General features: G+C 35.2%; 2 pseudogenes; one reads left to right on the plus strand and one right to left on the minus strand.

Annotated features, from left to right (window-relative positions):
• The first annotated feature begins 39,489 nt into the window (after positions 1 to 39,489).
• Positions 39,490 to 40,284, plus strand: LOC123324067 (annotated as a pseudogene).
• Positions 40,285 to 41,020: 736 nt separating this feature from the next.
• Positions 41,021 to 44,392, minus strand: LOC110588406 (annotated as a pseudogene).
• Positions 44,393 to 68,968: the final 24,576 nt, after the last annotated feature.

The following is a 68,968-nucleotide window of genomic DNA, read 5'->3' on the forward strand; positions in this document are numbered from 1 at the left end:
TGATACTGAATCCTCAGATGTATTTGAAAATGAACAAATATAATTCTGGTTGTCACAATTATGAATGTATGTGTGGCAGGAGGGGTGAATATGCCTTGGCCTTCATTGAGCCTGTACTAAGTATACTCAGTAGCATGCAATGTACAGCAGAGATTTACACAAATGAACTATCCTGTCAATGGGACAATAACACCCATATTGCAGAGTTGAGCTCAACAAAATTCAATATCAACCAATATCATCTTGTGTTCATATATTTACTCACAAATCTTTTACCTTATTTTATATTCCAAGCATTTAATTACCCACTGAGGATAACAGAAGGAAAAAAAAATTCCCTTTTCTGAAGAGACTAAACATTTGTTAGAGTGAATGGAAAATGAAACAAATTAGTTTATAATTTTTTTCCTTTTGATAAGAATGATTGAGGTGCAATTTTCTTCTCTTTAAAATTTTGCAGTCTGGGACGCTTGGGTGGCTCAGTCATTAAGCGTCTGCCTTCAGCTCAGATCACGATCCCAGGGTCCTGGGATCGAGCCCCGCATTGGGCTCCCTGCTCAGCGGGAAGCCTGCTTCTCCCTCTCCCACTCCCCCTGCTTGTGTTCCTGCTCTCGCTGTCTCTCTCTCTTTCTGTCAAATAAATAAATAAAATCTTTAAAAAAATAAATAAAAATAAAAATAAATAAAATTTTGCAGTCTTTTTGGTATGTGTATCAATGTATGTTAAGGTAATTAGTTATACCCAAAAAGATTATATATACGTATCCTTTTTATTGCTTTATCCACCAATCCTAAATTCTGGACTCTCATCTAACAAAATAGCACACTTTTTTCCCTCCCACTCTGTTCAAAGAGATAAGTTTAGAGTACTTTCATTCTGTTAGTTTACCACCCAAAGAAGATGGATTTTCTTTCCAGGTTGAGATATTAGGAGCACACCAAACAGTTTTTCGGGTGATAGACCATAGTGGTCTAAAAACAAAACAACATCAAAGTGATTGTTTTTTCTTAGAGACAAATACCACATCCTACAGGAATATAAAATAGTATATACACACAATAAATACCTTTTTTAACAACTCATTTGTGCCACACAGAATTCTTAAGATGGCACCTAGAGTCGTGTCCCTGGTATTCACGTCCTATATAATTCTCTTTCCTTGAGTGTTGATGGAATTGTATGGAATTTCATTTCTGTGATAGTTTAGGTTATATGGAAAAAAATGAAGGGATTTTGCAAATATGATTAAGGCCACTAATCAATAATTTTAAACTAATGAAAAGGGATATAGCTGGGGTAGACCCCACATCAGATATGTACCTTATTTTTAATATTATTTTAATATTTTTAATAATTCAAGATCACTTAACATGAGATCTACCTACTTAACAAAATTTTAAGTGTACAATACATTTTTTTTGACTTTAGGTACAATGTTGTACAGGAGATCTGTAAAGCTTATTCACCTTGCTTAATTCAAATCAAGACAGACTCTTTTACTTATTTTTATAGTTCATCAAGTGCTTAAAAAGGGAAAGAATGATGTCAAAAAAAAGAGGGAAAGGATATTCCAGGTAGCTAGAAAAGGATGTGCAAAGACATGAGAACCTGAGAAATTAGATCATGTTTATTACATTTGGGAAAGTGTATTAATGGGTACAACTATAGCATATAGAATGATGTGGTGGAAAATAAAGTTGGAAAATATTAAAGGAAATCTTTGTGATATTCTCAGACAAGTCCATAATAAAAGAAATTGGACAATAAATAGAATGTGATATTATTTTGCTTATAGACAGATTGTTATATAATTAATTATAATATTGATTTAAAATCTTGATTATAATCAATTATTTCCATATAAGGTAATTGCTTTATCTGTGTTTGTTTTGGCATTTACTTTAAAAAGCCAAAGAGTCTGGAGAAATCAAGTCATTGGGCAGAATTTCTAGCAAGAATTAGCTAATCTCCATTCTCTCTCCATTGTTCCATGTAGAAAGCATTAAAGTATTCATGACCCCCACCAGTTATGGAACATATATGTTCGAAACTTTTCCTTATTGTGCTCCTTTTTAACATTCTTTTTAGAATTTGTAAAAGTTCTGTACCAGTGGTCCTAAGACTCTCAGAAGCTTAGAGTTTTGACAGAAATGCTCTACACTGATACAATTAGTTGGATAAAATGTATTAGCACAACATTAAATACTTAAATTTAATACTTACAGTTGTGAATAAGTTGATAAATATGGACCTAACTGTGACAAAGACTTTGACAAAATAGAGAAACAGGACAAACAAAATAAAAATAAAATGCATAGTATGTACTTAGTATATTTTATTGATCTCTCCATAGCATTCTATATTTTAAAGTTCATTTAATTCATTTATGTCTTTTTCATACATTGTTTCAATAAATCAAATATTTTATACTTCTTTTATCAGTCACTGTTCTGGCTACTGCAGATGCAGAAATAAGAAAGACACAATACCTACCTACCTGAGTCCTCAATTGCAGTTGAAAAGATATTTTTATAAAAATTACACTTTATAAAATGTCTCACAACCCTGAGATCATGACCTGAGCCGAAATCAAGAGTCAGCCACCCAACCGAGTGACCCAGGGCCCCTGTGTGAGTTCAATATTTATTAAAAATCTACAGCTTTAGTAAATTATAGGTTGTTGTAGAAGGTAAAGAATCAACAAGCTAATTATTATCTTAGCACGGTCAGAGTTTTGGTTAAATAGACTACCTAAGTTTTATATACAAATATGGTCTGCATAATTTAAATATGAAAAATTTGAAAAAGTTCAATGAAAAGAAACAACAATAAAGAAAGATTGAAATTATAAATAATGTCTGTCCTAGAAAGGTTTATACTTCACAGTAGAATTATTTTCTTCAATAGTTCAGGAACTAGGGGTTTGTACCTAATGACACTGAGAATTTTAATGCCAGGGAAGCTGATTTGATGTACTATTTGTTTTGTTTTTTTCAGTTGTAGCTGTAATAATAATTATTTACTTATACTTAGCTCTCCTGAGGTTTAAAAGCAGTCTCAGGGCTGGAACTTATGAAAGGTGTGCTCCAATTCCTAAATTCTCAGTAGTCCCTCATGGCTTCTTTCTTTGTGGTAGAGCATGATCTCCATCCCATCATTGATTGTATTCTGCATATGATGGCAACTTGGAGAGAATGTAACTTTCTAGAAACACTGCACACACTGTTTAAAAACCATAAACCAAAATGGGGCGCTTGGGCAGCTCAGTCAGTTAAGCATCTGCCTTCAGCTCAGGTCATGATCCTGAGGTCCTGGACTCAAGCCCCATGTCGTTGGGATCCCTGCTCAACAGGAAGTCTGCTCTGTCCTCTTCCTCTGCCCCTCTCCCCTGCTCAGGCTCTCCCTCTCAAATAAATAAATAAATAATCTTTAAAACACAAACAAACCATAAACCAATATTTATAAGGTATTCATTTATGCCAGCCTCAGGAAATCACCTTAAAATTGCAAAATGTCTTTTGGATAAATATTCTCACATGTCTATGTTCAAGATTGCTATTTTGCTGTGCAGTTGTTTGGAAATATGAAACCAGCATCATTAGTCAGTACCTTGTCCTCACCTGATGACAAGGACACATGTTGTGTAGGAAATGTTTCATTACATATAAAATCTGCTAGTTGTTTGCTGTATGAATAGAAGTGGTCTTATTTTATGCCATAGCTCCACTAGGCTTTTTATTTTTAAATATTCTACCCAAAGAATAACCTCAAAGGATGTTTACGTTAAAACTTCCTCCTGACAACTTACTAAGTAATCTAGTAAGAGCTTTTGCAGTTTATCACTTCTATTTCAATGCGGAAGCCAAATATCATTGTTATAGAATGTATCTGTTAAAAATGCACATAAGCACCCCCCCCAAACACACACACAACATATTTAAATATTAGTTCTACATCTCATTGTAGACTTAATACATATACAGGTATTTCCATGTAAAAAGAATTTGCTATACACAGAAAATAACAAGTACATATAATGCTACCACTCCAAAATAACCATAGTTAATAATTTGGTCTGTAACTCTGCCTGTTATGTAGGCATAGTGATATATATATATATAATATATATATTAGTATATATATATTAGTATATATAATATATATTAGTATTATATATATATTATATATATATTAGTATTATGCTTTAGATAATCAAATTATATTGCACAGACATTGATGACATTGTATATTCTTGGAGAGAATACATTTTATGGAATATAGTATATTTATCAAGCAAGCTGGCTATCTACACCTACATATCTACCTATGTAAATATTTAACTATTTATGTTTTATTCAATTGCTACTTTTCAGACACCGAGATTTTTTCTAAACTGTAAGTACCATAAATGTTCTTGCTCTATTTCTTGCTTAATGTTAAGTATGCAGATTCTTAAGTTTACTTCTTTGAAATATGGCTATCAACATTTATACACTAAAAAAGATGATTTGCTAATTATATTTTCTGCAACTCAGTTCTGTCATTTGTAAAACATGGAAAATTATACAGTTTGTGTGCTGTTCAAATAAGAATACATAGGATGATATTATCACAGTGTGTGGCACATAGTAAATGCTCAATAAAAGTTATTTTATAGTTGATAGTTTTATTGTCAACATATATTTTTATTCCCATCTGTTATTACATCCAAATAATAAATTCTTAGATCTGATATTACTAGGACCAAAGGCAGAACAGTTTTAGAGCTATTCTATATGTTGCTAAATGGACATCCTGTAGTAATTTGTGATTTTTATTTTCTAAGTGCATTGTACTTTTTTACAAGCCAGTCTTTATTGTAACTTTTTGCAAGTAAATTTTTTTTCTTTTCTCTTTAAATTATTTTGTCTAGAATGTTCCTTTGACAAGAGGCATGGAGAGAAGTTAGAAAGCAGAAGCTATGAGACAAAAGAGTGGCGCCTGGGTGGCTCAGTCAGTTAAGCGACTGGCTCTTTGTTCCCACTCAGGTCATGATCTCGGGGTTGTGGGGTCGAGCCCTTCAATGGGTTCTGCGCTCTGCTTGGAGTCTGATTGAAGATTTTCTACCTCTGCCCCTCCCTCCGCTCTCTCCCTCTCTCCTCAAATAAATAAATCTTTTTTAAAAAAAGAGAGAGGTGATATATTAGAGAGAAGGCATTTAAAAAAAAAAAAAAAAAAAAGGTTAGTTCCCGTGATAGAAACTCAGACTAACAGCATCAGTGTAATGGTGGAGGACTGAGGTAGCAGAGCTGGGGGTCGGCTGCTTGGCAGGGCTGCAAGGAGAGGTGAGGCCAGAGATGCACAAAATTCTGAAACATGCTGTATCCTCTGTGAGCCCTGGTTCTTTGGTAGCTCAGACCATTTTCTGTCATCCTTACTTTCACTGAAAATAAACTCCTATTATCTAAGGTAATCCGATTGTGTTTCTGTTTCCTGATACTTGAAAGAAACCTAACTCAGCCAGAGTGCATAAAAGCAGCAGCAGGTTATTAGCCAGGCTGATGAGAAACAAACCCGAGCAGCCTTTTGTCAATACTACAAAGTATGGATCACACCCTGCAGGTTTGGGAAGGCATCGTACTACTTTAAGCACAAGACTGATGTGGCAAGATGGGTGGCTTTTTCTATTTTGTTTTGTTTTGTTTTGTTTTATAGATAGGTATACAGGCAATGAAAGACAGAAATATAGAGGGGGCGATAAAATTGAAGTCAGAAAGAAAGAAATCAGCAAGAGAATCTATCAGAGAGAGATTTAAGATAGGGAATGATCCAAAATTTGAGATTGATTAACATAAAAATGAATCCTCAGCTTTCGGGCCTGCAGGGTCATACAATAAACTCTGACTGGAATTGGAAGAGGAGGAAGGGTGGACTCAGGGTTGGAGATAAGTGATGATGAAAGAAGGGAAGGTTCAGCTTTGGCATGCTGAGTTTGAGGTACCTCGACATATGCGTGTTAACGTCTTCTAGGGGGTTGGATATTTGGAGCATAGCAGAAAAGTTCCCAGAGTTATTGTTTGTGTCTTTAAACATGCATACAAATTGTGACCTTTTTCACTGAGAAGCTACAGTATTTTTAGCAGCAACATAGACCACAGACTATATCCAAGCCTTTTGAACATGCTCACAAGATGAAATATATCACCAGGATACCTTCCGGGAAAGGAAAAACTACACAACATCGCTTAAAAGAGAACAACAAAGCACAATCTAAAATGGATATTGTCAAAAATGTACTTTTCTGAATCTTAGAAAAAATAACAAAATGGCTTTTTGCAAATGTTAAATACTCATTTTATGTAAATAACTTTTAGTTGCTGAGTAAAAAAATAATTCTGCTCAGACAGGAAAACAGACTATGTTTTTTACATATCTGCGGTTTGTATTTACAATCAATAGTGTCTGTCACTAACTGGGTCACTTTTTAAAAATCGTTGGTTTTAATCGGGTACGTTTTCTCTTAAAAACAAAAATAGTTAGTTTCTACGTAAGAAAAGTCAGGTATCTAAAGGGTTGTAAAATTTTATAATCTTTGGGGCACCTGGGTGCCTCAGTCGATTAAGCGGCTGCCTTCGGCTCAGGTCATGATCCCAGGGTTCTGGGATCGAGTCCGGCATGGGGCTCCCTGCTCCATGGGGAGCCTGCTTCTCCCTCTACCTCTGCTTGTGCTCTCTTGCTCATGCTCTCTCTCTCAAATAAATAAATAAAATCTAAAAAAAAAAATCAAATTGTATAATCTTCATAAATTCATAGAGTATAGTTATAAAAGTAATTTATTTCCAAAGGTAGTTATTTTTATGTATTTCTTTCTTTGTACCTTTGGTTTCATAGAAATGAAATGCTTATAAAATGGCATCATAAAACATTCCATCATAAAACATAGTGTTCATTCTAATAAACATTTTGTATAAATTTAGACCCTATACCAAGATATTATTGCCAATTAAGTAAACTGCATGATACCAAGGCAAAATGACAAATGGTATAGAAAATACTAGAAAGATAACCAAGGGACTTCAAAAGAGTAAGCACATTTTTTTAAGAGTCCAAGAAAGCACTTAAGCACCAAGATTGAACCAAGTTAACACAAATCATCTTTTTAAATAGAATTAGTTGTAGAACGTAGTAATTTTAGCCAAAATGTTGCTGAAACAACACATCTGAAGAGCTTAAAACCATCTTTTATATACATTGAAACAAATCAAGTGATTAATGACTAAGTTTGGCTGAAATTGACAGAGATTAAATTTAGTTGAATGCATATTTACTTTGGCTTTACTTGAAAATCATTTTATTTAAATAACAAATGCCCGGTCTTGGTCATCAGAAAAGTCCATCTTCTATCTTAATTAAATCCAACAAAAATAAAACAGGAACAAGAATATAATAAGAGCCATTTTGCACAATATTCAATTTAATATTAAAATATTGTTGTTTCAAATAAATTGCACTAAGCCTCGCATTCCTGGAAAGAACTGATTTTCTTTTGTGATGGGAAAAATGCTGATAGAGGGAACGCTGTGGAAAGACATCATTTACAGAGAATAATAATTTTAGGAAAATATATAAGCCTTCACTGCAGTGATTTTCTAGTATCCATGATTATGTGACAAAGAACTCTTTATCTTTTGTGTGCCGCCAAATTATGAAAAACAAAGACTTATCACTACCCTAAACACATTTTCAGAACAAGGAAGAGAAACAAAGCAATATCAAATGAATAAAACAAGAACAAATTCATGAGAATTCAAATAAAAGTAGTTAAATGAAGGTTAAACCAGAGAGGAAACCACTGTAGACATTTCCACCAAGATCAGGAACAAGGCAAGGATGCCCACTACTATTATTCAATATTGTTATTATTATTATTAAACATTTTACTCTCAGTATTAACAAATAGACATGTATAAAGGCAGAGTTAGCATACTTACATATATTTCCTAGTTTTGTCAACTGAGATGGCCTATAAGCAATCACACTTCAGTAGCAAAGAGCACATGTAACACATAGATCTTGGTTTTTAAATATAGTTCTCTAATAAAAAGAACCAGGATTCTTTGAAGAGGGCTGAGGCAGGGAAAACGCAAGATGACCATGAAATTTGTACCACACAGAAAATGCCCAATTCATTATGCACATGATCCAGAAGCCAACTTGAAGATGTTCCCAATGGCCAATTCTGGGATGCATTGCACACACACAAAAATAAATAATAACAAAAATTTATTATAATTCCTACAATAAAATATATATCCATGGGGTCATGTTGAAATAAATAATAAATAAATCAAATTAATTAATTAAATAAATAAATGGAAAGGAGCAGCTCTCTTTTATTATAGAATCCCAATTAATAAGTGTAGAGGAAAGAGAGTAATATAAAATCTCCATTAAGCAAATACCACCATGATCATTGTTGCAGGCAAGATGGATGTTAAAATTTGTTGGGGAAGTGGCACCTGGGTGGCTTAGTTAAGTGACAGACGCTTGATCTCAGATCAGTCTGGATCTCAGGGTCGTGAGTTCAAGCCCAGCATGGAGCCCACTTAAAAAAAAAAAAAATTAGTTGGTGAAAATTTGAGGGAAAATAGTATTTACCTGGTTTGAAGTATTTTGCCCCAAGACATGCATTAACTACAAAGGAAAATATAGAATTGAACAGCAGAGAAAACCAACAGATATCAATCTTAATCAAATGATGGAGATTAATATATAGCATCATCTTGAAACCCTCAATACAATGTACTGAGAAGGGTACAAGATCATTTTTATGGTATTCTTGACAAAAATGTGTAATCTCACAACAAAGAGAAGACATGGGGCAAACCTAAATTGAAAGCATTCTGCAAAATAACTTATCAGTACTCTCTAAAACTGTCAATGTTATAAGAAACAAAAAGGAAAAGTTGAGGAATTCTCACAGATCAGAGGAGACTAAGGAAATAACAAGAAAATGCGACATAGGATCTTAGATAGAATTCTGGAATAGACAAAGGACAATGGTGAAAATACTAGTGAATTTTTAATATAAGATCTGTGATTTAGTTAATAGTGTTTTACTATTATTGATATTTACTTAAGTAATATTAATATTTATTACTATCAATTCCCTGGTCTTCGTAATTGTACTATGGTTATATGACATTTTTCACATTAGGGGAAGCTGAGTGAGGGGTAAACAGGAACTCTCAATGTTATTTTTGTATTTTTCTCTAAGTGTAAACTTAGTTCAAAACATAATGTTAAAAACAGAACAAAAAAATTAGCTGCTTATTGAATGCTTGATCTTCATATTTTCATGAGCACATTGCACATATCAACTTCATTGTAGGTGCCAAATAAATACATATCTTTTTTTTTTATTTCTTTAATTTTATTATGTTAGTCACCATACAATGCATCATTAGTTTTTGATGTGGTGATCCATGATCCATTGTTTTCATGTAACACCCAGTGCTCCATGCAGTACCTGCCCTCCTTAATACCCATCAGCGGGCTAACCAATCCCCCCTCCCCCCTCCCTTCTAAAACCCTTTTTGTTTCTCAGAGTCCATAGTCTCTCATGGTTCATCTCTCCCTCCGATTTCCACCCCCTTCATTTTTCCTTTCCTTGTCCTAATGTCCTCCATGCTATTCCTTATGTTCCACAAATAAGTGAAACCATATGATAATTGACTTCCTCTGCTTGTATTTCACTTAACATAATCTCCTCCAGTCCCATCCATGTTGATGTAAAAGTGGGTATTCATCCTTTCTGATGGCTAAGTAATATTCCATTGTATATATGGACCACATCTTCTGTATCCATTCATCTGTTGAAGGGTATCTCAGCTCTTTCCACAGTTTGGCTATTGCGGACTTTGCTGCTATGAACATTGGGGAGCATATGGCCCTTGTTTTCACTACATCTGTGTCTTTGGGGTAAATACCCAGGAGTGCAATTGATGGGTCATAGGGTGGCTCTATTTTTAATTTTTTGAGGAACCACCACACTGTTTTCCAAAGTGGCTGTACCAACTTGCGTTCCCACCAACGGTGTAAGAGGGTTCCTCTTTCTCCACAACCTCTCCAACATTTGTTGTTCCTTTCCCTGTCCATTTTTGCCATTCTAACTGGTGTAAGGTGGTATCTCAATGTGGTTTTGATTTGAATTTCCCTGATGGCTAATGATGATGAACATTTTTTCATGTGTCTGTTAGCCATTTGTATGTCTTCTTCAGAGAAGTGTTTTTCCATGTCTTCTGCCCATTTTTTGACTTGATTATTTGTTTTTTGGGTGTTGAGTTTGAGATCTATAAAGATCTTGGATACCAGCCCTTTATCTGTAGTGTCATTTGCAAATATCTTCTCCTATTCTGTGGGTTGCCTCTTTGTTTTGTTGACTGTTTCCTTTGCTGTGCAGAAGCTTTTTATCTTGATGAAGTCCCAAAAGTTCATTTTTGCTTTTGTTTCACTAGCTTTTGGAGATGTATTTTGAAAGAAGTTGCTGTGGCCGATGTCAAAGAGGTTACTGCCTATGTTCTCCTCTAGGATTTGGATAGATTCCTGTCTCACATTGAGGTCTGTCATCCATTTTGAGTTTATCTTTGTGTATGGTGTTAGAAAATGGTCAAGTTTCATTCTTCTGCATGTGGCTGTCCAATTTTCCCAGCACCACTTATTGAAGAGACTATCTTTTTTCCATTGTGTATTTTTTCCTGCTTTGTCGAAGATTATTTGACCATAGAGTTGAGGGTCCATATCTAGGTTCTCTATTCTGTTCCATTGGTCTATATGTCTGTTTTTGTGCCAGTATCATGCTGTCTTGGTGATCATAGCTTTGTAATATAGCTTGAAATCGGGCAACGAGATGCCCCCAGCTTTGTTTTTCTTTTTCAACATTTCCTTGGCTATTCGGGGTCTTTTCTGATTCCATACAAATTTTAGGATTGTTTGTTCCAGCACTTTGAAAAATGTCATTGGAATTTTGATCAGGATGGCATTGAAGGTATAGATTGTTCTGGGTAGCATAGACATTTTAACAATGTTTATTCTTCCGATCCATGAGCATGGAATATTTTTCCATCTTTTTGTGTCTTCTTCAATTTCTTTCATGAGTGTTCTGTAGTTCCTAGAGTATAGATCCTTTACCTCTTTGGTTAGGTTTATTCCGACGTATCTTATGGTTTTTGGTGCTATTATAAATGGAATCGTTTCTCTAATTTCTCTTTCTACAGTTGTGTTGTTAGTGTATAAGAAAGCATTGATTGTGTATTGATTTTGTATCCTGCCACATTACTGAATTGCTGGATGAGTTCTAGTAATTTTGGGGTGGAGTCTTTTGGGTTTTCCACATAAAGTATCATGTCGTCTCCGAAAAGAGAGAGTTTGACTTCTTCTTTGCCAATTTGAATACCTTTTATTTCTTTTTGTTGTCTGATTGCTGTTGCTAGGACTTCTAGTACTATGTTGAACAATAGTGGGGAGAGTGGGCATCCTTGACGTGTTCCTGATCTTAAGGGAAAGGCTCTCAGTTTTTCCCCATTGAGGATGATATTTGCTGTGGGTTTTTCATAGATGGATTTTATGAACTTGAGGAATGTTCCCTCTATCCCTATACTCTGAAGAGTTTAATCAGGAAAGGATGCTGTATTTTGTCAAATGCTTTTTCTGCATCAATTGAGAGGACCATATGATTCTTCTCTCTCCTCTTATTAATGTGTTTTATCACAATGATTGATATGCGAATGTTGAACCACCCTTGCATCCCGGGGATACATCCCACTTGGTTGTGGTGGATGATCCTTTTAATGTATTGTTGGATCCTATTAGTAGGATTTTTTTGAGGATTTTGGAATCCATATTCATCAGAGATATCAGTCTGAAATTCTCCTTTTTGATGGGGTCTTTGCCTGGTTTGGGGATTAAGGTAATGCTGGCCTCACAGAATGAGTTTTGAAATTTTCCTTCAGTTTCTATTTTTTGAAACAGCTTCAGGAGGATAGGTATTATTTCTTCTTTAAATGTTTGGTAGAATTCCCCAGGGAATCCATCAGGCCCTGGACTCTTGTTTTTTGGGAGGTTTTTGATCACTGCTTCAATCTCGTTACTGGTTATTGGCCTATTCAGGTTGTCAACTTCTTCCTGTTTCAGTCTTGGCAGCTTATAGGTTTCCAGGAAGGCCTCCATTTCATCCAGATTACTCAGTTTATTGGCACATAGTTGTTGATAATAATTTCTAATAATTGTTTCTATTTCCTTGGTGTTAGTCGTGATCTCTCTCTTTTCATTCATAATTTTATTAATTTGGGTCCTTTCTCTTTTCTTTTGGATAAATCTGGCCAGTGGTTTATCGATCTTATTAATTCTTTCAAAGAACCAACTTCTAGTTTCGTTGATCTGATCTACTGTGTTTCTGGTTTCTAATTCATTGATCTCTGCTCTAATCTTTATTTCTCTTCTAATGTGTGGCTTAGGTATCATTTGTTGCTTTTTCTCTAGTTCTTTAAGGTGTAGAATTAGTTGGTAAATTCGGGATTTTCTATTTTTTTGAGTGAGGCTTGGATGGCTGTGTATTTCCCCCTTAGGACAGCCTTTGCAGTATCCCGTAGGTTTTGGACCGGTGTGTTTTCATTCTCATTGGTTTCCATGAATTGTTTAAGTTCTTCTTTGATTTCCTGGTTGACCCAAACATTCTTGAGCAGAGTGGTCTTTAGCTTCCAAGTGTTTGAATTTCTGCCAAATTTTTTCTTGTGATTGAGTTCCAGTTTTAAGCATTGTTGTCTGAGAATATGCAGGGAATAATCTCAATCTTTTGGTATCAGTTGACACCTGATTTGTGACCCAGTATGTGGTTTATTCTGGAGAAAGTTCCATGTGCACTCAAGAAGAATGAGTATTCTGTCATTTTAGGGAGGAATGGTCTGTAAATATCCATGAGGTCCATCTGGTTCAGTGTATCATTCAAAGCTCTTGTTTCCTTGTTGATTTTCTGCTTAGATGATCTGTCCATTGCTGAGAGTGGAGTACTGAGGTCTCCTACAATTAATGTATTGATATCAATATGACTCTTTATTTTGGTTAACATTTGGCTTATGTAGATGGTTGCTTCCATGTTGGGGGCATAGATATTTACAATTGTTAGATCTTCTTGTTGAATAGACCCTTTAAGAATGATATAGTGTCCTTCTGTGTCTCTAACTACAGACTTTAGTTTAAAATCTAATTTGTCTGATATAAGAATTGCTACCCCAGCTTTCTTTTGAGGTCCACTGGCATGGAAGATGGATCTCCATCCCTTCACTTTCAGTCTGGATGTATCTTTAGGTTCAAAATGACTCTCTTGTAGGCAGCATATGGATGGGTCCTGTCTTTTTATCCAATCTGCAACCCTGTGCCATTTTATGGGAGCATTTAGGCCATTCATGTTGAGAGTGGTTATTGGAAGATATGCATTAATTGTCATCATGTTTCCTGTGAAGACATTGTTTTTATAGATTGTCCCTGTAAATTGCTGTTGTATATCACTCTTGGGGTCTTTCTCCTTTTATAGAACCTCCCTTAATATTTCTTGCAGGGCCAGCCTAATGGTCACATATTCTTTCAGTTTCTACTGGTCTTGGAAGCTCTGCATCTCTCCAGCCATTCTAAATGAGAGCCTTGCCAGATAAAGTATTCTTGGCTGCATATTATTCTCATTTAGTACCCTGAATATGTCTTGCCAGCCCTTTCTGGCTTGCCAGGTCTCTGTGGATAGGTCTGACATTATTCTGATGTTCCTCCCTCTGTACCTAAGGAATCTCTTCCCCCTAACTGCCCTTAAGATGGTTTCCTTGGTTCTAAGATTTGTAAGTTTTACTATTACATGCTGGGGTGTTGGCCTGTTTTCCTTGATCTTGGGAGGGGTCCTCTCTGCCTCTAGGACATGAATGTTTGTTTCATTTCCCAGATTGAGGAAGTTCTCAGCTATGATTTGCTCAAATATATCTTCTAGTCCTCTCTTTCTCTCCACCCCCTCAGGGATCCCAATAATTCTGACATTGGAATGCTTCATGGTGTCACTCATTTCTCTGATTCTATTTTCATGGATTCTGAGTTGTTTTTCCCTGGCCTCCTCTTTTCCCTTTTTATCTATTATTGTCTTCCAGGTCACTGATTCATTCTTCTGCCTCACTTACCCTAGCTGTTAGATTATCTGGATTAGACTGGATCTCATTGATAGCATTAAGTTCTGCCAATTCAGCTTTCATTTCTGCCCTTAGAGACTCTGTATTGCCATTAATTGATTTCTCCATTCTAGCTATTATCTTTACAATTGCTAGCCTGAATTCATTCTCCGACATCTTGGTTATATCTGAAACCATTTGTAAATCTGTGGCATAAGTCATAGTCTCTGAGTCTTTCCTATTTTAGGGGTTCCTCCTCCTAGTCATTCTGTTGATGGGTGTTTGAGGGAATGTATAGAGTCCAAATTATTGACCAGAACCAAAGCAAGATGCACTTGTTTTCTAGGAACCTTAGGGTTGCTGGCCTCTTGTTCTCCCAGCCTGTCTTCTGGGGGAGGGGCCTGCCGCACTGTTACTCAGGCAACCCTATTTGGGCAGAGTTGCCCTGCGCCCCTGTGGTGGGGGATGGGCTCAGTGGGAACCAGTTTTGGGGGCTTTTGTTCTCTGGCAGCTTTCCCTGATGGCTTTCCATGTCTCTTCCGAGGGTCAGAGCAGAAAAGACTATTTCCAACCCTCTGCCTCAGAGCAGAGAGTTTGCAGTCTGTTCTTCAGTGAGATCTCCAGGCCACACTGTCTCTGTTTCTGTCCTTGCTGCTATAAACTGCAGTGTCCTGGGTTATGCACCCCTCCACAGCACCCCCAGTCCTGCCTCCAGGTCGGGGCATGTCTCTGTCCTTTGTGCTTCTAAAGCCACCAGCCGCTCCCAGTTTGCCCACGGGATCCTGCCATTCCGGGTTTCCGTCCCGGGGGCTGCCCTAAAGTCCTTTCCCCGCTGCTACCGGTCTGCGAGTCTGTGCCCGTCCCCAGCACGCGAGGCTGCCACTCAACGGCGGTGTAGGATCCCCACAGCCAGGCACCCTCCCGCTGCCATTTATCCTCCCATATCTGCCCGCGGAATCACGGCTCCCCGCTTCCTACGTCAAAACCAACTGCCTGCGATATTCTGTTTGTAGAGATCCAGATCTTCTTACATCTCAGGTTGATTTCGTGGGTGTTCAGAGTGGTCTGGTAGATATCCAGCTCAACTCCGGGGACCAGTTGGAATAGGGTCCCCTACTCCTTTGCCATCTTTTCTCCCTCAAATAAATACATTTCTGAGTAAATCATTGCCTTATACATGAACTTTATCTTAATATTAAATATTTTATAAATATCATCATGTTAATTTTATTACAGACAGGGAAAATAATTTTGTTCCACTTCTTTATTTGCTCATTCCACACACCAATTGTTTTCCAGACATTCTAAGTGCTGGAGATACATTGTTGATCAAAAATAAGAAATAATTTTTTCATAGACTCTGCTTTTAGTAGAGAATGAAGACATTAATCAAGTTATCACATAACTTTATATCTACTATAAATGAAGGAAAAAAACCAATATTTTATAAAGGTATATATGAGGATTTGAAATTGTCAAATAATTTAGTGAAGTCTCACCTGAAGGAAGTACAACAATTACTAAAGATAATGTATTTTTTAAGTGTAAAATAAATAAATATATGATTTCTCTGGATGCAAAATTTAAAGAAATGTTCAATCACTTGTTTTATCAGGGATATCATCTATATCATGTACGTATTTTTCTGCTACTATAGACACTGATGAAATCCTTTTTGATTGGTCAAGAAATAAATGACAATGGAACTTTTTATCAGACTTCAAAACCAACTCCTGATTTAAAAATTCAAAATAGTACCCAAAAAATTAAGCACACTTTGTCTGCTAATAGCTTTCGTTTTGTCCAATTATTTTCCTGCATCTTTTTTTTTTTTCCTTAAAAAGTAAGGTGCATTAACTGATTTTTGAAGTTAAATCACCCATGCATTCCTGGAGTAAATCTCATTTGGTTGTCAGGTATTCTTTTTATATATCACTGTGATAGAGGTGCCAATAATTTTTTTTAGGATTTTGTATGCATTATTATAAAAGCAGTTTGTTCATAATTTATTATGTTATACTTTTCAGTTTGGGTAGCATTATTATACTGGACTCCTGAGAACAGACTTGGGAATTGTGTTCTCTGTTTTTATTCTTTGGAAGATTTTATTTAAGAATGGAGGCATCTCAGGACACCTGGGTGGCTCTCTCGCTTGGTTCAGCCTCTGCCTACGGCTCAGGTCATGAACTCTGGTCTTACGTTCAAGTCCAGGCCCCTGCTCAGGGAGTGGGGGTCTGCTTCTCCCTCTCCTCCCTCTACCCCTCCCCCCCACCCCCCACTCCCACCTTTGCTCATTCTGTCTTGCTCTGCTCTCTCTTTCTAAAATAAAAAAATAAAAAATCTTAAAAAAAAAAGAATGGAGGCATATCTTCCTTAAATAAGAAAATTCACTAATTGGCCTGGGATTTCTTTTTTGGGCAAGTTTCACTAATGTGTTCTTTTTTTTTTTTTTAATGATATAAAACTATTCAAATTTCCTATTTCTTTTTCTGTCAATCTTGTTAATTTACATTTTTGAGGAATTTGTCTATTTCATCCAAACTGTCATATTCACTGGCATAAAGTTATTCATAACATCTGCTACTGTTCCCTGATCTGGATTATCAGAAACCAAATTTGTCCTTTTATTATAGAATTAGAAAACTAAATTTTATGTATGAAACAGTATTTTCTAGACATTGCATAACAGGCGAAGCAGAGCTGTTGTTTCTGAGAGCAAAAATAAACCAGGAAAGCCCTCATGCATACCAGCTTACTATAAGAAGACAGGACACAGTAAAGGAGGGAAAAACCAAACAGAGCCTGATTATTGTGCTGATTTGAGAAGGAAGAGATTGGGGTTTGGGCAGATCAAAGTAGCTAGAATTTGCACGGAAGAGAACCAGAGAGGAGGTGGAGAATGCTCATGAGATCTCTTTGGCTGAGAGAGTCTTTGGCTGAGTCTCACTATGTGTTTGAATGAAAGGACATGACCTAAGCCCCAGAAAACGACTGCCAGTAAATGTAATAGCAATGTGTAATTATTGTATTTTACAAAATTATTGGCAATATATTGAAATAAAGCACAAAACATCAAAATGAAAAACTGGCCCTTTACAACAGATATTTCAAAAACTTATATTCTTTAAGGGTCTAGTACATGCCAGGCATTACGCATTTACTCCTCACATGACCCTGTTCAAATAGATGAGGGAGAAGTTGGTATTTAGAGAAGGGTATTTATTTGACTGAAGCATTTCTTTTGTTCTATCTCCATGGAATATGGAAAAGGGAGTAACTTAGACATTACATAGAATAACATTATTTATAAATGTCCAAATTAAAGCTGTACTATACAAATAAAATGTTGGTTAAAACCTGGAAAAAATGTCTTGGTCTAATATTTAAATTGAATTTCTCCAGCTTTCCTTGAATTAAATCATTTTTTCTATAATATATTCCTGATGATCCCAAACTTTCTTTGTTACTTGAAGGAAGTCTAGAAGAATATGCTCGCTGGGCAAATTCATAGTGGTGCTTGTTATTTTTTAAGGTGTTGGATCCACAGGCATAAACACTGACATCTGTCAACAATGACACAGCCCTAATCTTTGGAGCATAGCAATTACCCAATTCTTGAGTGATTTCCTCAGACTTTGCCAGAATATCTATTCCTTGAAAGAGGCAGAAGAAAATGTTTTCCCTGACTAATGTGTTCTTGTACAGTTTCAAATTGCATTTATTCTTCCAACCTAATACATCTCAGCATGACCCTATAGCAAACATGTGATTTAAAGAAAACAAGAGCAAACATAAATATCACTTCACTCAATACAAGCCACCATATAACTCCTGATAGTGTAGTACAGTGTTTTCACTTTATAGAATTATATGTGTACCACATCGGGGGAGATTTAGAAACAAAAAGTGTTAATACTTTAAATTTATTTTCATAATAGAGGCAAACTGTTTCCAAATGACTGTATAGGACTCACAATACACATTTTAACATATGGTAACATTTCTCAAAACCAAGTACAAAAGAATGTTTTTGACAAACCTTAATTGCCCAGGTAAAAAAATGTAATATGCAAGTGGGTTTGATATGTTCATTTTATATGCAGAGTCATTTCTGTAATGATAAGTAGTTATACTATATGCTTTCGGATTTTTCTTACTGAAATGATGACTTCTTTGAAGTTGCATAAGGTTGGGTGATTTGTTTTCAGAAATGTTTTCTGACAGGAGATAAAATATATTGTTCTTTGCAGTGTTTTTCATGCTGAAGTGCAATTTTTGTCCTGTTGCATTTATTTTTAGACAACTTGTGAAGCTTAACTATGATATTCCTTTAAAAATAGAATAGTTGCTGTGATAAAAATACAGATTTTTCTAAGCATGTTTATGCTTTTAATATCTAGTTAGGTAGTGTCAACCTGTTAGCAAAGTTAATGTCGTACATCTTCATCACTCCATAAAAGCAATTTTTTTCTCTTTTTACTTTATAGCTCTATTTGATAAGATATTTTAAAATGTGGTAAGAAAAATCTTATTTGTGGAATACTGACTTGGTATGTGATTATCCAAGTTTCTTTTGCCATTACTCATATGTTCATATACTTAGAAACAAATACACATGGAAGCACACAGATATAAATGAACGCCCTTCATCATGTATGTATTTATAGAGAAGGGCTATTCTTTTCAAAATTTGGATATTCATTAAATAATGTTTGTCTAATTTATATAAATAAAAATAAAGTCCTTTAGAAACCAAATATAATTGTATACTCAAAATCCCTTTTAATGATGCAAAACCTTATCAACTTAATTTGAGCACTTTGGTGAAATATGTAACTTTCTAGGACAATATTACCAAATTTGACCCAGTTGATGGTTCAAGTTCTGGTGGAAGAATGGCAGAATTTTGGTTTTCAAACTTTCCCCTTTTTCTATCAAATACCAGATAAACTAGCCAGGATAATAAAGTTAAAACAAATAAGCAAACTTGGATGACATCTTAAACAGAACGTTGTGACAGGAAATCCCCCCAGAAAACAGGTGTCAGGAGCGGCAAATCACCTAGAAGACAGCAAGAGCAGAGGGTTTTAAAATCAGTGGGGCAAGTATACTGATAAGGGAATGATGGGTCCTACAAGGCACAGAATTCAGAAATAGAAAACATTTACTCAGTAAATACTATAAAATATTATAATAAAGTATTAGAGTTCTACCCTAAAAATGATAAAGGGATCTGCAATCAAGCAGTAAAACTGGATAATGGACAAGTGAGAGCATTCCTTACAGGCTCGAAATTGAGAGTCAGTGCCAACAAATGCACCACCAAAGAATGAATTGCATGGGGAGTAACTAAGGACCTCAAAGAGATCAAGGTGTTCAGAGGTGGTATACGCTCTGGAAGATTTCAGAAATCTCCATCAAATTTCACAAATCACCTGGCAGATGAATGGAGACCGCTCAGGGAAAGAGAGGAGATAGCATGGAGAAAGAAGGATCAGATAGTTGAAAGGGATGGTTCCAGGGGAAGCAGATCTGAGAAAGTATCAGCAAAATACAGTTTTAAAGGTGAGAGCTTATCTTTCGGAGGTAAGTCCTCAGTCAACTTATGTTTTGGTTTCCCTAAGACCAAGATACCCTGTACATTTTGATGTGTAACAACCTGAAGACAAAGTCATCCTATGTGACTAAGTAAAACCCCTGAGATCTGCACCTGAACATTTGTAGATATCTCTGCTTGCCTGTATCTCTTTCTCCTGCCTTACTGTATCTTTACCTTTCTTAAAACTGTAAGATGGAATTCTCTATGGAGTCTTGTGAGTTCTCTCTTAGAGACTTCTGAGTCCTTTCAGTTATCTGACCATGTATTATTGCTACATAAACTTCCATGCAGAATATGATTGGGCAGATTGCTGGGACTTCACTGAGCTTACAGAGCAGGGTGTGCAAATTAGGTTGCATATGCTATTAATTGAGTTATGCTTGCTACTTTATTGCTTGCTAATCTACTGATGACTGCTGAATCTATGTCCAAAACACAAGTCATTCCCTTTTGAAAAGATAGTTTACCGAACACCTTCACTTGGATGTCCTATGTGAATCTCACGTTTAATATGTCTAAAACTCAGCTCCCAAAACTTCCTCTTGATTATATACTCCTGTAACTATCAGTTTCTGGAATGTTCCCTAAAAGAAATATCTAGAAGGGCCCAGCTATCGTCCATAATGACACCCAGAGACCCAACCACTTTTAATCCTCCATCCACTCTCCAGGTCTTGGTACGACCTCATTTTAGGTCCTCAGAGAAGAGCATGATTACTTTGTCTTTCTAGACTATTCAGCTGATTGCTTCCAAGCCAACCCAGGTCACAGCAGCAAAGGACATTTTTTGTATGGAGTTCTTTCCATACGACCCACAAACACTAGAGCAGTGATTACCATCCATTTCAGACAAAAGAGCATGATTACTTATACAGTGTTCACAACATAAAGTCCTTCCATGTCTCTGAGGGAATTCATCCTCTCTGATATACATCTCCTTAGATCAGATAAAGAAACAACCCTATTCTTTAGCATAGTACCTCTTCAAGTTGGAAAAATGTGGCTCTGGAGTCAAACAAATTTGGCTCCACTGCTTTATCTCATAAAATACCTCATAAAGTTAATGTGATGAATAAATGATTTTCTAACCATTTATTGATAAGCACAGAGAAATTTTGTAATAAATTATATATGAGCTTATTTTAATTATTACAAACAAAAGAATATTCACTCCTACTCCAATTAACTATGCAAAATTTTCTAAACTCTCTGAGTACCTAATGCTATACTCTATATGATCCTGCCTTCACATTCAAGTTAATTTCAATCCTCCTCAACTATCAGTGTATCGACCTCTTCCATATACCAAAAGTGCTTGTCAATATACTGCATTTTTGCATCATATAGTAAGTTAGCTTCCGAAACATATATATTTTACATATTCCTTGTTTAATTGTGAACTCTTCTAGACAGGGAACTGGCCTCTATTACTTTATTTTCATAGTATCTACTTAAAGGTTTAGAAACAACTGTTCAAAATGTTGGTTTTTTTAAATTATTGATCCAGTATTGGATAGTTAGCAAGATGAATTAGCCATTTTTGAGGTAGCATAAGAAAAAAAAAAAAAAACGCTAGTATAGGTAACCTTTCAAAAAGCAAGATTAAACATATGAGAATCCTAAGGCCAGTTACCAAGAAGTTACTGTATTTAAATTATTATTTTTATTTTTTAGCTTTCCATTTTGAAATAATTACAGAATAAAAATTCTCAAAACTCAGAAAAAGAGCTTGCTGTACACTTCACTCAGGTTCCTCCAATGTTAATATCTTATATGACCATAATGAAATTATCAAAATTAGGAAATTAACATTCATGCAATACTGTGAACTAATCTGCAGACTTTGTTGAACCCACCAATTTTTTCATTGATGCTCTTTTTCAGGTTAAGGATCTCACACTGCATTTAGTTTCATGTCTCCTTCCAATCAGGAAGATCATTCATGATCTTGACATGTTTGAATAGTACTGCCCACTTATTTTATAGATGTCCCTGAATTTGGGTTTGCTTGATGTGTTTTTATGAATCAACTTTGGATAAGGTACCACAGGTGTGACATTGTATCTTTCTCAGGGCACAGTATCAACCTGGGGATTATACTGATATTTCTTATCATCAGTGAGATTAACTTTGATCACTTAGTTAAGGTGGAATCTGGACAGGTTCCTCTAGATGACTTTTTTCTTTGTAATTAGTATTTTCTTGAAAGAGAGTTTGAGACTATATAATTAACCTATTTCTTATCATGCTTCATTCATTAATTTTAGCATCCTTTGATAATTCTTTGCCTTCTGCGAGTGGTGTTCACCAAATGTTGATTTTTTATTTCCATTGTTCCTTCTCCATTTATTAATTGGAATTCTACTGTAATAAGGAACTGTCCTTTCACCCTCATTTATTTATTTATTCAATTATTCTTCTATATATCTATGTAAACTCAAGGGTATTTTGCCCTAGGGTTATAATCCATTACCATTACCATTATTATTTCTCTCTGTCTTCCCTCCCCACCCCCCCCAGATTTGGTCATTGGGAGCATCTTCAATCTCTATCCTACATGGTTTTGACATGCCCCCACCATGTTTTGAGCATTATATTTATTACTAATAAGTTTGAATAATTGTATGTTTATTATTTGTAGTTTTATTTATTCTTTTATGAATTATGCACTCATATTATTAATAGTATCTGCCTTAAAAGAAAATTCCTGGAAGATTATGTGTTTTGGGGAGATGCATAGTTATTGGGCCATCTTGGATCTGTATTTCCAAAATTTCATGGATTCTACAATTTCAAATCATAACTTCTCTATTATTCTCTCTATATTCTTCTTCTTCTCTCTTCTTTCCTTTTCTGACCATTATCTTTATATACCTGGTGAATGAAAACAGGCAAATACACTGCATTTCTGTAATACCTGATTTGAAATTGAAAAAAATAGTGGTTCATTATACTGTATTTTAATTTGGCTCCATCATCCTTATATTCTAAACTAACACTGCTTCAGCAGTTTTTTTTTTTTTCTATTTCAGAAAATTTTCCTCTAAGGCATAATTATAATTATTTAAAAGATTTGTTATTCATGGTTATTAGATTTTTCTTTAGGGGACCAAGGTGATTCAAATTTTGTTTAGAAAAGACTTTTTATTCATAAAATGCTTATATAATAATCTTAATATGTTAAAGGGATTATACAATATAAAATAAGAATGGAGGGGTGCCTGGATGGCTCAGTGAGTTAAGCAGCTGACTTCAGCTCAGATCATGATATCACGGTCCTGGAATCGAGCCCCACATCAGCCTCCTGGCTCAGCAGACAGTCTGCTTGTCCTTCTCCCCTTCCCCCCACTCGTGCTCTCTCTTCCTCTCTCCCAAATAAATAAATAAAATCTTTAAAATAAGAATGGAGAAAACTACTATGAGCAAATATCTATGTAGCTTAATTTTTAGCCACCACTTAACCATTTTGAAAAAGGATACATATGCAAAACTAACCTAATAATGTAACATATTATATTATTTATCTTACTTTTCCCTTTTACCTCAAGATCTATTTGTAAAGCAATCTACTACCTAAAGTAGTATTTTTGTCATCTTTTCATATCCTTCCTTCAACAATATGGTGGAAAAATGGAATCAAATATCAATATCAGATGGCCATTAAAGGTTTCCTATTTTCTTTATGTAAGAATATTTTGATGCTGCATAATTTTTTCACATTTATAACTTAACATGGCCCTAGAAATAGTTTAAATTCAAATCTTAAAAAGTAATTAATTAAATTCAAATCTTAGGTACTGCAGACCTTGATTTATAATAAAAAATAAAATATTTCAAACACATAATGACAATTACAATGATAATATGTATAATCTACTAATTACAATGATAATACATATAATTTACTATGTTTTTTTTAAAGATTTTATTTTTTATTTATTTATTTGAGACAGAGAGAATGAGAGACAGAGAGCACGAGAGGGAGGAGGGTCAGAGGGAGAAGCAGACTCCTCGCTGAGCAGGGAGCCCGATGCGGGACTCGATCCCGGGACTCCAGGATCATGACCTGAGCCAAAGGCAGTCGCTCAACCAACTGAGCCACCCAGGCGCCCTAATTTACTATGTTTTTATGTAATAAAATGTAATGTAAATAAAATATGTAAATAAAAAATGTAATAGCAGATATCAATTGAATATAGTAAATGACAATAAATGTAAGAGAAAAGAAGTTCCTAAACATTTCACATTCTGTGTCACCTTACTTCTCTCCATTATCACCCAGCAATTGGAAAAGACTTGTATTTAATGTGACTCTATTCCAGTTGTCATTTCCAAGTTCGCTTTCTTACAAGTGATACATTCTTTCTTTTTCTCATCATGATTTATCTACTTTCTCTCCATCATGTTCCCTATCAATTTTTCTCAGTTATCTTTATAATTCCCTAATATAACAATATATAAAAATATATAAAAAGATCCAATATCTATTTTAATTAATGAAAAATAACAACTTAAGAATCAGAATGACATTTACAGCACAGAGTTTATTTTAGAAATGTCTATATTTAATCTAAGTTCTTGTTTTATAGCAAAGGGATTGAGTTCATACCCTCTAAGTTAGTTCAGGCTATAAAAAACAAAACTCAAATTTAAACCTTCAACTTGAATGATATTTCCAGCACCTGCAGGCATTCTCCATCTTCTGTATATTAAGTTAATTTTTAAAAATATAACATAAAAGAAATTCAGAGTAAGACATGACTGTGGAGTAAAACTGGAAAATGAGAAGCCCTACCTAAAATCTGAAAGACCTATCTGAGGGGCTATAAAATTGAACTTGCTTTGTGACTAAAATTCAAAAACTATCAAAGACATGAAATAGTTTGATGAAACTAAAATAATATGCATAATAATTGTATATTCTGGACTTAAAATTATTGTCATTTTCCCACAGCTTTTAAATTTGTCATTCACCTTCAAGATATGAATCTCTGTTTAATAAAAGACAAATGAAGAAACATATATAAAAAATAAAGATAATTGTCATTAACAATAATAAGTACCTTAGCACATTTATTATAATATAGGTATGAGCATAGTCATTAAGTGTTCAGATTCTAGAGGGAGAGAGATGGATTCAAGCCTTTTCTACCATTTACTTAGCTGTGAGATACTGAACATGTTTTTAAATTTTCTGTGACCCTCTTTCCTCATCTACAAAATAGGATAACAAGAATAGCAAATTTATAGATTTGTTGAGAAGATAGAGAAAATCGTACATGTGTTGCTGTAACTATTTGCCATTATTATTATAATCAAACCTGTTAAAATACTGCTATTCATTTCCTAAGAGACCTCTGTCCCTTTAAAAATGAGTTAGGATAATACTTCTTCAACCTTTTCTTCAGCTCCAAAATAGATATGGATAGAATAATAATCATGAGTTTAAAAAAAAAAAAAAAGAATTTCAAACCAAGGTGAATGGACCAATGACACCCGAGTCACACACATTTCCTGGCACGGAAGCTTATTGTAAGCACTCGGATCTAATGTCCCACTGAGTACCAGACCCATGTTGGCACTTAATAAATGTTTGATTAAAGGGCCAGACTAGTTTGCATTTCAAAAATTTATTTCTAGAACTTTGTGTTCTTTCATTTCAACTGCAGGCACTTATTTCTACCCTCTGAGTACATATTAAGTTTCAAAAATACAAGAATTGGCAGTAGGTACTTCATGAATGGTATTATCAAAACTCTTTTAAGGAAATCCAGATACAAAGAACTGCAACACATGAAAAAGTCTTCAAGCCATATGGGTGAAATTATAGAGAACATTCACAACCAGTTTTTCCTGTGAAATGAAGATTTTAAAAGAAATAGAAATATACATTCACTAACCAGGTGAACATTTACAGTTTGTACTTATTGTTAAAGATTATATAAAAGATTTTATGCTATCATGGTCCTTTTCTACTCAAGCTGTTTATTTTTTAAAGGAAAATATACTTCTATAAGCTAAGTATCCAGTAAATCTTATACCTAAGGGAAATTCCACGACTGAAGAAAATAGCTGGACCAGGTTATGTCCAAATAATTTGTTTTTGGTTTACTTTTCTTGAAGACTTCAAAATGAGAGCCTTCTCCAATTTGTTCATTAAAGGAAATTAACTGTTTTTTTGCTGGTTACTTTGTATTAGGATATGGACCTACCCAGAGAAATAATAATTATTTAAGAAGCTGATTTTCCAAGGCTCTGAGATTTCCTGTATTTCCTGTAACTCAATGCTGAAATCCCTCCACAGCCTGGCTAACAGGCATTCTATTTCTTTTTGGATATTTTGAGCAATGAATAAACCACCACTGATTTCTAGTCAAAACTAAACTAGTTAAATGGAGGCCTTTTGAAGCATTTAAAAGAATCTGTTAAACTAAACTAAAAGCACTAGAAACCTGGTTTTATACAAGCTAGGCAATTTTTATTACTAGACCACTGTAATAATTAGAGGTAATGTATTTTTTTGCCATTTTATTTTCACAGACCAGAAGCCCAGCCAGATCCAGACTGAGAAACTTTAAAAAATTGAAAATGTGGCAATTATTTTTAATTGCCAGGTTCAGGGCAAAGCAATTTAAAATTACTAGAGCTTCCATTTTGTTTCCAGCACTTTAACTTGGAACTGTGTCAAATAATTCTCTACTATGGCAATCTAAATTACATTAAGCCAATTTACAAATGGAACATTTTAAGAATCATAGATGAGGAAAAGGCCATTAAAATAAATAAAAGTGGATATAGAAGACTATTAGAGTGTAGCTATTCTGGACTGGGAGCAAGGATGTAGTCATATTTTTTAACATATGATATAGAAGGAGAAAAATCTTAGGTAAACTCTAATCTATCCTGGTAAAACCATAATGTGAGAATCATGTTCATTTATAGGTGTTATAATTTAAGAGAGTGCCAATCTAAAGCACATAAAGAGAATAGGTTCGATCATTAAGGAGAGTTTCAAAATGCTTTATATGTTAAATAAACTGATATGATTGGTGCTATTTAGTTAAGAAAAGAGAAGACCAGGAAAGAAATTGCAACTACTTTAAAAGTTCTTGAGTAACTATGATGCGCAATTGGGATGCTTGTCAATTTCTGAGGAAAAACTGGATAAAACTGGAATCAAAGAATGAATGTGACCATATGGTGGGTACATTTGCAATTAATTTGAAAGATAATTTTCTATTAATTAAATTTAGACAAATGTGGTTATAATTAGAGGTCTCCATCACCAAAATCATACCCGTAAAGCCAAGTAGATTAAATTTTACAGAAGTTGTAAGGAGGACATATGCATCAAGCAGAATATTATATTAGATACATTACAAAGTTATAACTTGTCTGGTATAAGAAATATAAAAGGAGACTCAGAAACCAGAAATGCAATTTCCTTTCTCCTGGTGTAGTAGTTTGATATCTCGTCTTATCTTTTTATAGGAAGTTACAAATTAATATATGTGATCCTTTTCTCTAAATTCAAAACCAAATCTGAAATTGGAATCAAATATTAAAAAATTTATCCCCTACTTCTTATTGCTTCATATCCTTCCAGCAAGAATATAAAATTCAACTTAACAACATGCCTCAGCAAAGACTAAAAGAACTTCTTCATAGTAAATCGTCTTTCTTAAATATTTTCATTTGAAATAAGCTCAGTATCAGAGGCAAGTCAGTATATACCTCAGGTCTTGGTGTTTTGGTTTGAAATTCCCAATTCAAGTAAAATATTTCTCTGAAGATTCACTGTGGGCCTTTAAAATGCATTTGAATGTTTTATTCTAACAGAATAAAATTGTTTAACATGTTATATAAAGTTTTCCCAAAACCTTTTGAGTAAAGTTGATGCTTTAGAAAAATACTTAAACAATATGCCATGTTTATAAAGCCCTCACAGGAAAACCTGGTCTACAGTTTGAGAGAGACAACGTGAAGATGTCAAATATATATCATAGGAAATCGAGACTTTTGTTTTAAATTACAATACAATTATTGATATTCGAATGTATTATCACTATATTTTAAAATAACTGTAATCAAAACAACCTTTATTAAAGCGAATAAAGACAAATGAAAAAATATATAATTGTAGGGCCCCTGGGTGGCTCATTTGTTAAGCATCTGCCTTCGGCTCAGGTCATGATCCCAGAGGCCTGGGATCGAGCCCCGCATCAGGCTCCCTGCTTGGTGGGAAGCCTGCTTCTCCCTCTCCCACTCCCCCTGCTTGTGTTCCCTCTCTCGCTCTCTCTGTCAAATAAGTAAATAAAATCTTTAAAAAAAGAAAAAAATATATAATTGTAGAAAAGCTATGAATATGAAAGAGAATGTGCTAGCTTCACTCTAAAAGCAATAGTTGAAACTATTTTATATGAAGTAATCTAATCATTTATTTTCATTTAAAAAATATAAACCATTTCAATTCCAATTACTTTAAATTAGTATGAAAGCTTTCTAAAATTGGGTCATTACAGTTTAGACCATTGGTCTAAAGAGCTACTTAAGGATTTGAAATGAAAAGTAAGACTATGGCAAATATGTTACATTACTCCCTACTGCCTGAGCAACCAAGTGGAAGATGTGCTTCCAATAAAATATGATGAAATAATATAAGTGACAGAATTCTCCATCCAGTACACTGAACCCTAAAAGTTACTTCATAGTCCATCATAAAACTTAAATATTAGAGAATAGTCCCTGAATTGAAAAATGGAAAACTACTAAATCCTACTACTCTGTTTCCCAAATATGGCAGAAGAAGCAGAGGACTGATCAAGAACAGCTTTGTGCTATCTGACTAAACAAATTTTTCTTAAACCATTAAAAAATGTAAGAATGTCGGGGCACTCAATCAGTTAAGCATCTGACTCTTCATTTCGGCTCAGGTCATGATCTCAGAGTCATGAGATCGAGTCCTGTGTCAGACTACACACTCAGTATGGAGCCTGCTTGAGATTCTCTCTCTCCCTCTGCCTCTCCCCACCTCCCGTGTGTGCTCTTGCTCTCTCTCCCTTTAAAAAAAAGAGAGAGAGAGAGAGAGAAATTAAGAATCCAACTGACATGAGCGGGTTTTTTGTTTTGTTTTGTTTTGTTTTGCTTTAGAAAGATTAACTGACTAGAAATTTTAAATAAGAATATAAGGACAGGATTGGAGATAGACAATATGGAAGTTTTTAGGTAAAAAAAAATGAACATAGGAGTAGTAATAGTATTTACAGGATATTAAATAAATATAAATGAAAAGTTCTGGTAATCAGTTTGATGTGGAAAGGTGGAGAAGATGAAGAAACCCAGAAAAACCCTGAAATGGTTAGAGTGACTGCATGAAAGGGAATGCCATTTTTGGAGAGAGATACTAAAGAGAAAAGGGCAAAGCATGACTTTGCAGAGAAGGGGAAATTAAGTAATGCATTTGGATATGGATTTGTTGAATTTGAGATGTGCATTAAAGTTTTGGGGGGAGATGCCCAGGAAAAAAGTTATAAATATTAATCTGTGGCTCAGGAAAGGGATTTGAATTGGAAACAAGGATTTCCATGTCATCAGTTTTGGGTAAGATCTGAGTCTGAACACCTAGGAGATATGTCCAAAGTTAATTTGTAGAGTATATTGTAGAATACAGAAGTCCAAGGATGGAGACTCGAAAAACAAAAACAATAACAAGAAACAAACAAAAGAATCATTAAAGGATGCCTTACAAACAGAATAAAAAAAGAGTAGTCAGAAAAAAAATGTTAAAGTGTCCTAGAAACAATAAATGAGAAAGCTTTAAAAATATTCATGTATTGAACACTCTGAAAAGTCAAATAAATTAGAAGCTGTATATATTTTCTTTTTGATTTGGTAATTGGATAGCTTTAGGGTTATGATTCCACTCTTGGGGGAAAAAAGCCAGATTGCTCAGAGTGAAGTAATACAGAAAATCTATATTGACTCCTTTCTCAAAAATCTTAGGGATAAGAGAAAAGGTAGAACCTTAGTATCTCTAGAAATATATGGAATGTAGGGAGGGTTTTATCAGAACAAGAAATTTAAGATGTTTGTAGCCATAGGAGAACAAATTAATATACAAATACAGTAAAACATAGAAAAGAAAATGCAAAGTTAATAGATTAGCTCTTTGTAAGATTTGGAAGGAGATAATGGTGAATTAGTGGAGGAATTAGGAGGAAAGAAAACCTTTCCTTTTAGAATTTCAAAAAAATACATATAATTATTTACAGTTTAGCTTCATCTAGTACCAGTTAATCAGCTCTTCTTTTAACCATTAGGGAGTTGCAGTTTCTCAGATGTTTCTTTGATTTCTCCATGAGTGTCTAACGTTAGTTGTGTCTCTTTCGAGGGAGAGGCCAAAGCCCAGATCTTACCCCTCCTGTAAGTGTGGCATAAGAAGGAACCCAGAAGCAGGCTGGTGTTAAAAGATTTGGCCCTGCCTGCTTCCAGTTTTCACACCCACTGTGGAGGCGAGAACACTCAGTGAATCTGTTGATTTCCCTTCAGCTGATGTTTGTTCTCCTCCTTTACTTTCAGTTACCTTGCTACAGCTTCCCCTTACTCCATCAGCACCAGGTGCTGATGCTAATTCACTCCTCTGTCCAGGTGATTTTGCAAGCAATGCTTTTCCCAAGGCAATGTGGACAGGAGGAAAAGTGTTTTTGCTAAAATCTTCTATTCCAAAGTATTTCCCATTTGTAAAAATTTCCCCTCTTTTGGCTGGTGCCAAAATTTCTCCCATTCCTTGGGACCCAATTACCTTTGGTCAATGCACCAAATATTTGAGATTTCATGCTGGATTTTTCAGGTTTGTCAATTTCTTTTTTCTTTGGTACCCCAGGCTATCAGAAGGAAATGTCAGTTTATGTAATTAGCCCTTCTTATCAGGAACCAGTAGACATTTGTTTAGTTTTGTTTTTCCCCCTAATGAACATGATTGTGAGAATAGGAGTATTTCCTGTATAAAAGTACTGTAAGGATGTTTTCTTCAAAGCTTTTAAGTATATCACTCTCTGTTTTCGGGAACAGTTTTTTATTCTGTTTTTCCCTCCAGATCTGACCCTTAGAACACAGATATGTTAAAAGGAATATACTTTATCAGGTCATCCAATTCAAGATAATCTGCTCATTGTCTTGTATTCACAAATAAAACTATCTGGAAAATATGGAGTCGGGTTCTTTTGAGAGCATATATTCATCAGCATGGGAGAGCTATCTTGATTCTTTAGGCTAATTTGATATACAGGTTTTAATTCTATACTGCTTAGGGTTGAAAGTACTTCCTGATATTGTATATATGGTTTTGAATAATTTTGTGTACTAACATATCTGTGCCTCAATGTACATTCTCAGGCTCATCTCTAGACCTATGAATCAGAATCTTTATATTAACAAGGTTAACTGTGAAGAACCATTTCTCTAGGCCATAATTAAATTGTAACAAATAATTGACATTAAATAGACAGTGTTCTATGACCAGCTTATAATTAAGTTAGAAACATAATGTCAAATATACCTTAAAATAATCTATATGTTTGTGATTTTTATCCGCTCAAAATAACTGACAGGGCATAAATGAAATTGAAGTAGAAATTTAAAATGCTTAAAAAATATAAAATAAAATAAAATGCTTAGGAACAAATAAGTAAAATACTACATGTGATAATTTAGGGATCAGCTAAAAATACTTAGAAAAAATTATACAATTATTCATGCTTATATTAAAAATATGGAAAACTGAGTATAATACTTCAGGTGTTAGGAAAAGATAAGCAGAATAAACTCTGGAAAATTTAATGGAGGGAGTAATAATGATACACATGGAAATAAATGGAAAATGGGAAATATAGGATAAAGAAGATTAAAAAACAGAGGATGGTCTTTCTAAATACTGATAAAATAAAGATATGACCATATTGATTCAATAAAAAAAGAGAACTGAATAGTATTATGTAAAACAAAGAGACAAAATTTGCAAATTTGTTGCAGAGTTACCATTTGTATCCCTGCTTTACAAATAAGAAATTTCAGATGTAAGGATGCATACTTCCCTAGTGAATATAGCTTATAAATAGTTCTAAAATGTGAGCCCAGATCAGTCTGACTCCAGAGTTAGTATAATCAAGTTTTATGCAATACACTACCCCCTTATTATGGCAAGCAAAACCAAAAATGCAGCTTATCATTTCTCCTAACTATATTTGCATAGTTCACCCTTTCACCTTGAATACTTTACCTTCTATCTAGCTTTTATCATAGCTGTCAAGCCATTCTATCCTCTCCTAGGAGAGTACATAGCATTTTGCCTGATAGAGAAAATTGAGGTAATCAGGCATTAATTTTATCTTTTAACATGAATGTCTCCTAGAAACTGATCTTTATATATATGCATTAATTTTATTTTCATTCATATATTTGCATACACATGCATACATATATATCTGAAAATATGGAGTGTGTATACACACACACACACACACACACACATGCATATTTATTTGCTCACCCAAAAATACCAGACCAAAATTCTTGATCTTCCTATCCCCTCTGGCCACTTAATCATAGCAGGTGAAAAGGATAAGTGATCAAAGCTGTTAAGTTCATGGTATTGCTAATAAATACCTATTAAATAAATAAATAAATTAGAAAACAAATAACACTTGCTAAGTGGAAGTGAAATTATCTATTTAATAATATGTCTCTCTGACTAGCTATACACTCCTTAAGAGCAGAAGTCATGTCTCCTTTTTTTCCCCTTATATACCTTTGTACTTAGTATATTAAGTGACCGAGGTTGCACACTTGGGGCCATTTAGTAGATAAATATTCCTACACATCAATTTTACTTAAAGTTGCACTGCCTCATTAAGAAAGGGTTACATTTTGTTCTGCCTCCTCTGTTTGTCATTGTAGAGGCATGAAAAAATACGTTTTAGAACACTACTCATCTCAAATAGTTATCCAAAGGAAAAGAATGTGGCACAGTATTCACACCCCCCCCCCCCCCCCCACACACACACACATTTGTCTCCTCTCTACTATCGCTTCTCCAAATCTTAATCAAATATAAATGAAGCAGAGTATATCAAAGAATGTAGCAACATTCATGATGCAGTTATTTAGTTTGTGCCAATGTGTACAATTTGCATCAGCCCACTGCCAGAAAGAAATATATAAGGTGAATATGTTAACTAGTAATAAATATAATTTGCTATGATAAACATCTTTGTAACTTCTGCTGTCTCCCTCATTATAACTGAAGAATATGAAATGGATTTTTTTGGGGGAAAATCTTTTAAATTTTACAACTAAATAGACTACTTTCTAAATTAGGAAATGTTTTTTCTGTTATGAAAAAAATATTTTCCAATACCCCTTTTCAGTTCTAATGAGATATACAATATTAGCCACAAAGTTTATATTTAATTATATAATATTCACTGAGTTTTAAACTCCAAATTACATAGATAAAAAGGAGCACACAAAATATATGAGGAAAATGGCACATACTTCATTCACCAAAAGATAATGGTTTAGAATAAAAAAGACAAACTGACTTTCACATCCAAAGAATAATCACCACTAAACTTTGTCATAAGTTTTTATTCATATAATTAAACATTAAATAATCCAAGTCTCATTGAAAAAAAAACTAAGAAAATGAGAGATGAGAATTTTAGAAGTGCTTCATTTTCAAGAGAGCTTCCCTTCAGAATAAATCTAAGGTATTTTCCAATGCCAAATATGGAAAGATGTCAATGTTCTTACTTATGAAAAGAACATGCATCTACAATGTTCATCTGTAATCCCTTTCCTTAAGAATAAACTGTTTTGAAAAAAATAACTTCATTTACCTATTCAAACAGTCTGTGTAATATGCTGATAACAATGGCACAAACCAAATAGATTTCGGAGAATTTTTATTGATATAGCCCACCATCCTTTCCGTAAATACATGCAATCTTTTCAATCTCAATATGTGATGAAAATGTAGGTGTCTGAAAATTATTATTACAATAGCTAAATGCTGCTTACTAAAATTATGTTATTCTTATAACCAGTTACCTATTTTTTTCTAATCAAGTCTGTTTTATTTAGAAAAAAGTTGATATTTTGAATTTCAAATTCTATATTTAAATCAATCAACTCAACATTAATACTGACTCAACATCAACAACAATATTGCAGGGCGCCTGGGTGGCTCAGATGGTTAAGCGTCTGCCTTCGGCTCAGGTCATGATCCCAGAGTCCTGGGATCCAGTCCCGCATCGGGCTCCCTGCTCCGCGGGAAGTCTGCTTCTCCCTCTGCCTCTCTCTCTCTCTCTCTCTCATGAATAAATAAAATCTTAAAAAAAAAAAAAAAAGAACAACAATATTGCAAAGTAACTTGCTCTGTAGTTTGATATTTTTACCATTTGTGAGGATTTGGAGTTAGTGTTTATGCCAACTTCAGGTTGTTTTGTAGATTAGGAGGCTAATGCCAGTAGGGAAAAAAAAAAGATCTTAAATATAACTGTATATTTTTTAAAATTATATTGATTGAGATAAAATTTATATAGGGTAAAATTCACTTTTGTTAGATATATAGTTCTATGAATTTGGCAAATGCATACAGTATGGGAACCACTTCCACAGTTGAGATATGGAACATTTCCTTCACCTCATATTTCCTTATGACCCTTTGTAACTTGTTTCTGGACTCTATTCATTTTAGTCATATTTATGTAGTTATTTTGCCAATATTACACTGTCTTGATTACTGAGACTTGATAGTAAGTTTTGAAATCAGATGGTGTGACTCCTCCAACTTTTTCTACTCTCAAAACACTTCTGGGTATTCTGGCTAATTTGCTATTTAACACAAATTTTAGAATAATTTTGTCTACTACTGTCCCCCAAAACTTTTCGTTATAATTTAAATGAGATTGTATTGAATCTATAGATCAGTCTAGGGAGAAGTGATTCCTTAACAAAATTGAGTCTTCCAAATTATGAACACGGGATAGATATACAATTCTATAGGTCTCATTTGGTTTTTCTCATCAACGTTTTGAAGTTTCCAGTATAAAAAACAACACATGTATGTATTAGTGCATAGAAATTATTTTTTTGAATATTGACTATATGTTTCAATGTTGATATATTTATTCTGGTAGATTTATGTATGTATCATTTCCAGTAGTCTTCATTTTTTCCTCTGTATTCAGATTAACATGTAATGCCATTTCCCATCATCCTAAAGAACCTTCTATATTATGCTCTTGTATTGTACATGTCTTGCTAATGATTCACTCAGCTTACATTTATCTGAAATTTTCTTTGTTTTACTTTCATTATTCATGGATTTTTTTCACTGAATATAGAATTCTGTCTCAACAGATTCTTCTAGCATTTAAAAAAATCCATATTTTTTGAACATTCATTATTTCTGGTAAGAAATTATTCACCATTTATATTGTTTTCTAGATTAAAATTTTCTTTTTATCTGGATTTTTAAACTTCCTCTTTAAACTTTGGTTTTTATCATTTTTTACCAGTATGAGCATGACTCTTATTCCAGGGCTTTAGCTTTATTTTTAGGCATAGATTTTGTTTTCATGGGTTTCCACTCAATATTTGTGCTGCTGAGTGAGGTGTCTCCCATCTGGCTGGGCCAGAAGTTCAACATTTCCAGCATTAAATATCCTCTGGCATCTCAGCCTTTTACATTTTCCAAAGTCCCTAGGTGAATGTCATGAAGACTTCTGTCCCCTTTTCCCAACTTCCTCCCAGAATCTTTTTCTCTGATAAATTGTTCTATAAATTTCAGTTGTCTTCACAATCCAGAATGGATTATCTGCACTTCCTTAGTGAGACATCTACTCCACTTAGCTACATCTTCCTGTGTAGTGACAAGAAAGGGACCCCAAGTAGGAAACCAGGGCAATCATGGGATCCACTTCCTAGGTTTTTCTTTTCACAAGGACTACAATATTGCACTGCCTATTTCTTAGGACCTAAATGGTTATATCATATGCTTTGTCCATCTTCATAATTGCTTTTGTCAGGAAAGCAAATTTAGCACTCTATATTGGCAAGAATCCAAAGTCTATTCTAAGTCATATGTAGTTTTTACAGCTTTCCCGACTATTAAGCAAGCTGTTAGCTGTAGGTTGTTTTTGTGCATGTTCTTTATAATCAGAGGATATTTTTCTGTAATTCTTAGTTTGATAATGGATTGACAGAATACTGTTAAGATGTAAAACTTCCCAAAATAGATCTGTAGATTCATTAAAATCACTAAAAAATCCCAGCACCAAAAGTTTAATAAATGGTGATGCTAATTCTAAAATGCATATGGAAATACAAAAGACCTAGAATAGCCAAAATGATCTTGAAAAAGATCAATGAAGTTGGTGGACTTACTCTAAATTCCAAAATCAAGACAATATAGTATGGCTTTGTTCTAGTAAAAGCACAAAGATCAATAGAACACAATTGAAAATCCAGAAATAGACTAGCCAAAGTTTGGTCAACTGATTGTTTTATAAAGCTGATGGCATCATCCAATAAGGATAAGAAGTTTTGGGATAAAAAAAGAACAACTGGATATCTCTATAGGAAAAAACAAAAACAAACAAACAAAACAGAAACAAAAACAAAAACCCAATCCCTTATTCACATTGTATAAAAATTTACTCAAAATGGATTATAGAACTAAATGTAAAAGATAAAACTATAAACCTTTAAGAAAAGCATAGAACAGAATTCTCACAACTTTGAGCAGATTTCTCAGGTTACAACAAAGCACTAAACACAAAAGAAACATTGATTGGACTTCAACAAAATTAAAAATGTTTGCTCTTCAAAAGAAACAGTGAAGAGAATGAAAAGATAGCCTCATGCTGTAGGAAACTATTGGCTGTAATACATCTGAAAAATATATATTTATATATTCTGTATATATTATATACACATTTATATTCATTTTATATACACACATGTAAATATTCACATATTTTTGTATATGTGTCTACACCCCTAAAAATCATAATAAGAAGAAAAGTAACTGATAGTAAATGCAGCAGAGGACCCGAACTGATGGTTCATAACCAATATTCACATGAAAATTTGCACATGATTCATGAAATACATTCAAAGAAATGCAAGTTAGAATACAATAAGATATAATTCATACAATTCCATGCTTTCTAAGATAGCTAAAACAAAAAAAGACTTAAAATAGGAAATATTGTCAAGAAACTAAAGCAACTGCAATCTCATACATCTTAATGATAGTATAAAATAGTACTACCACTTTGAAAGATGACTTGACAGTTTCTTATAACTTTCTCAACTTATGCTCTGATCTTGCAATTCCACTCTTAGGAATGAAAACATACATGCATACCTCAGAGATATTGTGGGTCCAGTTCCAGACCACCACGATAAAGCAAATATCACAATAAAGTGAATCAAATGAATTTTTGGCTTCCCAGCACATATAAAATTATGTTTATACTAACCTGTAGTCTATTAAATGTGCAGTAGTATTATGTCTAAAAAAGCATTGTACACAACTTAATTGGAAATACTTTATTGTTAAAAAATATTAACCATCATTTGAGGTTTCAGTGGGTTGTGATGTTTTGCTGGTGGAGGGTTTTGCCTCAATGTTGATGGCTGCTGACTGATCAAGGTGATTGCTGATGGTGGGGGTGGCTGTGGCAACTTCTGAGAAAAACACAGTGAGGTTTTCCACATCAATTGACTCTTTCACAAATGATTTCTCTGTAGCATACAGTGCTGTTTGATTGCATTTTACCCACAATAGAACTTCTTTCATAATTAGAGTCAATCCTCTCAAACCCCGCCACTGCTTTATCAACTATGTTTATATAATATTCTAAACCCTTTGTTCTCATTTCAACAATCTTCACAACATCTTCACTGGGAGTAGATTCCATCTCAAGAAGCCACTCTCTCTCCTCATCCATAATAAGCAACTTCTCATATGCTCAAGTTTACCAAGAGATTGCCACATCTTTAGATTCCACTTCTAATTCTAGTTTTCTTGCTTTTTCCACCACACCTGCAGTTACTTTCTCCATTGAAATCTTGAAACCCTCCAAAATATTCATGAAGATTGAAATCAATGTTTTTCAAACTCCTGTTAGTTTCCAATTTACTCTGCCCAGATCCTCAGAAGAATCACTTTCTGTGGTAGCTATAGCCTTACCAAATGTATTTCTTAAATAATAAGACTTAAACGTTGAAATGACTTCTTGATCCATGGGCTGAAGAATGGATGTTGTGTTGGTAGGCATGAAAAAACAAACATTAATCTTAATGTACATTTCCATCAGAGCTCTTAAGTCACTCGGTGCATTGTCAATGAGCAGTCATATTTTGAAAGAAACCTTTTTTTTTCCCCCTAAGTAGTAGTTCTCAACAGTGGGCTTAAAATATTCAGTAAACCATGTTGTAAACAGATATGCTGGCATCCAGGCTTTGCTGTTCCATTTATAGAGCACAGGCAGAGTAGATTTTAGCATAACACCTAAGGGCCCTAGGATTTTCTGAATGGTAAATGCGTATTGGCTTCAACTTATAGTCACTAGCTGCATTAGCTTCCAATGAGAGTCAGCCTATCCTTTGAAGCTTTAAACCCAGCCACTGACTTCGCTCTAGCTAGGTAAGTCCTAGATGATATCTTCCAATAGAAGGTTGTTTTGTGTACATGGAAAATCTTTTGTTTAGTGTAGCCACCTTCATTATCTTAACGAGATCTTCTGGAAAAACTTGTTGCACTTTGTCCATCAGCACTTGCTGCTTCACCTTGCACCCTTCTGTTATGGAAATGGCTTCTTTCCTTAAACTTCATGACCTAACTTCTGCTAGCTTCCAGTTTTTCTTCTGCAGCTTCCTCACCTTTCTCAGCCTTCAGAGAAAAAGAGAGGGCCTTGCCCTGGGTCAGGCTTTGAGCCAATGCTGTTGGAAAATGGCACTGATGAACTTGCTCAATGCAGGGTTGCCACAATCTTATAATTTGTAAAAAAAAAAAAAAAAAAATTCTGGGAAATTAATAAAGTGAGGTGTGATAAAACAAGATATGTCCTATTTATATACCTAAAACTAACAATGTATGTTAACTATACTGAAATTAAAATTAAAAACTTAATAAAGAACAAGATATGTCTGCATGTCCATAAAAAGACTTGTATAAGAATATTTTTAGCAAGTATATTCATAATAGCTGAAAACTATAAACATACAATTGTCTAATGGTTGAATATTTACCATTTATGAGTATTTAAGTTGTAGTAGATCCACATAGTGAAATACTATACCAATAATATATATATCTACTGTCATATAAAACAATATGGTTAAAGCTCCAAAATATTATGTTGACAGAAAGAAGAAACAGAAGAGTATATGAGTACATTCTGTGTGATTTCTTTTATATGAAGTGTAAAAACAGATAAAATTATACTATGGTGATGGAAATCAGAACACTGGCTTCCAGCATGGAGCAGGGACTGTTAGAAGCACTAAGGAAATAACTGACATGGTTGAAATGTTCTTCTGGGTTTTGATTTTGATATTGTTTATATCAGTTTATATATTTGTCGAACTTTATAAAATTGGCTCTTGCCATAATTGGCCTGACACATTCTCTGAAAATGGTTTGCTCTTCAGTTGACCTAGAAAACCCTACAAAATCATGCAAATCAAGAGGCTCAAATCTTCATATTCACCTTATGGACACACTTAAACCTGCCCACAGGGCACCTGGGTGGATCAGTCTGTTGAGTGGCTGCCTTCAGCTCAGGTCATGATCCCAGGGTCTTGAGATTGAGCCCCATGTCAGGCTCCCTGCTCAGTGGAGAGCCTGCATCTCTCTTTCTCCCTCTGCACCTCTCCCTGCTTGTTCTCTCTCTCTCTCTCTGTCAAATAAGTAAATAAAAATCTAAAAAAAAAAAAAAAAAGAAAAGAAAAGAAACTGCCCAGGCCATCAAGGGTATGCATATCTGAAAGCTGCCAAGTATCTGAAAGACATCACTTTGCAGAAGCAATGTGTGCCGTTCAGTTGCTACAATGGCGGAGTTGATAGATGTGCCCAGGCCAAACCATGGGGCTGGACACAGGGTCGATAGCCCAGAAAGAGTGCTGAATTTTTATTGCACATGCTTGAAAATGCAGAGAGTAATGCTGAACTTAAGGGTTTAGATGTGGATTCTCTAGTCATGGAGCATGTCCAGGTGAACAAAGCCCCTAAGATGCGGCATAGAACGTACAGGGCTCCTGGTCTGATTAACCCATACAGGAGCTCTCCCTGCCACACTGAGATGATCCTTACTGAAAAAGAGCAGACTGTTCCTAAACCAGAAGAGGAGGTTGCACGGAAGAAAAAGATATCCCAGAAGAAACTGAGAAACAAAAACTTATGGCCCAGGAGTAAATTCTGCATAAAATAAATGCAAAAACAACACACAACAACAAAACCTTATCAAATTCTACACTTAAGATCTGTGCTTTAATCTATATCTAGATTTTACCTTAAAATAAATAACTATATACACACATATTCATACACATACACACAAACACACTTGTCAAACCAGCAGTTAGAGAAATCTAAGTGAATTATTTTCACATTTTAGTCAAAACCCCTCCATTTCCCCTCCCAGAAGTGACTCACTCTTTCTTACAAGGTCATATTTGCAACTTTGTTCTTTGTCAAACTCACCATTTATGGTTCCCTTTTAAGGTCATTATAATGTCTTTCCTCTGGCTGGGCTTTTCTTCCCCAGTGTCTATGACCAATGTCTTCACCAACTTGAGACTTTTGTTTCTATTTAAGCTTCACAATTAGTAAGTGTCCCACTACACTAAGTAGTCTCCCCTCCCAACCTTCCCTCCTTATTTATCTTACTTTACTTCTTTTTTTTTTGCATGGCATTTCTTAGCTTCTAACATGCAATATAATTATATTGATCCTATATTTATTGCTTAATTTTTTTGTTGTTATAGCACAACTTAGATATATCAAATGGACAAAAAATTAGTATCATTTGCAATATGTTAAGATAAATTGCCTTTGAATGGGAGCTTCCTTTCCAGTACTTTGAGGTCTACAAGATATATCTAGAAAATGTACTACCGTGGAAAACGCTTAAATCAAATGGGGGGAGGGCCTCCCTCTCTTTTTGATTAATTGCTGTAACACTGTCCTTTCAGGTGGCTGAGGGAGTTTTATGTTTTCTTTAGACATCATTAGGCACTGGAGCTCTTGCAGGACAACTTTGATGCTATATGAATTCTGCCATTTTGCTAGTACTGATATGGCTCTTGGGCCCACCACTCCATTAGAACTATTAACTCCATTCATATTAATTTTTGTTATAAATCTTACAAAGGGGTGTGCTTCTGGGTATTTAAGTCCACATTCTATTTTAAAGCTGTATATTTGGTTTTCATAAATTGTTCTTGGAGGCCTAATCATCATCCCAGTCCATCTTGTGTCATGTCTGCATCATCTTCTAGATCTCAGCTAACTGTGCCATCTCCTACTCCTAATTGATCCTACTTCTACTGCTTACTTACTTTTTGTTTCCCCTGCTTCCACTAGTTTGCAAGCCTTTGTTTTTGTCAATCCTTTTTACTGGTAGATCACTCAAAATCTTTGTGGAATTAAATAAAAAGCAACAGTTTCTTTTTGCTCAAAAAATATATGGAATTAAGAAATGACAGTTTCCTTTCACCTCAGATCTTTCTGATAAAATCAGACATTGTTAAATTTCAAGGTAGATAAAGGACCCAGAATTTTCTAAAAATTTACTAGCATAAGCTCCTTCTCTTATTGTCCATCCTTTCCTGCCTTCTTCCCTTCCTTCCTTCCTTCCTTCCTTTCCTTCTTCCTTTTGTCCTTTCTTCTTTCCTCCCTCCTGACTTCCTTCCCTCTTTCTTCCCCTCACTTCCTTTCTTTCTTTTCTATTCACTGTAAAATTTTCAGGAAATGGGATCCTCCTTAAAAAAGTGGCCGTTTTAATACCTTCCTAATAATGAATTGCAGGAGGAACTAATGAATAACAGAAGAAATAGTCTCTTTTTTTTTAACACCGTTAGCACATGCTTTCCTGAAAGAGTTACTTCTTTGAAAGTTCTCTTCATAACAGGGATAGAATATTATTATTAAATAAATTTTTAGTAAATACAATTTTATATTGAATAAATAACACACCAAAAAAAGTTTCCAATGGTTATTTTCCAAGTAATTTTCCCTCTCTTCATTCCTCACAGAAGTTCACTGAATCTGCTTTCAACATTAAAATACAAAGTTTGGAGGCGCCTGGGTGGCTCAGTCATTAAGCGTCTGCCTTCGGCTCAGGTCATGATCCCAGGGTCCTGGGATCGAGCCCTGCATCGGGCTCTCTGCTCCGCGGGAAGCCTGCTTCTCCCTCTCCCACTCCCCCTGCCTGTGTTCCCTCTCTCGCTGTGTCTCTCTCTGCCAAATAAATAAATAAAATCTTTAAAAAAAAAATTTTTTTTTTAAATACAAAGTTTGTAATTGAGCTAGGTAGGTAATAAACTTTTAAGTTATGTCTGAAGATTGGAAACATTTCATAATTCAGAAAAGACATACGCTATTAAAATTCAAAAACTAGAAAATCCATACAGATGGAATGCTTTCTTCCCTAATTTATGCCAGATTAATGAAATATGAATTTTCATAGCCTCTGAAAAGATCAAAGATGAAAGAAAAAAACAGAAGGAATTCTGAGGTGACTCCCACCAAAAAGCTAACTGGAGAGGTAACTTTATGATATTTGTCAGTTGTTGTCAAATTTATTCAAGGAAAACAAAACTTGGTTTATATATAGTATAAATTGAATGATTTATACTAAGGTGGCTTGATGCCAGAATGTTAACCAAATGTTAACCAAATAGTCAAAGAAAAGAAATGAAAGTTATGGGCGCCTGGGTGGCTCAGTTGGTTAAGCGACTGCCTTCGGCTCAGGTCATGATCCTGGAGTCCCGGGATCGAGTCCCACGTCGGGCTCCCTGCTCAGCAGGGAGTCTGCTTCTCCCTCTGACCCTCCTCCCTCTCATGCTCTCTGTCTCTCATTGTCTCTCTTGCAAACAAATAAAATCTTAAAAAAAAAAAAAAATTAAAAAAAAAGTTATGAGTAAATGTTAAAACAAAATACAAAATGAATAGTAAATGATATGAAAATATATTTAAATGGCAAAATAAAATTAATGCATGGAAGTAAAAGGAAAATGAACTTTGTAATCTCTGATTTGTGCGTGTGTGTATCTATATTTAATATTATTATTTTATATTATTATACATAATATATATTAAATATTTGTTATATGCATTATATAGTATAATTTATATTACTATATATTATATAATATTATAATCTATGTATATGTATATCATCATATTATTGTAAGAGAAAAATCACTATAGAAAATAATTCGTGGGCGCCTGGGTGGCTCAGTCGTTAAGCGTCTGCCTTCGGCTCAGGTCATGATCCCAGGGTCCTGGGATCGAGTCCCACATTGGGCTCCCTCCTTGGCAGGAGGCCTGCTCTCCCTCTCCCACTCCCGCTGCTTGTGTTCCTGCTCTCGCTATCTCTGTCTCTGTCAAATAAATAAATAAAATCTTTAAAAAAAAAAAAAAAAGAAAAGAAAATAATTCGAATTGTAGAACACAATAACTTATTAAATGTCCAAGCCATTTTTAACCTGGAAAGAAAGTCATAGACTATAAACTTTCCAACACTCTTAATTTGTTCAGAAGCTTTAGGAAATGAAATAAGGGCTGTCAATAATTGAATTATGCTCTAAATACTCTATTCTTTTTGTACACAAAAGCTTAAGAGCCTTGAGCTTTATGTAATGTGCTTTTTGTATTATAGCTATAAACAAAGGTTATAGTCATTGAATGATAAGCACTTATATTATTCAGCCCCTGGAAATAAAGAAGCACCCATTTCAATTTCTGTACAAAGATAGATATATATCTTTTAAAATTGTCTCTTCACATTAAGTTTCACTAAATAGCTCATATTTACTATTTTAATTAAATTATGTACACATTGTATTAGTATCTCAAGGTCCTTTGACTCTTACTACATAGTGCACCAGTATTAAAGTAAATTATCAAACAAAGAGCAGTGTTCAAGAACGCAGGTTCTCCAGGACAATGTAATACTCTTACTGGTGGAAGAGTCTGTATTGCGTGAATGAAGATCTCTGTCCTTGGATTCCCCACAAAAAAAGATTTACATGAGGATCCACCCTTGAATAAAGACAGCCGGAAGGAAAGGAGCAAACACAAAGCAATTTATTCAAGTGAAAGTACACTCTCAAGGTGGGAAAGCAGGCAGGTTCTGGGAGGTGGAACCAGCCCTAGGTTGTTTTGGGATTGGATATTTTTTGCCTCTCTCTGGGCTGGGAAGAGCGTGAGGTACCCTGAGGTGGTTTCTAATGGAGGCTGCTTCTAATCCTTTGGGAATCTCCTCTCACAGGTTGAGAGGGGGAGTTTTTGATCGGCAAGGGACCCTGAACCATCATGGCAGTCTTTCTCCATGGTGGGGGGAGTTTACCTGCAATGCAAATGCGTTATAATGAGTCTAGGGTTTACCCGGGAGCAGAGGTGCAAGAGGAGAGTGCTTGTTCCTACCTGTGGCCCTTGATCTGTCAGCCCCAAGGTCTTGGAAGCCAAAAGGTCAGGATGTTGTGCCCCTGGGGCTTTTAATTTGAGACTTATTTATCACCATCCTTGCCTCCAACTCACATCTCTGTCAATCCCCCTCAAGGACTTGGGACTCTGCCTCCATGTGCTCCTTGCATGTGCCCCTTCCACTGCTCCTGTCTAGCTTTTACCTGACAATATATATATTGCTTCTTGCAATCTGATCCCTTTAAGGTAATTTTAAAGAAAAGCAATATTAACAATTTTCTTAACACGCTAAAATGTCTGCGCTGAATTAAACCTCCCCTGGTTGCACTAATGTTAATTTGGTTCAGAAAAATATCCTTCTTTATGAAAGTAAATAGCTTCATTTAAAATCTATAAACTTGTAAGGCTAGAATTTTAATTAGAGAACAAAACTGTTTCACCATAGTCTTTAAAGTGAACTCCTGCTTTGATTGTAAGTCAGGAATAAAAACAGCTATAAAATGATGCCCTTACTTGTGTAACAACAATAATCAGTCAAATTGATTCAAACTGCCTGCTTTGTACTGAGCTGTGAACATGGGTCAACAAGATCTTAGTGAGAAAAAGGATGTGTTAACTTGCTTCAAATGGCCAATAGTTTCAATTTCAACAAACTGAAAACCTATCAAATTATAATTATTTTAAAGTTTCCGTATGTTTAACCATAACACATTCAATCTACCAATATTTATGCTTGGCTCAGTCTAAACCATAGATAGCAACATATCAGTGATTAAAATGAACAAGTCTTATCAACATCATTTTATTAAGAATGTCTTTCCTGAAGACCTGTTGTCAAATGTATTATATTGCTTATATTGCCTTGATTTGTATTTTAATTTATTGCATGGTTTTGTTGCTTTCTGTAAAAGAGTTTTTGAGTTGTTTTGCCGACATCATTTGATGACTAGTTAATGACTAGATCGTGACAATAAATGTCTTTGTGAATTTGTTGCTACCATTTTTACAGGTTAATTGCGACCTCACCTCTTAAAGCGGCTTATTTTCTTTTTCCCATCTAACTTTCATTCTTGTTAGCAACATCTTCTACCACCAAGAAAGTGAGGTTTACTGTAATCTTAAAGAAAAAAAAAATTGTCAGAATAGCTGAAAGATCAAGTTGGATTAACAAACAATTGTTTGTGCTAAAGTAAATTTGATCCCCAAATATGATACTGTATTTCAGAGACACAATCAAAATAAAGCATGTCTTAACATGCATTGTTGGGGGCGGAGCAAGATGGCGGAGGAGTAGGAGACCTGGATTTCGTCTCCTCTCAAGAATTCAGCTGGATAGGGATCAAACCATTCTGAACACCTACAAACTCAACAGGAGATCAAAGAAAAGAAGAGCAACAACTCTCTCATCAGAAAAGCGACCACTTTCTGGAAGGTAGGACGTGCGGAGAAGTGAATCCGAGGCGATATTCGGGAGGATAGACGGCGGGGGAGGGGCCTCCGTCGGCCACTTCTGGCAAGTGATAGAACCACAGAGCACAAAATCGGAACTTTTAAAAGTCTGCTCCGCTGAGGGACGTCACTCTGGTGGCTAAGCGGGGGGTGGAACCCTCCGGGACAGTGTGGTCTCAGGACCCTCGGGGTCACAGAAAGACCGGGGGTGCCTGAGTGTGGCAGAGCTCCCAGGTAACGGAGCAGGGAAGCCGGCTGCAGAGGCGGAGCCAAGGCGCGGGCTCTCAGCTCGGGGTTGCCATAAACCGTGATCCGCGGCACAGTGGGGCCCCTCCTCCTCCAGCAGGGACCCAACAAGCGGCAGATCCGGGGAGACTCACCTTCCTCCCCCGGGAGGAGCCGCACGGGAGTGCACCGCAGGGATCTGCTGGGTTTGGAGACTCCACCCGGGGTCGGGTGCCAGAGATAGAAACGCGCGGTCACAGGGTGGGTGAGCACGGAGTGCGGCTGGAGACCGGGGAGACAGGAGTGACTGACGGCTTTTCTCTGGGGGCTCACTGAGAAGCGGGGCCCTGAGTTCTCGGCTCCTCCGCGGCGGAGATTGGGAGGCCGCCATTTTCACTCTCTGCCTCCAAAGCTGTACGGAAAGCTCCCAGGGAACAAAAGCCCCGGAGAGCAAACCTGAGCAGATTACTTAGCCGGGAGGGGGCAAGGGCGGGGCAATTCCGCCTCCAGCAGAGACATTTGGAAACCATGGCAACAGGCCCCTCCCCAGAAGATCAGCGAGAACAGCCAGCCAAGGCCAAGGTTACCGATCAATGAGAACGGCAGAACTCCAGCGCTAGGGGACTACTGCACATAGAATTCATGGCTTTTTTACCATGATTCTTTAGTCTTTCAAAGTTAATTTTTTTTTAACTGTCTTTTTTTCTTTTTTTTTCTTTTTGAATTTTTCTTTTTCCCTTTTTCAACCAACATCTTATCAATCCCTTTTTTTTAAAAAAAACATTTTTATTTTTCATTTTTAGAGTCATATTCTATCCCTTCATAGTAGTTACCCATATTTTTGGCTTATATATATAAGTTGTTCTCTCTTTAAAATTTTGAGATAGTTTCTTCTAACAGATTAAAATATACCCTAAATCTCTAGTATATAGTGTTTTCTATTCCCCTGCCTGATCACATCCTCTCCCTTTTTTTTCTTTTTTTAAATCCTCTTCTTTCTTTTTTTCAAACAACTTCTTATCAATTCCTTTTATAAAATTTTTTATAATTTCCATCTTTACAGTCATATTCCATCCCTTCATCATATCAACCCTTATTTTTGTACATATATAAGTTTTTCTTTCTTTAAAATTTTGGGAGGCACTTTCTTCTAAAAGACCAAAATACACCCCAAATCTAGTGTGTGGCACTGATCTATATACCAGCCTGATCATATTTGATCACATTCTGGTTTTTTTGTTGTTGTTGTTGTTTTGTTTTGTTGGTTTTGGTTTTTATCTTTATCTTTTTCTTTTTTTTCTTTTTCTTTTTTCTCTCTTTCCCTTTCTTTTCCCACTGCTTCAAGTCTTTTCTGATTTGTTTAGAGTATATTTTCTGGGGATGTTGTTACTCTGCTAGCATTTTGTTCTCTCATTAATCTATTCTCCTCTGCACAAAATGACAAGATGGAAAAAATCACCTCAACAAAAAGAACAAGAGGTAGTACCGACTGCCAGGGACCTACTCAATACGGACATTAGTACGATGTCAGATCTAGAGTTCAGAATCATCACTTTAAAGATACTAGCTGGGCTTGAAAAAAATATGGAAGTTATTAGAGAAACCCTTTCTGGAGAAGTAAAAGAACTAAAATCCAACCAAGTAGAAATCAAAAAGCCTATTAATGAGATGCAATCAAAAATGGGGGCACTAACTGCTAGAATAAATGAGGCAGAAGAGAGAATCAGTAATATAGAAGATGAAATGATGGAAAATAAAGAAGCTGAGAAAAAGAGAGATAAACAACTACTGGATCACGAAGGCAGAATTCGAGAGATAAGCGATACCATAAGACGAAACAACATTAGAATAATTGGGATCCCAGAAGAAGAAGAAAGAGAGAGAGGGGCAGAAGGTATAATGGAGCAAATTATAGCAGAGAACTTCCCTAATTTGGGAAAGGAAACAGGCATGAAAATCCAGGAAGCACAGAGAACCCCTCTCAAAATCAATAAAAATAGGTCAACACCCCGACATCTAATAGTAAAACTTACGAGTCTCATAGACAAAGAGAAAATCCTGAAAGCAGCTCGGGAGAAGAGATATGTAACCTACAAGGGTAGAAACATTAGATTGGCAACAGACCTATCCACAGAGACCTGGCAGGCCAGAAAGGACTGGCAAGATATATTCAGAGCACTAAATGAGAAAAATATGCAGCCAAGAATACTCTATCCAGCTAGGCTGTCATTGAAAATTGAAGGAGAGATAAAAAGCTTCTAGGACAAACAAAAACTAAAGGAATTTGCAAACACAAAACCAGCCCTACAGGAAATCTTGAAAGGGGTCCTCTAAGCAAAGAGAGAGCCTAAAAGCAATATAGACCAGAAAGGAACACAGACAATATACGGTAACAGTCACCTTACAGGCAATACAATGGCACTAAATTCCTATCTTTCAATAGTTACCCTGAATGTAAATGGGCTCAATGCCCCAATCAAAAGACACAGGCTATCAGACTGGATTAAAAAACAAGACCCATCGATATGCTGTCTGCAAGAGACTCATTTTAGAACCAAAGACACCCCCAGATTGAAAGTGAGGGGGTGGAAAACTATTTCCCATGCTAATGGACACCAAAAGAAAGCTGGGGTGGCAATCCTTATATCAGACAAATTAGATTTTAAACCAAAGACTGTAATAAGAGATGAGGAAGGACACTATATCCTACTTAAAGGATCTATCCAACAAGAAGATCTAACAATTGTAAATATCTATGCCCCTAACATGGGAGCAGCCAATTATATAAGGCAATTAATAACAAAAGCAAAGAAACACATCGACAACAATACAATAATAGTGGGGGACTTTAACACCCACCTCACTGAAATGGACAGATCGTCTAAGCAAAAGATCAACAAGGAAATAAAGACTTTAAATGACACACTGGACCAAATGGACTTCACAGACATATTCAGAACATTCCACCCCAAAGCAACGGAATACACATTCTTCTCTAGTGCCCATGGAACATTCTCCAGAATAGATCACATCCTAGGTCATAAATCAGGTCTCAACCAGTACCAAAAGATTGGAATCATTCCCTGCCTATTTTCAGACCACAATGCTTTGAAACTAGAACTCAATCACAAGAGGAAAATCGGAAAGAACTCAAATACATGGAGGCTAAAGAGCATCCTACTGAAGAATGAATGGGTCAACCAGGAAATTAAAGAAGAATTAAAAAAATACATGGAAACCAATGAAAATGAAAACACAACTATTCAAAATCTTTGGGATGCAGCAAAGGCAGTCCTAAGAGGAAAGTATATAGCAATACAAGCCTTTCTCAAGAAGCAAGAAAGGTCTCAAGTACACAACCTAACCCTACACCTAAAGGAGCTGGAGAAAGAACAGCAAATAAAGCCTAAACCCAGCAGGAGAAGAGAAATCATAAAGATCAGAGCAGAAATCAATGAAATAGAAACTAAAAGAACAGTAGAACAGATCAACGAAACTAGAAGCTGGTTCTTTGAAAGAATTAACAAGATTGATAAACCCCTGGCCAGACTTATCAAAAAGAGAAGAGAAATGACCCAAATCAACAAAATCATGAATGAAAGAGGAGAGATCACAACCAACACCAAAGAAATACAAACAATTATAAGAACATATTATGAGCAACTCTATGCCAGCAAATTAGATAACCTGGAAGAAATGGATGCATTCCTAGAGATGTATCAACTACCAAAACTGAACCAGGATGAAATAGAAAACCTGAACAGACCTATAACCACTAAGGAAATTGAAGCAGTCATCAAAAATCTCCCAAAAAACAAAAGCCCAGGGCCAGATGGCTTCCCAGGGGAATTCTACCAAACATTTAAAGAAGAATTAATACCTATTCTTCTGAAACTGTTCCAAAAAATAGAAATGGAAGGAAAACTTCCAAACGCATTTTATGAGGCCAGCATTACCTTGATCCCAAAACCAGACAAAGACCCCATCAAAAAGGAGAATTACAGACCAATATCCCTGATGAACATGGATGCAAAAATTCTCACCAAAATACTAGCCAATAGGATCCAACAGTTCATTAAAAGGATTATTCACCATGACCATGTGGGATTTATCCCTGGGCTGCAAGGTTGGTTCAACATCCGCAAATCAATCAATGTGATACAATTCATTAACAAAAGAAAGAACAAGAATCATATGATCCTCTCAATAGATGCAGAAAAAGCATTTGACAAAGTACAGCATCCTTTCTTGATCAAAACTCTTCAGAGTATAGGGATAGAGGGTACATACCTCAATATCATAAAAGCCATCTATGAAAAACCTACAGCAAATATCATTCTCAATGGGGAAAAACTGAGAGCTTTCCCCCTAAGGTCAGGAATGCGGCAGGGATGTCCACTATCACCACTGCTATTCAACATAGTATTGGAAGTCCTAGCCACAGCAATCAGACAACAAAAAGAAATCAAAGGCATCCAAATTGGCAAAGAAGAAGTCAAACTCTCACTCTTTGCAGATGATATGATACTTTATGTGGAAAACCCAAAAAACTCCACCCCAAAACTGCTAGAACTCATACAGGAATTCAGTAAAGTGGCAGGATAAGAAGTCAGTGGCATTCCTATACACCAACAACAAGACAGAAGAAAGAGAAATTAAGGAGTCGATCCCATTTACAATTGCACCCAAAACCATAAGATACCTAGGAATAAATCTAACCAAAGAGACAAAGGATCTGTACTCAGAAAACTATAAAATACTCATGAAAGAAATGGAGGAAGACACAAAGAAATGGAAAAACGTTCCATGCTCATGGATTGGAAGAACAAATATTGTGAAGATGTCAATGCTACCTAGAGCAATCTACACATTCAATGCAATCCCTATCAAAATACCATCCACTTTTTTCAAAGAAATGGAACAAATAATCCTAAAATTTGTATGGAACCAGAAAAGACCCCGCATAGCCAGAGGAATGTTGAAAAAGAAAAACAAAGCCGGCGGCATCACAATTCCGGACTTCCAGCTCTATTACAAAGCTGTCATCATCAAGACAGCATGGTACTGGCACAAAAACAGACACATAGATCAATGAAACAGAATAGACAGCCCAGAAATGGACCCTCAACTCTATGGTCAACTCATCTTTGACAAAGCAGGAAAGAATGTCCAATGGAACAAAGACAGTCTCTTCAACAAATGGTGTTGGGAAAATTGGATAGCCACATGCAGAAGAATGAAACTGGACCATTTCCTTACACCACACACAAAAATAGACTCCAAATGGTTGAAAGACCTCAATGTGAGACAGGAGTCCATCAAAATCCTAAAGGAGAACACGGGCAGCAACCTCTTCAACCTCAGCCGAAGCAACTTCTTCCTAGAAACATCGCCAAAGGCAAGGGAAGCAAAGGCAAAAATGAACTATTGGGACTTCATCAAGATAAAAAGCTTTTGCAAAGCAAAGAAAACAGTTAACAAAACCAAAAGACAACCAACAGAATGGGAGAAGATATTTGCAAATGACATATCAGATAAAGGGCTAGTATCCAAAATCTATAAAGAACTCATCAAACTCAACACCCAAAGAACAAGAATCCAGTCAAGAAATGGGCAGAAGACATGAACAGACATTTTTCCAAAGAAGACATCCAAATGGCCAACAGACACATGAAAAAGTGCTCAATATCGCTCGGCATCAGGGAAATCCAAATCAAAACCTCAATGAGATACCACCTCACACCAGTCAGAATGGCTAAAATTAACAAGTCAGGAAACGACAGATGTTGGCGGGGATGCGGAGAAAGGGGAACCCTCCTCCACTGTTGGTGGGAATGCAAGCTGGTGCAGCCACTCTGGAAAACAGTATGGAGGTTCCTCAAAAAGTTGAAAATAGAACTACCATATGATCCAGCAATTGCACTACTGGGTATTTACCCCAAAGATACAAAAGTAGGGATCCGAAGGGGTATGTGCACCCTGATGTTTATAGCAGCAATGTCCACAATAGCCAAACTGTGGAAAGAGCCAAGATGTCCATCGACAGATGAATGGATAAAGGTGTGGTATATATATACAATGGAATATTATGCAGCCATCAAAAGGAATGAGATCTTGCCATTTGCAACGACGTGGATGGAACTGGAGGGTATTATGTTGAGTGAAATAAGTCAAACAGAGAAAGACATGTATCATATGATCTCACTGATATGAGGAATTCTTAATCTCAGGAAACAAACTGAGGGTTGCTGGAGTGGGGGGTGGGGTGGGAGGTATGGGGTGACTGGGTGATAGACACTGGGGAGGGTATGTGCTCTGGTAAGCGCTGTGAATTGTGCAAGACTGTTGAATCTCAGATCTGTACCTCTGAAACAAATAATGCAATATATGTTAAGGAAAAAAAAAAAAAGAAGAAGAAGAAGGTAGCGGGAGGGGAAGAATGAAGCGGGGGAAATCGGAGGGGTAGACGAACCATGAGAGACGATGGACTCTGGAAAAGAAACAGGGTTCTAGAGGGGAGGGGGGTGGGAGGATGGGTTAGCCTGGTGGTGGGTATTTAGGAGGGCACATTCTGCATGGAGCACTGGGTGTTATGCACAAACAATGAATCATGGAACACTTCATCTAAAACTAATGATGTAATGTATGGGGATTAACATAAGAATAAAAAAATTTAAAAAAAAATCATGCATTGTAAAGTCAGAATTTTATTTATGGGGAAAATTTTATCACGTACATTTGTTTTTCTTTTTCTTTTTCTTTTTCTAATGTGTCAACTTATGTTTATCACAGACCAGGATAGTTACAAATATTATTTCAGATAGGAATTGTCATGGAAGATACAGAAATAGACCTCATGTTAAATAAACAAAGGGGAGTATATTGGAATCACATCACTGAGGGAATCACAAAATCAACAAAAGACCAGAGGACAAGAATCAGAAAATGCTTTTACAAACCATGAGCTCATTGAAAAGCTGGGCCTAAGGGGCACCTGGGTGGCTCAGTGGTTAAGCATCTGCCTTCAGCTCAGGTCATGATCCCAGGGTCCTGGGATCGAGCCTTGCATCGAGCCCCGCATTGAGCCCTGCATTGAGCCCCGCATCGAGCCCTGCTCAGCGGGTAGCCTGCTTCTCTCTCTCCCACTCCCCCTGCTTGTGTTCCCTCTCTCACTGTCTCTCTCTGTGTCAAATAAATAAATAAAAGTTTAAAAAAAAAAAGAAAAGAAAAGAAAAGCTGGGCCTAAGAATGCCCAAAAGACTTTCCCGAAGAGTTTCAGCCTGTTTGCTGCCACCACTGATATTCTGTGATTTTTATTGTTATGTCTAGACCATTCACATTTAATGTGGTTACTGATACGATTATGCCATCTATTATCATAATATCCATTTTGCTTGTAACTATTTTCAATTCATTGCACTGTTATTTTCATATCTTTTTTTTTCTGCCTTCTTTGGTTTAAAGTTAAGTTTTTATATGCTTTTACATGACTCCATTTCCCTCTTCTCTTAAAATATCGATTATGCTTCCTTTAAAAGTTTGCAATATGTATTTTTAACTAACCCACTCTCAAATAGCCCCATTCTGTCTCATCAGTAGCACAGTTGTCTTCAGAGTGCTCCCTATGCTTCCCTCCCATCCCTTATAACATCGCTGTTATTCATTTCACCTTTGCAAAGCTATTATCCACCCAATGCATCATTACTAATATTACTTTAATAAGTTATCTATTAGATCAATTAACAATAAGAAAAACAGATTTTCTTTACTTTCATTCACTTCTTCTCTAACAGTCTTTCTTTCATTGTCTTTCAGATGTGAGTTTCTGACCATCCTAGTCTGCCTCAGCTGCTATAACAAAATACCATACACTGGGTGATTTAAACAACAGAAAGGTATTTTTCACATCCTCCAGAAGCTAGGCAGTCAAAGATTAAGGTGCCAGTAGTTCAGATTCTGGTAGATGGTCCACTTCCTGGTTTGTGGATAACCACCTTCTTCCTGTGTATTCACGTGGCCTTTCTTTGATATATACTAATGGAGTGAAATATCTCACATATCTTCTCCTTACAAGGGCATTAATGCCATCTTGAAGGAACTACACTTATGAGGATATCTAAACCTAATTACCTACCAAAGTCCCCAATTCCATATACTATAAGATTGGGGATTAGGGCTTCACATATGAATTTGGAGGGAACACAAATATTCATCCCATAATACTTATCTTTATCATTCTTTTCTACCTGATGTACTTCTTTTAACGTTCATTTCAGGTCAGGTCTACTGGTAATAAATTCTTTCAGTTTATTTGTCCTGCAACATCTTTATTTCTCTACCACCTCTGAAGGAAAATTCTGATGGATATAGAATTCTAAACTTTTCTCTTTCAACACTTTAAATATTTCACTCCACCCTCCTGCGTGGTTTCTGATAAGAAGTCTGATGCAATTCTTGTCCTTGTTCCTCTACAGGCAAGATGTTTTGTTTTTGTTGTTTTTATTTTTTTCCCCTTTGAATTCTTTCAATATTAGCCCTCTGTTTTTAGTTTTCTGCAGTTTGAATATGATATTCCTACATGTAGATTCTTTGATGTTTATCCTGCTTAGTAATCGCTGAGTTTCCTGCATCTGTAAATGGTTTCTGCCATAGTTATCCAAAGGGCCAATAGGAAAAAAAAAAGATATAGCAGTGATTAGAATTATCTATTAGATACCTCATAGACATTGGGTAAATAAGTAAATATTAACCATGATATTTCTTCCACCTAAATAACCATCCGTCTTGGTAATACTATGAGAAGAGACTAGTCACTATACCTGAAGATAAAAAGTTAGATTGTATAAAGCTGTTGAAGGTACTTTATTATTTTTCTTCTGCAAATATGCAAGTTCAGTCTTACATATAAGAAATTCTGCAAAATAGGTATAAACAAGATTACCACAGTGCCCCTGAAGGTGAGATGCATTTCTAGACCTTTTTCTTAGTACAAGTCATCTTGAAAAGCAAGTATAGACAAGATTACTGCAGCTTAAATTTTAGGACTTGAAAGTTACTTAAAACTTGCTAATTTGGCTGAAGCAGAAATGTTTTTGTGAAAGATAAAGATAGGAAAATAAATTATTTTCATTGTCTTAGCTTCCAATAATATATGACAACACCAGAGAAAAGTTCTGCTAAGAGGTCACTCTTTCCTTGTCCAGGAAAATGCTATTATTAATTTAGCTATCACAGAATGTACAAATTAATTTAAAATGTCATTGCCAGAAACTCCTGTACACCTTAATTGCTCCTGTATTATTTATAAACTACACTGCCACAGAAAGAGGGAAATGAGAAACCTGAAACTATAAGGCTATTGTGCATTACAGAAGACTAGCAGAAAGAATTTAGCATGGAGGCATTTATTTCTTTAACAAATATTGATGAGTACCTACAGTGTGCCAAACAACATTTAAAAAAAAATGCAATTAAGGGATACAAAGCAGTTCTCCCGACTAAACTATGTAGACAGAATTATTTTATTTTTTTTTGTTTTAGTTGTATCCCTGGCAGCAATGAATTATTTGATGATTCAAATTCCTCCAATAATGAACCAACCCCATGGAACAAACTTGGAAAGTGAGTCCACAGTTTTGATCTATTCAACTTTTCTTAGATTCAGAGTGTTGAAAGAGAGTTCAAATGTTCTTTAGGATTTGTCCACTAAAATTTACATCTAAATCCAATGCAATTCCAACGTAATTAGCACAATAACAAACATTTCCTAAACATGTCCGTCAGGGAATTGAATGGCTCCTGACATGATGTACCTGGCTTATCTTATCTCTTAATATTAAGCTGAGGGAGAATCTGATTAAAAATAAGTTGGCACAGTGAAGTTATTACTAATATATTAATACAACTAATAATTAATATACCTAATACATTAAGGTAATCAAAGCCACATTTATTGGATTTCAACTTCACATAGCCAGGTAGCTGGAGAGATATCTAAGATCTGTATGCCTTTGGGCTTCAGTGATACATTCTGTGCCTAACTCCAGGTGTAGATCTGCTCCATCTTGAACTTTTTTCTGTGATTGTTTTGGACCACAAAAATTACTGTTGATTAAAGAGGCAAATCCATGTAAATTTCACTTTTTTTTTTTTTTTAAGATTTTATCCATTTATCTGACAGAGAGAGAGAGAGAGAGACAGCGAGAGTGGGAACACAAGCAGGAGGAGAGGAAAAGGGAGAAGAAGGCTTCCCGCCGAGCAGGGAGCCTGATGCTGGGCTCGAGATCATGACCCCATGACCCGAGCAGAAGGCAGATGCTTAACGACTGAGCCACCCAAGTGCCCCTAAACTTTACCTTTTAAGCAATGTCTTTGTTCTATCTTAAACCAGACCCTGTTCCTTAACATTACTTTTGTTTATTTGTTATTAAACAAATTAGCAAGCAAAATTTTTTTGAGTTTTCCCCAACTTCCTTTTTAATAATTGTATCAGATTCTTCAAAGGGAAAGGTACGTTATCTACATCTTTGTTTCATATTTCTCCATCTTTATACATGTGACTCTATACAATAACATTTGTCTACCCTATTGCATAAAGCCAAATACTTCTTATTTTTCTCCAAATTCATTATATCCACATTTCTTAGGTTTGACCATTCCCTTTCCAGAATCATAGATCATGGTCTCTCTACTGGCTACTTCTTTTCTTCTTTTACATATGCACTGTATTATGAATATCCTAAGTATTTCTCTTCCTTGCCTGTGACAATGTAAGGTGTGGTTCAGCCTTTTCCATTTGTTTACTATCCAATCCTTCCTTCATCACTTTATTTTGTCCATAACAATAATCCCATGGTATTGCTGGTATCCTTTTGTTTAACATTGACTAATTAATAAATGCATTAACCAGTTCTTATTGTGTTTTTTTTTTTTAATTCTTTGACACTGTTCTCAGCTTTTATTCAGTTGACACATTTATTTTGAGATTGCCATTATACGAAAGAAGACTTACTAGGAAATGAAACCTTTATAATAAAGATGGAGTCTACATTATGAATGGAATTGGAAAATTAATAGAAATTCATAATCTTAAATGGCATACATTCTCCCCTCTATGACTCTAGAAATGGCCCAGAAGTAGCAATACTTTTATGCATCACCAGTGCTCATCCAGTACCAAGATTATGGCTTATACTTTAACTCAACCTAAGCCAATTGGACCCTTTGCAAGGCAGTTCTTTCCATGTCTTGAGTCAGAAACTAGCACTCATGCCTGTAATGAAATAGTACTCAATAGTGTGTTTCAAGATGATGCATTAGTTAAATGCTCTAACAAGTGAAACTTAAGGCACAAGTACATCCTCATCTCCTAGGACATGATTTCTGTGCATAAGATTAATAAGACACTTGTAATTTTTGAAATAATGATAATAAATCAGGTAGCTACATCATTACGATAAATAAATTGGCTATGCAATAATGGTCAAGGGTGACTTAATACAACGTTTAGTGAGTAGGGGAGTGAACAATATGATGTGATAACTTAAAGTTTAAATAAAAGCATAAGACTTGAGAGTCTTACTCATCTAGCAAGTGAAGTTTACCATAAAAAGGAGGCTAAACTTGATAATGTGAATTAAATGTGAAATATTTAGGGTCAATGAGAATAAACTGATTCATAACCTGATCTGGCCTGAGACTTTTTTTTTTTTTTTTTTTTGGCGGCTGGGAGTGAATGGGGAGGAGGGGTGCCTTAAGATTACTATAACCCTGGAAAATGTTGTGTAAATATTGTTATAGTTCCTAGAGGTATAAAATTCAAAACAGAAAAATGATGACATGGATCAAACCACTGGTGTTGTAGTTTAGAATAGACTTAAATTTAAGTATTTTTATAGGTTTTATTATTATTTAAGATGTTGGGGAAATTTAAAAAATCAGACAATATAAATGCATTATTGTATATTTAAATTGTAAGAGAATTTAACGAGTTTAATTTGTAATCAGTGTTGTTCAGTTTTATTAGAACAAATTTTGTATGTAATATACATAAATTTAATAAATTGAGCATGAAACATATTATAGATAGCAGAAAATGAAATGAAAAAGCCCTGGTGCAATAGCAAATATAATTAATCCAATGATGCAAAAAAATACTGATATCCTTTTTTATTTCATTAGCATTTTGCTTTTATTGTGTGCTTTTTATTTCACATATATTTTCAACTAACTATAGATTTTTTTTCTCTATTTCAACTCAGTAGGTATAAAAATAAACACACAATTTTCTCCTAGGGAAAAAAGTTATCTCTGTATATATATTTTGGGTACCTATTTCTAGACTAAAACTACAAATCTTGAGGTGATTTTAGCTCATCTCTTTACTTGAGTCTTAATACCCAATCAAGCATGAATTGTTATTATATTTTTCAAAGATTTTATTTATTTATTGAGAGAGAGAGTGAGAAAGCACAAGTGGAGAGGAGGGGCAGAGGGTGTGGGAGAGAGAATCTCAAGCAGACTCTGTACTGAGCACAGAGCCCAAAGCTGGGCTCTATCTTACTACCCCAAGATCATGACCTGAGCCAAAATCCAGAGTCGGATGCTTAACCAACAGCCACCCAGGTGCCCCTGAATTGTTATTTTTTAAAAATATCTCTAACATCTGGGTCTTCCTTTATATTTCCTCTGCCATTATTATATAAAATTCCTATCACTGAACAGAGTTTTCTAACTGCACTTCTCTCTCTCTCTCTTATTTTTCAGTTTTATTGATATGACAAATAACATTTTGCAAGTTTAAGGTATACAACATGATGACTTGATATATGTATATATTGCAAAATGATTACCACATTGTTAGTTAACACACTCATCACCTCACATAGTTATAATTTTTTTGTGCATGTGGTAAGAACTTTCAAAATCAACTCTCGGCAACTTCAAATATATAATACAGTACTGTTAACTATAGTCACCATGTTGTACATTACAACCCCAGGATGTACTTATCTTCTAACTGGAAATTTGTACCCTTTGACTAACATCTCCCCATCTCTCCCAGCTCACCCTGGTAACCACATACTTTTCTGCTTCTGAGTTCTGATTTTATAGATTCTACATATAAGCAAGATGATACAGTATTTGTCATTCTCTGTCTCACTTGTTTCATTTAGTATAATGAACTCAAATTTCATTTATATTGTTGCAAATGGCAAGATATACTTATTTTTATTTTTTATTTTATTTTTTTTAAGATTTTATTTATTTATTCATGAGAGACAGAGAGAGAGGCAGAGGGAGAAGCAGGCTCCCAAGGAGCAGAGAGCCCGATGCGGGACTCGATCCCAGGACCCTGGGATCATGACCTGAGCCAAAGGCAGATGCTTAACCATCTGAGCCACCCAGGAGCCCAAGATATACTTATTTTTAAAGTCTGAACTATATTTTATTTAATTTTTATAAATGTCCATTCAACTTTTGATGAACACTCAGGTTGTTTCCATATCTTGGCTATTGTACAAATGATACAGTGAACGTGGGGTACATATATCTATTCGAGATAATGATTTATTTCTTTCAAATGTAAATCCAGGAGTGGAATTGCTATATCATATGGTAGTTCTATTTTTATTTTTTTGCGGTATCTCCATACTGTTCTATAGTGGCTGTATCCATTTAGATTCCCACTAACAAGGCACAAGGGTTCCCTTTTCTCCATATCCTTACCAACATTTGTTATATCTTGTCTTCTTGATAATAGCCATTCTAACAGATGGGAGGTACCAGCTCCCATTTTAATTGTTCATAGCTAATAATAATCATGCACACTGTGATCAAGTTAACTTTTTCTTGCATGGCTTTATCATATAAAATGTCTCAACTTCAAGTCTATTGCTTACAAATTCAGTGCTGTGCTTATTTGCTTGGCTTTCAAGAACATCCACCATCACCATTATCTTTATTCAGACTTAGTTTATATCTTCCCACTCTCCAACTTGAATTATTCACTTAAGTCAAAGTGGTCACACCACTAGCCTTTGGGTTTATCACTATATTCACAGAGACTGTACATTCTAGTTTAGAACATACTGTGTACCCAGTACCAGTTTATTTAATTGTGCTTAGTGTGTTTCTCAAATGTCATGCTTAGGCATGAACATTCTGAACATTCTCACCCTTGGAACACACTCCTTATATCGCCTACGTGTGTACATTCCACTCAGCCTTTAAAGCCCACTGATTTCCAGCTGATCTATGACACATTCCCATATGGTTATACACCATTATCTCTTCTTTCTTTACAATATTTTTCCATTTAGAATATTGTACCATGACCTTTAGCTCTTTATACAAGTGTATTACAACTTCCCTAAAGAGGATACATTCTCATTTTTGGATGCTTTCACTATAAAATCTACCAGAGTGCTAAGTATATAATACGTAATTAATAAATTATGCAATTATTCATTGATAGATAATTTTATATACTAATTACCTCAGCAAATATTGATTAACTTTTCATTGACATATCTGCTAGACATTGAATATACAATGAAAATAATAGACCCTTTTGTAGCCTCTTACTTAAGTACTTTGCAGTGGGGAAAACAAATACAATTTCAATAGAGTAGGAGGGAAACACACACAATTTGCAATGGGAATATAAAGAAAGAAAGAGAAATGGAATTTCCAGGAAGATGGTCTTGCATGTACAAAATATTAAGAAAGGAATACATAAAATACATATAGCCTTGCACTCTGCTACTCTTTTATTTATTTTCTTTTATTTGGTGGTTTACTTGTTCATTGTTAATATCCCAAACTAAAATGTAAATTCTATGAGAAAACAGCCCATCTCCAGCCAGCTCTCTGTTATAGACTTTCTGATGAACATATTGCCTTGCATATGATATCACTATCAGTAAATATAACATACATAAATATTTACTGAACTATGAATACAAGAGATTTCCAATGACTTGGTTAATAGTCCTTTATGTATTTGTTTGTGTTTGGCGGAGGCTGTGGATGTGAGGCATAGACAGTGGGGAAGAGAGAAAGTTTGAAACAAATTATGCACATAAAGATTTTGACTCTATTCTGAAGACAAAGATGATCCACAGAAAGAGAGAAGGCAAGAGAAAGTACCAAAATCAGATATGTCTTTGGAATGATCACTCTGGCACTGGTATGGGTGGTATGATATTAATTAGAAGAGATAAGCCAGAATACTGGAAAACCTACTTTGAAGTCATTGCATCTGTAACTTAAGACCTAAACAAAATTAAAAATAATGAGACAGAAGTAAGGATAGGATTCCAGAATTATTAAAAGTAATGGGAATGTAGACTGATGGAGTCATTCTGGAAAACATTCTGGCGCACTTATGAATAATAATTTATACTCTTGGGTATCTATCACATAGAAATGCTCCGTCGCATAAGTACAGAGGCACCAGAATATTGTCACAGTATTATATCTGGCAGGCAGGCATCTTAGGCAATGTTGTTATCTATGCTTGGCAGAGTAGATAAGTAAAATGTGGTGTATGCACACCATGGAATATTAGCAACAGTTATTAAACAACAGATTACATGTGTATAAAGTACAACATGGATGGATCATAAAATATAGTGCTTAGCTTAATAGGTAAGGTGAAGAATGCAATATCCAAGAAAATTACATTTGCATAAAAATATGCATACATACAAAATATCTCATTCTTCAATAAACAAAACAAAATATATAGTTAAGTACAAGAAAATAATCCTTGCTTATTTCAGGAAAAAAAATCTGTTATTGTTTTTATTGGTAATGTAGCAAATTTATGAATTTTCACTAGTAGAATTAACACTATGATTCAGCTTTCTTATCCAAAAACAATAATACAGATTTTCATTTGCTCATTCTTCTCTTGTCTTAAAGGTTAAAATTAAAAGGCAACAAAAATAAGGAGGCATCATAAATGGTGCTTATTTGAGTAAGTATCTTGTTGCCCTTATGGTGAGAATGATTGGATTGCCTGTATTGTGGACTGTTACTCATTTCCTATTATAACCTTGCCAAAAGATTAAGTAGAATGACTAATGAATAAAGTTTGTTCCAATCCTGCCCTCTTCAGAAAAGGGGAAGAAGAAGCACTGGAAAGACTTACCTGTGCCTCCTTTATATCTGGCCTTTGGTGCTCTTGTAGGTCTTATTCCAAAGTCACCACTGAACAAATTCCTATTGCACACGATGAAAGACTATTTCAGATGTCCCTGGCCAACCTGATAAATGTTGAGACTTTGACATTCACAGTATGACACACTAATTAAATTTAAATAACTATATAAAGAAAAATACACTAATGAAAAAATGTCAGGTCTTATTTTTGAAAAAAAAAAGACTAATTTATGCCTAGAAACCTTTTCCCAATTGTTAACACTTCTCTAAATGAAATTGCTGATGCAGATCTAGCTTCCTTTCTTCCATTCTATCATTATCTCAGAAATTAAGAGGTAATCACTCAGGTTAAGTGGCTCTCATTGTGATTATGCTCTAACTCCCTGTCTCTCTATTGATTATCGATTGTGTCACCACTTTGAAGGTGAAACTTTTTCATTCAAATGATTCTGTAATTATGTTGTATATCCTCCTGATGACCCTTGAACTAGTTCATCCTGGCAGGATGTTGCAGAGCATGAATAATCATTGCAATGTTGCAGACTCTGGTCTTTATGCAACTACTCCACACTTCCTAAGCCAAGTATTAATGAGCTTCCACTTCCTCAGTTATTGTAGTCATTCTTTGTTTTAAATTCATTTTGAAAATGTTAACAGAAATTCCCTTTCAAAAGAACTACAGAATTTACAAATAATTTCACTGACACAGCTTTCATTTATATTTTTATTGCAGATTAGTTTAAAGAAAAAGACCTGAGCCAAAATCAAGAGTTGGATGCTTAATTGACTGAGCCCCCCCCAGGTGCCCTAGGGACAGGGATTTTAGAGCCTGTCACAGATGGAATCAAATCTTAGTTCTGACATATCAGTAATTTAACTCTTCTGAGATTAATTTCCTTCTCAGTAGTGTGTGTGTGTGTGTGTGTGTGTGTGTGTGTGTGAGTATGTGTATGCTCTGTTAAAAGAGATCCATTTATAGGTTTTTATTAACATTTTGTTGGAGAAAACCTAGGAAACTCCAAGTTAAGAATCTTTATACATTGCTTTTTTAACTGAATATCTTATCATCTGACTGATGACTACAAGTTGTTTGCAATTTTCATCATTTCTTCCAGAAAGATAAGTGTTTCTTATGCCTCTTCAAATTTCTGGTCTTGGATATTCTTACAGGTTTTAATCCAATAGACAGCAATCACAGATAACAGATATTTTAGTTATATTCAACAACAAAAATATGCATTGTGCATCTTCTTTCCAGGTAATCAAAATCTCACCTCTGCTCATGGTTGTGCTGTTTTCAGCATCCCAACCCTCATTGCTTGCAGGTAGGAAGTCAGTGGCAGTAATTTGAGATGTGTACTTTCAAGCTATTTTCAAGACTACCTGCAATTTTCCAAATATGAAAACAAAACCATCCTAATCGGCATTAGCTTTATGTCGTAGAATAATCATATATCTAGCAATTTTTACCAAGCATTCTGTCTACTTCCTTCAGTGAGGAAGACAAGCAAAAGATGGTTGCCAACAAATGATTTCTGAAATATAATACAAAAGGAAGAAGAGACTATTGCCTCTGAAAACACTTTAATCAATAGCCAAGATGGGTACAACTTTTCCACTTCTGTGAGTATATATAATCAAATTTGGGAGTTTCAGATTTAGTCTTATTTTATACCTGAAAAAATATATATATCACCTCATTGTTTCATATTAATTTAAAATAAATTATCATGATCTGTTGATTACAATATACATGAAAGGTCATATTTGTATAGTGACAGCTCTACAGGTTTTTAGAGCATATATATATATATATATATATGCATACATATATATATATGATCTTGCTGTAAATTAGTATATGTAGGGCGCCTGGGTGGCTCAGTCGTTAAGCGTCTGCCTTTGGCTCAGGTCATGATTCCAGGTCCTGGGATCGAGCCCCGCATCGGGCTCCCTGCTCAGCAGGAAGCCTGCTTCTCCCTCTCCCACTCCCCCTGCTTGTGTTCCCTCTCTCGCTGTGTCTCTCTCTGTCAAATAAATAAATAAAATCTTTAAAAAAAAATTAGTATATGTAAATATACTAAAAAAAAAGGAAGTTTGGTTCAAGGGAGCTCCACACAGTCTGTTATCTCTAATGTTGCTTTTATACCCATGTCCTCATGTTATCAGTCGGAAGCTCCTTTCTAGACTTCTCTAAATGTGATTTCTTTTTTTTTTTTTTTCTGCACTTCTTTATGCAGCTTGCTTCTGTATATATCTTAAATCTAGCCAAATCCATGGTTGAACAAAGCCTGGTTTTCTGACAAGGACCAGTTAGTGCTAATGTATTTATGTAGCTGAACACATTCAACTTTGAGAGGGCCACAAAAAGTCTCTTAAACAGCATTTCCCCAAAATGTTTGAGTTTGAATTCACTTGATGACCTTGTGGAGGCTGATGGTCATTTTGGACTTAAAATATATGAAATTGCTTATTTAACTTCAGTTCATATAACTCCTCAAGCTCAACAACCAATTAAAGCTCATCAAAAATCCTACTTCCATTACTCACCTCCTGGCTGGGAATACTGTCAAGTCTCAGACCACTTAGTAAAATTGTCCATGGTAATTATAATGCCAAAAGGTTAAAGAAGATAAATTATTTTAAAGGACTTTTTTTTTTCTAATGTATCTACAATATACATTGGCTGATAATGCATATGTTAGGGCATTTCGGAGCTTGTATGGTACTTCCTGATCCTAGGATTTGTTGAAAAGACAAACTGTTTATCTATTAATTATTGTTTCAAATATAAAAATATATATTTATTTCACCTTTTATTTAAGAAAAACCTGTAGTAACTATGAAGGACAAACATTCAAGATAAGCAGATTGACAGATTTGACCTTTGACTCCGCATCGACATTTAAGTCTCAGTCGTCCTACTTATTAACAAGCTATTTATTAACAAGCAATCTGTCACTAAACAGTTCCAGAGAGTTCATCTGTCATGATGATGATCTATGGTAGGTTTACCTCAAAATCTCACCGCTGCGTATTTCTCCGGGGAACTTTCATGGAAGGAAGACGAGTTGCCCCGTGGCCAGTGCTCCTTTATGGGCTGTCATTGCCCTTGTAAGAAAGCGAACCGTTTCTTACTAGAGAGTAAGCTGGTAGCGATTCATGCCATCTCAAACTCAGCATGGTTCTCACATGTTCAGCTTGGCCTCTCAGCTTTACCCTCATTCTGGAACTTTTTAATTAGTTTCCTGACATGTCCAAGCAGCTGTCTTCTGGAAGAATTTCAACTACCTACAGTTTTTCCCTCTACTGAGAGCATCTCAATGCAATTATGATTATTATAACAAATATTAACTATTTCTGATGATTGTAAGTCTTGATCCAATCCCCATAATACTTTGTGGCAGTATAAATTTAAGCCAACTACATTTCTCTGGAAAACATTTCTTAGACTTTGTTTATATTCATTAATTTAAACAATTGTCTTCGAACACCATATAATAACACTAATGTTAACAGAGTCAATATCTGTTGTTCCACAATAATTTTTTTAAAGATTTTATTTATTAATTTGAGAGACAGGGAGCATGAGAGCGCCAGAGAAGAGGCAAAGGGCAGAGGGAGAGAGAGAAGCAAACTCCTGGCTGAGCAGGGAGCCGGACAACTTGGGGCTCGATTCCAGGACCCTGAGATCATGACCTGAACCAGAAGGAGACACTTAACCGACTGAGCCACCGAGGCACCCCCACAATAATTTTTTTTAAATATTTGATTTTATTTCCTTTAGTATTTAAAAAGTGCAGGCTATATAGAAAATAATGAAACAAAAGTACGTAACAAATTAAAACACTGAACTGGACTATGAAAAACAGTTATAGTGTTAATGTGGCTAATTATTGCTATTCCTATCATTTGCCTTCCATTCTTTTTCTGTTATGGTTTTGTGTTTATTCAGTAGAATGAGGTAAAAGGAAGCCATTCTCCTTTTTTTTTTTTTTCAGTATTAGAATCAGGTTTCATTATTCAGTTGGGAAAGATGTTAAATATTTTACTAAGCTGATAACATTAAGATTAAAAAAAAGTAGCTTGGTTTATTGGGCATAATCTGTTAAAGAATAATAAGAAATAATTGTTCAGAAAGAAAATCAGAGCTCTTTAGGACCTCCCTTTCTCCTCATGGTATTGATGTTTGGGAAGGAGTAAAAGGCGTGCAATAGAGAAATAGAATGTGGATGTAGAAAAGGGAAGCACATATGAATGAGTAAATATTTGCCTGGACAAATTGCCAGGGAGAATGCAACTGAAACAGTTGTCGATTTATACATTCATGATATTGGAAGCTTATAAAACTGAAGTATAAGTAGACAAAATTTGTTCATTAGTATTTCAAGTAGGATTCTCCTTTCCCATTATTTAGCTCAACACTGTTTACTAGAGTTCAGTCTTGTCTCAATAATACTCACTAATGTTTCCCTCTCTGCTGGCAGTCTACATAATAATGAAAACTAAAACTCCCATCTTTAACAGCCATTAGCAAAACCTATACTTCAAGTAAATTTGAGGAAAGAAGTAGAGATGCTTCGCCCACCACACACACAATTTATTGACTATATTTAGGACACTGACCTTCTTTTTGATTCTTAAACGACAGGACTGTTTCCTCTTCGCTTGGAATAATACCTTCTCAAACTGTGCAAAGCCGCCTCCTTCACATCAATCAGTTTCTGCAATGTATCTGAAGTCCCCGCTTCATCAATCTTTGTGCAATACCCTTTTTAAATTCTTCATTGTATATATTGTTATGCATATCTAACTTACTTGTTTGTTTACTTCTTTATTCACTGTTTCTCCCATGCAAGAATATAATCCCATAAGAACAGCAGTATTACCTATTTTCTACACTACTTTCCCTCTAGAACCTTCATACTTTCAACCAGGGTTTGGGTTACTCTATTACAGAAAGCCATATGACTGTTCATATATGTTACTGGAAAATAATTCTAATATCTGTAATTAAGGCAAATTGCCAGTAGTTATGACAACTAAAATATGTTACAGGCAAATTCCAGTGTTAATCCAATACACATATATCACAAAAAGTTGAAGGCATCTGCTCAAAATTTTGTTGTGATTTAATTTTCCTGAGGGTTGATGATTCATTATAAGATAATGTATTTTAAATTTGTTGGCCAATATTTCCTGCATCACTGAATAACATTTACCTAGGGCTCTTAAGTACCTTTCTTATAAAGAGGAGCTATAAGTAGGTAAGTAATTTCAGGAAAACTTCAGTTGTTTGCTGTTTTCAATCAAACAGTGAGCAATCATTCAGTGAAAAATGAGACAATTGACATATCTGGAGTTTAACAATAACCCAATTATCATTGCTTATGTTGCAATTCTTGTCAATTTGTTACAGAAATAATTGGTTTGTCCAGGGCATATCCTCATTATTAAGTATTCCAGTATATGGCTGAGACAGTGCCAAAGAATCCATGAGAAACTATAATATGGGCAATAGGAAACAGGAGAAAATATTTAAGGTGAGATCTTGCATAATATTGTTTTTTAAAGATGTCTGAGTGACGACTTGGTAAGGCTACTTTTTATTCTTATTATTAATAGGTCTGGTAATGCTTACTACAAACATCCAACCTAGGAGTGGCGTGAACTCATGACCCATATATGTGGATTTGGGGCTAAAATTAGATGATTTTTATCCCATTCTAAAATTTGTTTTGAAAATATTATAAACCAGAGGTACTCCTCATTGCAGTACCTATCTTACAAATTTTGAATTCTTGAATCATTCTTTAAATGCTTTCATTTTGCATGTAAGTTCTTTGGTCGCTTACAGTTTACTTCGAGTGTCTGAGGATTTGTCACTTACTAGTCAAACAAGAAATTCAATTTTGTTTTTATTTAAGCCAAAAACTTCCATTTTGATAAACTATTCCACAAATGGAGCCAAAAAGGACAGAAAGATATGTTCAAAATGGATTAAGGACCTAAATGTGAGACCTGAAACTAAAAATTTTAGACGAGAACACAGGCAGTAATGTCTCTGACATCAGCTGTAGTAACATTCTTCTAAATATGTCTCCTGAGGCAAGGGAAGCAAGTGCAAAAACAAACTGTTGGGACTACATCAAAATAAAAATCTTCTGCACAGTGAAGGAAACAACCAACAGAACTGAAAGATGACCTACTGAATGGGAGAAGATATTTGCAAATGACATTTCTGGTAAAGAGTTAGTACCCAAAATATACAAAAAGAAACATTTTTCAAAAAAAAAATCTCGTTTTAGTTCTTGAACTTTACTAAGAGTCTGACTGTGCTTCTTTGAATATTACTTGATCATTTTTACAGTCATAAAACAGCTATCATCCTATGTCCTGCCATGTCAGAGCCACATTCTCTCTTAGCTTTACCATGATTTGGAATCATTCTTTCTTGTTTTGCATATCTCTTTTTTTTCTTGTAACTCTTCTCCATATCATTATGCTCTTGCATCTTCTCTGTATCACTTTTGCAGAACACTAACAATGTGTAGTATGTAAACTTGATTCTTACTCATGTTTTCAGTTATCTATTGTTCTATAAAAATCTATCACAAAACTTA

This window comes from Neomonachus schauinslandi, chromosome 2, assembly GCF_002201575.2.
Source record: "Neomonachus schauinslandi chromosome 2, ASM220157v2, whole genome shotgun sequence".
NCBI lineage: Eukaryota > Metazoa > Chordata > Mammalia > Carnivora > Phocidae > Neomonachus > Neomonachus schauinslandi.